Source organism: Eschrichtius robustus, chromosome 9, assembly GCF_028021215.1.
Source record: "Eschrichtius robustus isolate mEscRob2 chromosome 9, mEscRob2.pri, whole genome shotgun sequence".
In the NCBI taxonomy this organism is placed as follows: Eukaryota; Metazoa; Chordata; class Mammalia; order Artiodactyla; family Eschrichtiidae; genus Eschrichtius; species Eschrichtius robustus.
The window spans coordinates 86,987,087-87,059,026 of record NC_090832.1 but is presented as its reverse complement, the minus strand read 5'-3'; positions in this window follow the sequence as shown (position 1 = coordinate 87,059,026).

Below are 71,940 nucleotides of genomic sequence, written 5' to 3'. Positions count from 1 at the left end.
AGTTTTCCCAATTTATACGCCCATGAGTGGAAGTGCCCTATGCTCTCTAAGCTGAGTTTTTTAGATGTTTCAAGACACACCGTACACCTCTCCAGAGTGGCTGTTGGCAATTTACATCTCGTCCATCAGCGTAGCAAGGCTCCCGTTTCTCCATGGCCTGTCCGGCATTTCTGGTTTTGACACTTTTTTCAGCATGGCCCTTTTGACCGATGGGAAGCGAGACTTCTTTGTGGCGCTGATTTGCCTTTCCAGGATGCTTGGTTGGCCAAAAAGGGCGTATGCGTTTTTTCCTGAATATATTCAGGAAAAAACGCATACGCCCTTTTTGGCCAAGGGCATCATTGTCGAGGTTTTGCCGCTTTTCCTGTGCTTTAAAGGCGATTCGAATCTCCCTCCTGAAATCTGTTTCCTGCAATTCTGCCTTGGTTTCAAATCCTCTTCGTTGCCTTCCCTCAATATATTTGTGGACGAGAGTTACCATTTTAACTCTGCAGGTTTGTGAATTGCAGTGCCCCTGAGCTCCATTTTTCAACTCGCTTTCTTGGGAGCTGGCCGCAAAAGCGCAGGATTGCTTCAGGCCCTATTCTGCTTCCGGGCGGCAGGCTGAGCCTGTGGTTAATTCTTCTTCCTGATGGGAAAATAGAGTGACCTGTGCCTGTCCCAAGACCTAGAGCTAGTCTCTCATTGGTTCCCCCTCTTCCCGTTCATCCTCAGGACAAATTGCAACCTGTACGAAACAGGAGGTTAAAGGTGCTGATTCTCCAAGGAGGGAGATTGCTAGGAAAGTGGCTGGAATGGCGAACCCGAGCACAAGGAGATGAGAAATGAGGTGCGTTTTAGAAACCTTTCCCGATCACACGGTGTACCATTTTTTGGGTTTCTCATGCATGTTTTCGATGTAGGAAGATGCCCTTGAACCTGGAGATTTGGGACCCATGGGATGGGTACCACGCAGTATTACTTTAAAGGGTCTGCATTTGCTCACCCAACCTCAGCAAACCTCTCAGCCCCAAGAGTGTCCACCCCTATGTCTCAATCAGCTGTGGGTCTAGATATGGTCAATCCTGGTGGCATCACAGCCTCTGAACGAATTTTGTAAGAATTTCTCTCTCTTTCACTGTCTTTGTTTCACGGGTGTTTAAAAGTAATTGATTTTTATAATGGGGTTTAGCTGCTTTTCAGTGCTGTGTTTATGCCGCTTTACACCCACTTGACTCACTTACAGAGAGATTGCAATACATAGGTTTTAAGATTCTTACTAGTCAGATATATTCTTGGGCGGTAAATAGGGGGTGTTGGGTCCCGTTCAATGAGCAAGGAGTAGGTCTTGTCTATTACATATTGGGTTTATGGAACGGTATCTGAGCTAATTTGTAACCCTTGTTTTATGCATCACCCCACCTCACCTTTCCCGTTAAGGAGCCATAGTGTGTTTCCTAAACGTGTGACTCTCTTCTGTTTTGTAATTCAGTTCAAGTGTAGCGGTTTTTACATTCCCTCTATAAGTGATATCTTATGATAAGTTTTTTTTTTCTGTGTGAATTATTTCACGTAGAATCGTCGTACCTAAATCCACTCATCATGCTGCTACGAGCCTTATGACGTAGATGTCATGGCTCAGTGATATTCCATTGTACATAAGGACCACAACTTCTTTATCCATTTTTCTCTTTCCTGGGATATTTAAGGTGTAACGAAGTGGATCTTCTTGTCAACAGAGCAGCCCTAAACTTTGGGGTGCCTGTGTCTTGCTGATTTTTAGTTTTCCCAATTTATACGCCCATGAGTGGAAGTGCCCTATGCTCTCTAAGCTGAGTTTTTTAGATGTTTCAAGACACACCGTACACCTCTCCAGAGTGGCTGTTGGCAATTTACATCTCGTCCATCAGCGTAGCAAGGCTCCCGTTTCTCCATGGCCTGTCCGGCATTTCTGGTTTTGACACTTTATTCAGCATGGCCCTTTTGACCGATGGGAAGCGAGACTTCTTTGTGGCGCTGATTTGCCTTTCCAGGTTGCTTGGTTGGCCAAAAAGGGCGTATGCGTTTTTTCCTGAATATATTCAGGAAAAAACGCATACGCCCTTTTTGGCCAAGGGCATCATTGTCGAGGTTTTGCCGCTTTTCCTGTGCTTTAAAGGCGATTCGAATCTCCCTCCTGAAATCTGTTTCCTGCAATTCTGCCTTGGTTTCAAATCCTCTTCGTTGCCTTCCCTCAATATATTTGTGGACGAGAGTTACCATTTATAACTCTGCAGGTTTGTGAATTGCAGTGCCCCTGAGCTCCATTTTTCAACTCGCTTTCTTGGGAGCTGGCCGCAAAAGCGCAGGATTGCTTCAGGCCCTATTCTGCTTCCGGGCGGCAGGCTGAGCCTGTGGTTAATTCTTCTTCCTGATGGGAAAATAGAGTGACCTGTGCCTGTCCCAAGACCTAGAGCTAGTCTCTCATTGGTTCCCCCTCTTCCCGTTCATCCTCAGGACAAATTGCAACCTGTACGAAACAGGAGGTTAAAGGTGCTGATTCTCCAAGGAGGGAGATTGCTAGGAAAGTGGCTGGAATGGCGAACCCGAGCACAAGGAGATGAGAAATGAGGTGCGTTTTAGAAACCTTTCCCGATCACACGGTGTACCATTTTTTGGGTTTCTCATGCATGTTTTCGAGGTAGGAAGATGCCCTTGAACCTGGAGATTTGGGACCCATGGGATGGGTACCACGCAGTATTACTTTAAAGGGTCTGCATTTGCTCACCCAACCTCAGCAAACCTCTCAGCCCCAAGAGTGTCCACCCTTATGTCTCAATCAGCTGTGGGTCTAGATATGGTCAACCCAGGTGGCATCAGAGCCTCTGAACGAATTTTGTAAGAATTTCTCTCTCTTTCACTGTCTTTGTTTCACGGGTTTTTAAAAGTAATTGATTTTTATAATGGGGTTTAGCTGCTTTTCAGTGCTGTGTTTATGACGCTTTACACCCACTTGACTCACTTCCAGAGAGATTTCAATACATAGGTTTTAAGATTCTTACTAGTCAGATATATTCTTGGGCGGTGAATAGGGGGTGTTGGGTCCCGTTCACTGAGCAAGGAGTAGGTCTTGTCTATTACATATTGGGTTTTTGGAACGGTATCTGAGCTAATTTGTAACCCTTGTTTTATGCATCACCCCACCTCACCTTTCCCGTTAAGCAGCCATAGTGTGTTTTCTAAACGTGTGACTCTCTTCTGTTTTGTAATTCAGCTCAAGTGTAGGGGTTTTTACATTCTCTCTATAAGTGATATCTTATGATAAGTGTCTTTTTCTGTGTAACTTATTTCACGTAGAATCGTCGTAGCTAAATCCACTCATCATGCTGCTACGAGCCTTATGACGTAGATTTAATGGCTGAGTGATATTCCATTGTACATAAGGAGCACAACTTCTTTATCCATTTTTCTCTTTCCTGGGATATTTAAGGTGTAACGAAGTGGAGGTTCTTGCCAACAGAGCAGCCCTAAACTTTGGGGTGCCTGTGTCTTGCTGATTTTTAGTTTTCCCAATTTATACGCCCATGAGTGGAAGTGCCCTATGCTCTCTAAGCTAAGTTTTTTAGATGTTTCTGGACACACCGTACACTTCTCCAGAGTGGCTGTTGGCAATTTACATCCCGCCCATCAGCGTAGCAAGGCTCCCGTTTCTCCGTGGCCTGTCCTGCATTTCTGGTTTTGAAACTTTATTCAGCATGGCCCTTTTGACCGATGGGAAGCGAGACTTCTTTGTAGCGCTGATTTGCCTTTCCAGGTTGCTTGGTTGGCCAAAAAGGGCGTATGCGTTTTTTCCTGAATATATTTAGGAAAAAACGCATACGCCCTTTTTGGCCAAGGGCATCATTGTCGAGGTTATGCCGCTTTTCCTGTGCTTTAAAGGCGATTCGAATCTCCCTCCTGAAATCTGTTTCCTGCAATTCTGCCTTACTTTCAAATCCTCTTCTTTGCCTTCCCTCAATATATTTGTGGACGAGAGTTATCATTTATAACTCTGCAGGTTTGTGAATTGCAGTGCCCCTGAGCTCCATTTTTCAACTCGATTTCTTGGGAGCTGGCCGCAAAAGCGCAGGATTGCTTCAGGCCCTATACTGCTTCCAGGCGGCAGGCTGAGCCTGTGGTTAATTCTTCTTCCTGATGGGAAAATAGAGTGACCTGTGCCTGTCCCAAGACCTAGAGCTAGTCTCTCATTGGTTCCCCCTCTTCCCGTTCCTCCTCAGGACAAATTGCAACCTGTACGGAACAGGAGTTTAAAGGTGCTGATTCTCCAAGGAGGGAGATTGCTAGGAAAGCGGCTGGAATGGCGAACCCGAGCACAAGGAGATGAGAAATGAGGTGCGTTTTAGAAACCTTTCCCGATCACACGGTGTACCATTTTCTGGGTTTCTCATGCATGTTTTCGATGTAGGAAGATGCCCTTGAACCTGGAGATTTGGGACCCATGGGATGGGTACCACGCAGTATTACTTTAAAGGGTCTGCATTTGCTCACCCAACCTCACCAAACCTCTCAGCCCCAAGAGTGTCCACCCCTATGTCTCAATCAGCTGTGGGTCTAGATATGGTCAACCCATGTGGCATCACAGCCTCTGAACGAATTTTGTAAGAATTTCTCTCTCTTTCACTGTCTTTGTTTCACGGGTTTTTAAAAGTAATTGATTTTTATAATGGGGTTTAGCTGCTTTTCAGTGCTGTGTTTATGACGCTTTACACCCACTTGACTCACTTACAGAGAGATTTCAATACATAGGTTTTAAGATTCTTACTAGTCAGATATATTCTTGGGCGGTGAATAGGGGGTGTTGGGTCCCGTTCACTGAGCAAGGAGTAGGTCTTGTCTATTACATAGTGGGTTTATGGAACGGTATCTGAGCTAATTTGTAACCCTGGTTTTATGCATCACCCCACCTCACCTTTCCCGTTAAGCAGCCATAGTGTGTTTTCTAAACGTGTGACTCTCTTCTGTTTTGTAATTCAGTTCAAGTGTAGCGGTTTTTACTTTCCCTCTATAAGTGATATCTTATGATAAGTTTTTTTTTTTTTTTCTGTGTGACTTATTTCACGTAGAATCGTCGTACCTAAATCCACTCATCATGCTGCTACGAGCCTTATGACGTAGATTTCATGGCTGAGTGATATTCCATTGTACATAAGGACCACAACTTCTGTATCCATTTTTCTCTTTCCTGGGATATTTAAGGTGTAACGAAGTGGAGGTTCTTGCAAACAGAGCAGCCCTAAACTTTGGGGTGCCTGTGTCTTGCTGATTTTTAGTTTTCCCAATTTATACGCCCATGAGTGGAAGTGCCCTATGCTCTCTAAGCTGAGTTTTTTAGATGTCTCAGGACACATCGTACACCTCTCCAGAGTGGCTGTTGGCAATTTACATCCCGCCCATCAGCGTAGCAAGGCTCCCGTTTCTCCATGGCCTGTCCTGCATTTCTGGTTTTGACACTTTATTCAGCATGGCCCTTTTGACCGATGGGAAGCGAGACTTCTTTGTAGCGCTGATTTGCCTTTCCAGGTTGCTTGGTTGGCCAAAAAGGGCGTATGCGTTTTTTCCTGAATATATTCAGGAAAAAACGCATACAACCTTTTTGGCCAAGGGCATCATTGTCGAGGTTTTGCCGCTTTTCCTGTGCTTTAAAAGTGATTCGAATCTCCCTCCTGAAATCTGTTTCCTGCAATTCTGCCTTGCTTTCAAATCCTCTTCGTTGCCTTCCCTCAATATATTTGTGGACGAGAGTTATCATTTATAACTCTGCAGGTTTGTGAATTGCAGTTCCCCTGAGCTCCATTTCTCAACTCGCTTTCTTGGGAGCTGGCCGCAAAAGCGCAGGATTGCTTCAGGCCCTATTCTGCTTCCAGGCGGTAGGCTGAGCCTTTGGTTAATTCTTCTTTCTGATGGGAAAATAGCGTGACTTGTTCTTGTCCCAACACCTAGAGCTAGTCTCTCATTGGTTCCCCGTCTTCCCGTTCATCCTCAGGACCAATTGCAACCTGTACGGAACAGGAGGTTAAAGGTGCTGATTCTCCAAGGAGGGAGATTGCTAAGAAAGCGGCTGGAATGGCGAACCCGAGCAGAAGGAGATGAGAAATGAGGTGCGTTTTAGAAACCTTTCCCGATCACACGGTGTACCATCTTCTGGGTTTCTCATGCATGTTTTCGATGTAGGAAGATGCCCTTGAACCTGGAGATTTGGGACCCATGGGATGGGTACCACGCAGTATTACTTAAAGGGTCTGCATTTGCTCACCCAACCTCACCAAACCTCTCAGCCCCAAGAGTGTCCACCCCTATGTCTCAATCAGCTGTGGGTCTAGATATGGTCAATCCTGGTGGCATCACAGCCTCTGAACGAATTTTGTAAGAATTTCTCTCTCTTTCACTGTCTTTGTTTCACGGGTGTTTAAAAGTAATTGATTTTTATAATGGGGTTTAGCTGCTTTTCAGTGCTGTGTTTATGCCGCTTTACACCCACTTGACTCACTTACAGAGAGATTTCAATACATAGGTTTTAAGATTCTTACTAGTCAGATATATTCTTGGGCGGTGAATAGGGGGTGTTGGGTCCCGTTCACTGAGCAAGGAGTAGGTCTTGTCTATTACATATTGGGTTTATGGAACGGTATCTGAGGTAATTTGTAACCCTTGTTTTATGCATCACCCCACCTCACCTTCCCGTTAAGGAGCCATAGTGTGTTTCCTAAACGTGTGACTCTCTTCTGTTTTGTAATTCAGTTCAAGTGTAGCGGTTTTTACATTCCCTCTATAAGTGATATCTTATGATAATTTTTTTTTTTCTGTGTGACTTATTTCACGTAGAATCGTCGTACCTAAATCCACTCATCATGCTGCTACGAGCCTTATGACGTAGATGTCATGGCTCAGTGATATTCCATTGTACATAAGGACCACAACTTCTGTATCCATTTTTCTCTTTCCTGGGATATTTAAGGTGTAACGAAGTGGAGGTTCTTGTCAACAGAGCAGCCCTAAACTTTGGGGTGCCTGTGTCTTGCTGATTTTTAGTTTTCCCAATTTATACGCCCATGAGTGGAAGTGCCCTATGCTCTCTAAGCTGAGTTTTTTAGATGTTTCAAGACACACCGTACACCTCTCCAGAGTGGCTGTTGGCAATTTACATCTCGTCCATCAGCGTAGCAAGGCTCCCGTTTCTCCATGGCCTGTCCGGCATTTCTGGTTTTGACACTTTTTTCAGCATGGCCCTTTTGACCGATGGGAAGCGAGACTTCTTTGTGGCGCTGATTTGCCTTTCCAGGATGCTTGGTTGGCCAAAAAGGGCGTATGCGTTTTTTCCTGAATATATTCAGGAAAAAACGCATACGCCCTTTTTGGCCAAGGGCATCATTGTCGAGGTTTTGCCGCTTTTCCTGTGCTTTAAAGGCGATTCGAATCTCCCTCCTGAAATCTGTTTCCTGCAATTCTGCCTTGGTTTCAAATCCTCTTCGTTGCCTTCCCTCAATATATTTGTGGACGAGAGTTACCATTTTAACTCTGCAGGTTTGTGAATTGCAGTGCCCCTGAGCTCCATTTTTCAACTCGCTTTCTTGGGAGCTGGCCGCAAAAGCGCAGGATTGCTTCAGGCCCTATTCTGCTTCCGGGCGGCAGGCTGAGCCTGTGGTTAATTCTTCTTCCTGATGGGAAAATAGAGTGACCTGTGCCTGTCCCAAGACCTAGAGCTAGTCTCTCATTGGTTCCCCCTCTTCCCGTTCATCCTCAGGACAAATTGCAACCTGTACGAAACAGGAGGTTAAAGGTGCTGATTCTCCAAGGAGGGAGATTGCTAGGAAAGTGGCTGGAATGGCGAACCCGAGCACAAGGAGATGAGAAATGAGGTGCGTTTTAGAAACCTTTCCCGATCACACGGTGTACCATTTTTTGGGTTTCTCATGCATGTTTTCGATGTAGGAAGATGCCCTTGAACCTGGAGATTTGGGACCCATGGGATGGGTACCACGCAGTATTACTTTAAAGGGTCTGCATTTGCTCACCCAACCTCAGCAAACCTCTCAGCCCCAAGAGTGTCCACCCCTATGTCTCAATCAGCTGTGGGTCTAGATATGGTCAATCCTGGTGGCATCACAGCCTCTGAACGAATTTTGTAAGAATTTCTCTCTCTTTCACTGTCTTTGTTTCACGGGTGTTTAAAAGTAATTGATTTTTATAATGGGGTTTAGCTGCTTTTCAGTGCTGTGTTTATGCCGCTTTACACCCACTTGACTCACTTACAGAGAGATTGCAATACATAGGTTTTAAGATTCTTACTAGTCAGATATATTCTTGGGCGGTAAATAGGGGGTGTTGGGTCCCGTTCAATGAGCAAGGAGTAGGTCTTGTCTATTACATATTGGGTTTATGGAACGGTATCTGAGCTAATTTGTAACCCTTGTTTTATGCATCACCCCACCTCACCTTTCCCGTTAAGGAGCCATAGTGTGTTTCCTAAACGTGTGACTCTCTTCTGTTTTGTAATTCAGTTCAAGTGTAGCGGTTTTTACATTCCCTCTATAAGTGATATCTTATGATAAGTTTTTTTTTTCTGTGTGAATTATTTCACGTAGAATCGTCGTACCTAAATCCACTCATCATGCTGCTACGAGCCTTATGACGTAGATGTCATGGCTCAGTGATATTCCATTGTACATAAGGACCACAACTTCTTTATCCATTTTTCTCTTTCCTGGGATATTTAAGGTGTAACGAAGTGGATCTTCTTGTCAACAGAGCAGCCCTAAACTTTGGGGTGCCTGTGTCTTGCTGATTTTTAGTTTTCCCAATTTATACGCCCATGAGTGGAAGTGCCCTATGCTCTCTAAGCTGAGTTTTTTAGATGTTTCAAGACACACCGTACACCTCTCCAGAGTGGCTGTTGGCAATTTACATCTCGTCCATCAGCGTAGCAAGGCTCCCGTTTCTCCATGGCCTGTCCGGCATTTCTGGTTTTGACACTTTATTCAGCATGGCCCTTTTGACCGATGGGAAGCGAGACTTCTTTGTGGCGCTGATTTGCCTTTCCAGGTTGCTTGGTTGGCCAAAAAGGGCGTATGCGTTTTTTCCTGAATATATTCAGGAAAAAACGCATACGCCCTTTTTGGCCAAGGGCATCATTGTCGAGGTTTTGCCGCTTTTCCTGTGCTTTAAAGGCGATTCGAATCTCCCTCCTGAAATCTGTTTCCTGCAATTCTGCCTTGGTTTCAAATCCTCTTCGTTGCCTTCCCTCAATATATTTGTGGACGAGAGTTACCATTTATAACTCTGCAGGTTTGTGAATTGCAGTGCCCCTGAGCTCCATTTTTCAACTCGCTTTCTTGGGAGCTGGCCGCAAAAGCGCAGGATTGCTTCAGGCCCTATTCTGCTTCCGGGCGGCAGGCTGAGCCTGTGGTTAATTCTTCTTCCTGATGGGAAAATAGAGTGACCTGTGCCTGTCCCAAGACCTAGAGCTAGTCTCTCATTGGTTCCCCCTCTTCCCGTTCATCCTCAGGACAAATTGCAACCTGTACGAAACAGGAGGTTAAAGGTGCTGATTCTCCAAGGAGGGAGATTGCTAGGAAAGTGGCTGGAATGGCGAACCCGAGCACAAGGAGATGAGAAATGAGGTGCGTTTTAGAAACCTTTCCCGATCACACGGTGTACCATTTTTTGGGTTTCTCATGCATGTTTTCGAGGTAGGAAGATGCCCTTGAACCTGGAGATTTGGGACCCATGGGATGGGTACCACGCAGTATTACTTTAAAGGGTCTGCATTTGCTCACCCAACCTCAGCAAACCTCTCAGCCCCAAGAGTGTCCACCCTTATGTCTCAATCAGCTGTGGGTCTAGATATGGTCAACCCAGGTGGCATCAGAGCCTCTGAACGAATTTTGTAAGAATTTCTCTCTCTTTCACTGTCTTTGTTTCACGGGTTTTTAAAAGTAATTGATTTTTATAATGGGGTTTAGCTGCTTTTCAGTGCTGTGTTTATGACGCTTTACACCCACTTGACTCACTTCCAGAGAGATTTCAATACATAGGTTTTAAGATTCTTACTAGTCAGATATATTCTTGGGCGGTGAATAGGGGGTGTTGGGTCCCGTTCACTGAGCAAGGAGTAGGTCTTGTCTATTACATATTGGGTTTTTGGAACGGTATCTGAGCTAATTTGTAACCCTTGTTTTATGCATCACCCCACCTCACCTTTCCCGTTAAGCAGCCATAGTGTGTTTTCTAAACGTGTGACTCTCTTCTGTTTTGTAATTCAGCTCAAGTGTAGGGGTTTTTACATTCTCTCTATAAGTGATATCTTATGATAAGTGTCTTTTTCTGTGTAACTTATTTCACGTAGAATCGTCGTAGCTAAATCCACTCATCATGCTGCTACGAGCCTTATGACGTAGATTTAATGGCTGAGTGATATTCCATTGTACATAAGGAGCACAACTTCTTTATCCATTTTTCTCTTTCCTGGGATATTTAAGGTGTAACGAAGTGGAGGTTCTTGCCAACAGAGCAGCCCTAAACTTTGGGGTGCCTGTGTCTTGCTGATTTTTAGTTTTCCCAATTTATACGCCCATGAGTGGAAGTGCCCTATGCTCTCTAAGCTAAGTTTTTTAGATGTTTCTGGACACACCGTACACTTCTCCAGAGTGGCTGTTGGCAATTTACATCCCGCCCATCAGCGTAGCAAGGCTCCCGTTTCTCCGTGGCCTGTCCTGCATTTCTGGTTTTGAAACTTTATTCAGCATGGCCCTTTTGACCGATGGGAAGCGAGACTTCTTTGTAGCGCTGATTTGCCTTTCCAGGTTGCTTGGTTGGCCAAAAAGGGCGTATGCGTTTTTTCCTGAATATATTTAGGAAAAAACGCATACGCCCTTTTTGGCCAAGGGCATCATTGTCGAGGTTATGCCGCTTTTCCTGTGCTTTAAAGGCGATTCGAATCTCCCTCCTGAAATCTGTTTCCTGCAATTCTGCCTTACTTTCAAATCCTCTTCTTTGCCTTCCCTCAATATATTTGTGGACGAGAGTTATCATTTATAACTCTGCAGGTTTGTGAATTGCAGTGCCCCTGAGCTCCATTTTTCAACTCGATTTCTTGGGAGCTGGCCGCAAAAGCGCAGGATTGCTTCAGGCCCTATACTGCTTCCAGGCGGCAGGCTGAGCCTGTGGTTAATTCTTCTTCCTGATGGGAAAATAGAGTGACCTGTGCCTGTCCCAAGACCTAGAGCTAGTCTCTCATTGGTTCCCCCTCTTCCCGTTCCTCCTCAGGACAAATTGCAACCTGTACGGAACAGGAGTTTAAAGGTGCTGATTCTCCAAGGAGGGAGATTGCTAGGAAAGCGGCTGGAATGGCGAACCCGAGCACAAGGAGATGAGAAATGAGGTGCGTTTTAGAAACCTTTCCCGATCACACGGTGTACCATTTTCTGGGTTTCTCATGCATGTTTTCGATGTAGGAAGATGCCCTTGAACCTGGAGATTTGGGACCCATGGGATGGGTACCACGCAGTATTACTTTAAAGGGTCTGCATTTGCTCACCCAACCTCACCAAACCTCTCAGCCCCAAGAGTGTCCACCCCTATGTCTCAATCAGCTGTGGGTCTAGATATGGTCAACCCATGTGGCATCACAGCCTCTGAACGAATTTTGTAAGAATTTCTCTCTCTTTCACTGTCTTTGTTTCACGGGTTTTTAAAAGTAATTGATTTTTATAATGGGGTTTAGCTGCTTTTCAGTGCTGTGTTTATGACGCTTTACACCCACTTGACTCACTTACAGAGAGATTTCAATACATAGGTTTTAAGATTCTTACTAGTCAGATATATTCTTGGGCGGTGAATAGGGGGTGTTGGGTCCCGTTCACTGAGCAAGGAGTAGGTCTTGTCTATTACATAGTGGGTTTATGGAACGGTATCTGAGCTAATTTGTAACCCTGGTTTTATGCATCACCCCACCTCACCTTTCCCGTTAAGCAGCCATAGTGTGTTTTCTAAACGTGTGACTCTCTTCTGTTTTGTAATTCAGTTCAAGTGTAGCGGTTTTTACTTTCCCTCTATAAGTGATATCTTATGATAAGTTTTTTTTTTTTTTTCTGTGTGACTTATTTCACGTAGAATCGTCGTACCTAAATCCACTCATCATGCTGCTACGAGCCTTATGACGTAGATTTCATGGCTGAGTGATATTCCATTGTACATAAGGACCACAACTTCTGTATCCATTTTTCTCTTTCCTGGGATATTTAAGGTGTAACGAAGTGGAGGTTCTTGCAAACAGAGCAGCCCTAAACTTTGGGGTGCCTGTGTCTTGCTGATTTTTAGTTTTCCCAATTTATACGCCCATGAGTGGAAGTGCCCTATGCTCTCTAAGCTGAGTTTTTTAGATGTCTCAGGACACATCGTACACCTCTCCAGAGTGGCTGTTGGCAATTTACATCCCGCCCATCAGCGTAGCAAGGCTCCCGTTTCTCCATGGCCTGTCCTGCATTTCTGGTTTTGACACTTTATTCAGCATGGCCCTTTTGACCGATGGGAAGCGAGACTTCTTTGTAGCGCTGATTTGCCTTTCCAGGTTGCTTGGTTGGCCAAAAAGGGCGTATGCGTTTTTTCCTGAATATATTCAGGAAAAAACGCATACAACCTTTTTGGCCAAGGGCATCATTGTCGAGGTTTTGCCGCTTTTCCTGTGCTTTAAAAGTGATTCGAATCTCCCTCCTGAAATCTGTTTCCTGCAATTCTGCCTTGCTTTCAAATCCTCTTCGTTGCCTTCCCTCAATATATTTGTGGACGAGAGTTATCATTTATAACTCTGCAGGTTTGTGAATTGCAGTTCCCCTGAGCTCCATTTCTCAACTCGCTTTCTTGGGAGCTGGCCGCAAAAGCGCAGGATTGCTTCAGGCCCTATTCTGCTTCCAGGCGGTAGGCTGAGCCTTTGGTTAATTCTTCTTTCTGATGGGAAAATAGCGTGACTTGTTCTTGTCCCAACACCTAGAGCTAGTCTCTCATTGGTTCCCCGTCTTCCCGTTCATCCTCAGGACCAATTGCAACCTGTACGGAACAGGAGGTTAAAGGTGCTGATTCTCCAAGGAGGGAGATTGCTAAGAAAGCGGCTGGAATGGCGAACCCGAGCAGAAGGAGATGAGAAATGAGGTGCGTTTTAGAAACCTTTCCCGATCACACGGTGTACCATCTTCTGGGTTTCTCATGCATGTTTTCGATGTAGGAAGATGCCCTTGAACCTGGAGATTTGGGACCCATGGGATGGGTACCACGCAGTATTACTTAAAGGGTCTGCATTTGCTCACCCAACCTCACCAAACCTCTCAGCCCCAAGAGTGTCCACCCCTATGTCTCAATCAGCTGTGGGTCTAGATATGGTCAATCCTGGTGGCATCACAGCCTCTGAACGAATTTTGTAAGAATTTCTCTCTCTTTCACTGTCTTTGTTTCACGGGTGTTTAAAAGTAATTGATTTTTATAATGGGGTTTAGCTGCTTTTCAGTGCTGTGTTTATGCCGCTTTACACCCACTTGACTCACTTACAGAGAGATTTCAATACATAGGTTTTACGATTCTTACTAGTCAGATATATTCTTGGGCGGTGAATAGGGGGTGTTGGGTCCCGTTCACTGAGCAAGGAGTAGGTCTTGTCTATTACATATTGGGTTTATGGAACGGTATCTGAGGTAATTTGTAACCCTTGTTTTATGCATCACCCCACCTCACCTTTCCCGTTAAGGAGCCATAGTGTGTTTCCTAAACGTGTGACTCTCTTCTGTTTTGTAATTCAGTTCAAGTGTAGCGGTTTTTACATTCCCTCTATAAGTGATATCTTATGATAATTTTTTTTTTTCTGTGTGACTTATTTCACGTAGAATCGTCGTACCTAAATCCACTCATCATGCTGCTACGAGCCTTATGACGTAGATGTCATGGCTCAGTGATATTCCATTGTACATAAGGACCACAACTTCTGTATCCATTTTTCTCTTTCCTGGGATATTTAAGGTGTAACGAAGTGGAGGTTCTTGTCAACAGAGCAGCCCTAAACTTTGGGGTGCCTGTGTCTTGCTGATTTTTAGTTTTCCCAATTTATACGCCCATGAATGGAAGTGCCCTATGCTCTCTAAGCTGAGTTTTTTAGATGTTTCAAGACACACCGTACACCTCTCCAGAGTGGCTGTTGGCAATTTACATCCCGCCCATCAGCGTAGCAAGGCTCCCGTTTCTCCATGGCCTGTCCTGCATTTCTGGTTTTGACACTTTATTCAGCATGGCCCTTTTGACCGATGGGAAGCGAGACTTCTTTGTGGCGCTGATTTGCCTTTCCAGGTTGCTTGGTTGGCCAAAAAGGGCGTATGCGTTTTTTCCTGAGTATATTCAGGAAAAAACGCATACGCCCTTTTTGGCCCAGGGCATCATTGTCGAGGTTTTGCCGCTTTTCCTGTGCTTTAAAGGCGATTCGAATCTCCCTCCTGAAATCTGTTTCCTGCAATTCTGCCTTGCTTTCAAATCCTTTTGGTTGCCTTCCCTCAATATATTTGTGGACGAGAGTTATCATTTATAACTCTGCAGGTTTGTGAATTGCAGTGCCCCTGAGCTCCATTTTTCAACTCGATTTCTTGGGAGCTGGCCGCAAAAGCGCAGGATTGCTTCAGGCCCTATTCTGCTTCCGGGTGGCAGGCTGAGCCTGTGGTTAATTCTTCTTCCTGATGGGAAAATAGAGTGACCTGTGCCTGTCCCAAGACCTAGAGCTAGTCTCTCATTGGTTCCCCCTCTTCCCGTTCCTCCTCAGGACTAATTGCAACCTGTACGGAACAGGAGGTTAAAGGTGCTGATTCTCCAAGGAGGGAGATTGCTAGGAAAGCGGCTGGAATGGCGAACCCGAGCAGAAGGAGATGAGAAATGAGGTGCGTTTTAGAAACCTTTCCCGATCACACGGTGTACCATCTTCTGGGTTTCTCATGCATGTTTTCGATGTAGGAAGATGCCCTTGAACCTGGAGATTTGGGACCCATGGGATGGGTACCACGCAGTATTACTTTAAAGGGTCTGCATTTGCTCACCCAACCTCATCAAACCTCTCAGCCCCAAGAGTGTCCACCCCTATGTCTCAATCAGCTGTGGGTCTAGATATGGTCAATCCTGGTGGCATCACAGCCTCTGAACGAATTTTGTAAGAATTTCTCTCTCTTTCACTGTCTTTGTTTCACGGGTGTTTAAAAGTAATTGATTTTTATAATGGGGTTTAGCTGCTTTTCAGTGCTGTGTTTATGCCGCTTTACACCCACTTGACTCACTTACAGAGAGATTTCAATACATAGGTTTTAAGATTCTTACTAGTCAGATATATTCTTGGGCGGTGAATAGGGGGTGTTGGGTCCCATTCAATGAGCAAGGAGTAGGTCTTGTCTATTACATATTGGGTTTATGGAACGGTATCTGAGCTAATTTGTAACCCTTGTTTTATGCATCACCCCACCTCACCTTTCCCGTTAAGGAGCCATAGTGTGTTTCCTAAACGTGTGACTCTCTTCTGTTTTGTAATTCAGTTCAAGTGTAGCGGTTTTTACATTCCCTCTATAAGTGATATCTTATGATAAGTTTTTTTTTTTTCTGTGTGAATTATTTCACGTAGAATCGTCGTACCTAAATCCACTCATCATGCTGCTACGAGCCTTATGACGTAGATGTCATGGCTCAGTGATATTCCATTGTACATAAGGACCACAACTTCTTTATCCATTTTTCTCTTTCCTGGGATATTTAAGGTGTAACGAAGTGGATCTTCTTCTCAACAGAGCAGCCCTAAACTTTGGGGTGCCTGTGTCTTGCTGATTTTTAGTTTTCCCAATTTATACGCCCATGAGTGGAAGTGCCCTATGCTCTCTAAGCTGAGTTTTTTAGATGTTTCAAGACACACCGTACACCTCTCCAGAGTGGCTGTTGGCAATTTACATTTCGTCCATCAGCGTAGCAAGGCTCCCGTTTCTCCATGGCCTGTCCGGCATTTCTGGTTTTGACACTTTTTTCAGCATGGCCCTTTTGACCGATGGGAAGCGAGACTTCTTTGTGGCGCTGATTTGCCTTTCCAGGATGCTTGGTTGGCCAAAAAGGGCGTATGCGTTTTTTCCTGAATATATTCAGGAAAAAACGCATACGCCCTTTTTGGCCAAGGGCATCATTGTCGAGGTTTTGCCGCTTTTCCTGTGCTTTAAAGGCGATTCGAATCTCCCTCCTGAAATCTGTTTCCTGCAATTCTGCCTTGGTTTCAAATCCTCTTCGTTGCCTTCCCTCAATATATTTGTGGACGAGAGTTACCATTTTAACTCTGCAGGTTTGTGAATTGCAGTGCCCCTGAGCTCCATTTTTCAACTCGCTTTCTTGGGAGCTGGCCGCAAAAGCGCAGGATTGCTTCAGGCCCTATTCTGCTTCCGGGCGGCAGGCTGAGCCTGTGGTTAATTCTTCTTCCTGATGGGAAAATAGAGTGACCTGTGCCTGTCCCAAGACCTAGAGCTAGTCTCTCATTGGTTCCCCCTCTTCCCGTTCATCCTCAGGACAAATTGCAACCTGTACGAAACAGGAGGTTAAAGGTGCTGATTCTCCAAGGAGGGAGATTGCTAGGAAAGTGGCTGGAATGGCGAACCCGAGCACAAGGAGATGAGAAATGAGGTGCGTTTTAGAAACCTTTCCCGATCACACGGTGTACCATTTTTTGGGTTTCTCATGCATGTTTTCGATGTAGGAAGATGCCCTTGAACCTGGAGATTTGGGACCCATGGGATGGGTACCACGCAGTATTACTTTAAAGGGTCTGCATTTGCTCACCCAACCTCAGCAAACCTCTCAGCCCCAAGAGTGTCCACCCCTATGTCTCAATCAGCTGTGGGTCTAGATATGGTCAATCCTGGTGGCATCACAGCCTCTGAACGAATTTTGTAAGAATTTCTCTCTCTTTCACTGTCTTTGTTTCACGGGTGTTTAAAAGTAATTGATTTTTATAATGGGGTTTAGCTGCTTTTCAGTGCTGTGTTTATGCCGCTTTACACCCACTTGACTCACTTACAGAGAGATTGCAATACATAGGTTTTAAGATTCTTACTAGTCAGATATATTCTTGGGCGGTAAATAGGGGGTGTTGGGTCCCGTTCAATGAGCAAGGAGTAGGTCTTGTCTATTACATATTGGGTTTATGGAACGGTATCTGAGCTAATTTGTAACCCTTGTTTTATGCATCACCCCACCTCACCTTTCCCGTTAAGGAGCCATAGTGTGTTTCCTAAACGTGTGACTCTCTTCTGTTTTGTAATTCAGTTCAAGTGTAGCGGTTTTTACATTCCCTCTATAAGTGATATCTTATGATAAGTTTTTTTTTTCTGTGTGAATTATTTCACGTAGAATCGTCGTACCTAAATCCACTCATCATGCTGCTACGAGCCTTATGACGTAGATGTCATGGCTCAGTGATATTCCATTGTACATAAGGACCACAACTTCTTTATCCATTTTTCTCTTTCCTGGGATATTTAAGGTGTAACGAAGTGGATCTTCTTGTCAACAGAGCAGCCCTAAACTTTGGGGTGCCTGTGTCTTGCTGATTTTTAGTTTTCCCAATTTATACGCCCATGAGTGGAAGTGCCCTATGCTCTCTAAGCTGAGTTTTTTAGATGTTTCAAGACACACCGTACACCTCTCCAGAGTGGCTGTTGGCAATTTACATCTCGTCCATCAGCGTAGCAAGGCTCCCGTTTCTCCATGGCCTGTCCGGCATTTCTGGTTTTGACACTTTATTCAGCATGGCCCTTTTGACCGATGGGAAGCGAGACTTCTTTGTGGCGCTGATTTGCCTTTCCAGGTTGCTTGGTTGGCCAAAAAGGGCGTATGCGTTTTTTCCTGAATATATTCAGGAAAAAACGCATACGCCCTTTTTGGCCAAGGGCATCATTGTCGAGGTTTTGCCGCTTTTCCTGTGCTTTAAAGGCGATTCGAATCTCCCTCCTGAAATCTGTTTCCTGCAATTCTGCCTTGGTTTCAAATCCTCTTCGTTGCCTTCCCTCAATATATTTGTGGACGAGAGTTACCATTTATAACTCTGCAGGTTTGTGAATTGCAGTGCCCCTGAGCTCCATTTTTCAACTCGCTTTCTTGGGAGCTGGCCGCAAAAGCGCAGGATTGCTTCAGGCCCTATTCTGCTTCCGGGCGGCAGGCTGAGCCTGTGGTTAATTCTTCTTCCTGATGGGAAAATAGAGTGACCTGTGCCTGTCCCAAGACCTAGAGCTAGTCTCTCATTGGTTCCCCCTCTTCCCGTTCATCCTCAGGACAAATTGCAACCTGTACGAAACAGGAGGTTAAAGGTGCTGATTCTCCAAGGAGGGAGATTGCTAGGAAAGTGGCTGGAATGGCGAACCCGAGCACAAGGAGATGAGAAATGAGGTGCGTTTTAGAAACCTTTCCCGATCACACGGTGTACCATTTTTTGGGTTTCTCATGCATGTTTTCGAGGTAGGAAGATGCCCTTGAACCTGGAGATTTGGGACCCATGGGATGGGTACCACGCAGTATTACTTTAAAGGGTCTGCATTTGCTCACCCAACCTCAGCAAACCTCTCAGCCCCAAGAGTGTCCACCCTTATGTCTCAATCAGCTGTGGGTCTAGATATGGTCAACCCAGGTGGCATCAGAGCCTCTGAACGAATTTTGTAAGAATTTCTCTCTCTTTCACTGTCTTTGTTTCACGGGTTTTTAAAAGTAATTGATTTTTATAATGGGGTTTAGCTGCTTTTCAGTGCTGTGTTTATGACGCTTTACACCCACTTGACTCACTTCCAGAGAGATTTCAATACATAGGTTTTAAGATTCTTACTAGTCAGATATATTCTTGGGCGGTGAATAGGGGGTGTTGGGTCCCGTTCACTGAGCAAGGAGTAGGTCTTGTCTATTACATATTGGGTTTTTGGAACGGTATCTGAGCTAATTTGTAACCCTTGTTTTATGCATCACCCCACCTCACCTTTCCCGTTAAGCAGCCATAGTGTGTTTTCTAAACGTGTGACTCTCTTCTGTTTTGTAATTCAGCTCAAGTGTAGCGGTTTTTACATTCCCTCTATAAGTGATATCTTATGATAAGTGTCTTTTTCTGTGTAACTTATTTCACGTAGAATCGTCGTAGCTAAATCCACTCATCATGCTGCTACGAGCCTTATGACGTAGATTTAATGGCTGAGTGATATTCCATTGTACATAAGGAGCACAACTTCTTTATCCATTTTTCTCTTTCCTGGGATATTTAAGGTGTAACGAAGTGGAGGTTCTTGCCAACAGAGCAGCCCTAAACTTTGGGGTGCCTGTGTCTTGCTGATTTTTAGTTTTCCCAATTTATACGCCCATGAGTGGAAGTGCCCTATGCTCTCTAAGCTAAGTTTTTTAGATGTTTCTGGACACACCGTACACTTCTCCAGAGTGGCTGTTGGCAATTTACATCCCGCCCATCAGCGTAGCAAGGCTCCCGTGTCTCCGTGGCCTCTCCTGCATTTCTGGTTTTGACACTTTATTCAGCATGGCCCTTTTGACCGATGGGAAGCGAGACTTCTTTGTAGCGCTGATTTGCCTTTGCAGGTTGCTTGGTTGGCCAAAAAGGGCGTATGCGTTTTTTCCTGAATATATTCAGGAAAAAACGCATACGCCCTTTTTGGCCAAGGGCATCATTGTCGAGGTTATGCCGCTTTTCCTGTGCTTTAAAGGCGATTCGAATCTCCCTCCTGAAATCTGTTTCCTGCAATTCTGCCTTACTTTCAAATCCTCTTCTTTGCCTTCCCTCAATATATTTGTGGACGAGAGTTATCATTTATAACTCTGCAGGTTTGTGAATTGCAGTGCCCCTGAGCTCCATTTTTCAACTCGATTTCTTGGGAGCTGGCCGCAAAAGCGCAGGATTGCTTCAGGCCCTATACTGCTTCCAGGCGGCAGGCTGAGCCTGTGGTTAATTCTTCTTCCTGATGGGAAAATAGAGTCACCTGTGCCTGTCCCAAGACCTAGAGCTAGTCTCTCATTGGTTCCCCCTCTTCCCGTTCCTCCTCAGGACAAATTGCAACCTGTACGGAACAGGAGTTTAAAGGTGCTGATTCTCCAAGGAGGGAGATTGCTAGGAAAGCGGCTGGAATGGCGAACCCGAGCACAAGGAGATGAGAAATGAGGTGCGTTTTAGAAACCTTTCCCGATCACACGGTGTACCATTTTCTGGGTTTCTCATGCATGTTTTCGATGTAGGAAGATGCCCTTGAACCTGGAGATTTGGGACCCATGGGATGGGTACCACGCAGTATTACTTTAAAGGGTCTGCATTTGCTCACCCAACCTCACCAAACCTCTCAGCCCCAAGAGTGTCCACCCCTATGTCTCAATCAGCTGTGGGTCTAGATATGGTCAACCCATGTGGCATCACAGCCTCTGAACGAATTTTGTAAGAATTTCTCTCTCTTTCACTGTCTTTGTTTCACGGGTTTTTAAAAGTAATTGATTTTTATAATGGGGTTTAGCTGCTTTTCAGTGCTGTGTTTATGACGCTTTACACCCACTTGACTCACTTACAGAGAGATTTCAATACATATGTTTTAAGATTCTTACTAGTCAGATATATTCTTGGGCGGTGAATAGGGGGTGTTGGGTCCCGTTCACTGAGCAAGGAGTAGGTCTTGTCTATTACATATTGGGTTTATGGAACGGTATCTGAGCTAATTTGTAACCCTGGTTTTATGCATCACCCCACCTCACCTTTCCCGTTAAGCAGCCATAGTGTGTTTTCTAAACGTGTGACTCTCTTCTGTTTTGTAATTCAGTTCAAGTGTAGCGGTTTTTACTTTCCCTCTATAAGTGATATCTTATGATAAGTTTTTTTTTTTTTTCTGTGTGACTTATTTCACGTAGAATCGTCGTACCTAAATCCACTCATCATGCTGCTACGAGCCTTATGACGTAGATTTCATGGCTGAGTGATATTCCATTGTACATAAGGACCACAACTTCTGTATCCATTTTTCTCTTTCCTGGGATATTTAAGGTGTAACGAAGTGGAGGTTCTTGCAAACAGAGCAGCCCTAAACTTTGGGGTGCCTGTGTCTTGCTGATTTTTAGTTTTCCCAATTTATACGCCCATGAGTGGAAGTGCCCTATGCTCTCTAAGCTGAGTTTTTTAGATGTCTCAGGACACATCGTACACCTCTCCAGAGTGGCTGTTGGCAATTTACATCCCGCCCATCAGCGTAGCAAGGCTCCCGTTTCTCCATGGCCTGTCCTGCATTTCTGGTTTTGACACTTTATTCAGCATGGCACTTTTGACCGATGGGAAGCGAGACTTCTTTGTAGCGCTGATTTGCCTTTCCAGGTTGCTTGGTTGGCCAAAAAGGGCGTATGCGTTTTTTCCTGAATATATTCAGGAAAAAACGCATACAATCTTTTTGGCCAAGGGCATCATTGTCGAGGTTTTGCCGCTTTTCCTGTGCTTTAAAGGTGATTCGAATCTCCCTCCTGAAATCTGTTTCCTGCAATTCTGCCTTGCTTTCAAATCCTCTTCGTTGCCTTCCCTCAATATATTTGTGGACGAGAGTTATCATTTATAACTCTGCAGGTTTGTGAATTGCAGTTCCCCTGAGCTCCATTTCTCAACTCGCTTTCTTGGGAGCTGGCCGCAAAAGCGCAGGATTGCTTCAGGCCCTATTCTGCTTCCAGGCGGTAGGCTGAGCCTTTGGTTAATTCTTCTTTCTGATGGGAAAATAGCGTGACTTGTTCTTGTCCCAACACCTAGAGCTAGTCTCTCATTGGTTCCCCGTCCTCCCGTTCATCCTCAGGACCAATTGCAACCTGTACGGAACAGGAGGTTAAAGGTGCTGATTCTCCAAGGAGGGAGATTGCTAAGAAAGCGGCTGGAATGGCGAACCCGAGCAGAAGGAGATGAGAAATGAGGTGCGTTTTAGAAACCTTTCCCGATCACACGGTGTACCATCTTCTGGGTTTCTCATGCATGTTTTCGATGTAGGAAGATGCCCTTGAACCTGGAGATTTGGGACCCATGGGATGGGTACCACGCAGTATTACTTAAAGGGTCTGCATTTGCTCACCCAACCTCACCAAACCTCTCAGCCCCAAGAGTGTCCACCCCTATGTCTCAATCAGCTGTGGGTCTAGATATGGTCAATCCTGGTGGCATCACAGCCTCTGAACGAATTTTGTAAGAATTTCTCTCTCTTTCACTGTCTTTGTTTCACGGGTGTTTAAAAGTAATTGATTTTTATAATGGGGTTTAGCTGCTTTTCAGTGCTGTGTTTATGCCGCTTTACACCCACTTGACTCACTTACAGAGAGATTTCAATACATAGGTTTTAAGATTCTTACTAGTCAGATATATTCTTGGGCGGTGAATAGGGGGTGTTGGGTCCCGTTCACTGAGCAAGGAGTAGGTCTTGTCTATTACATATTGGGTTTATGGAACGGTATCTGAGGTAATTTGTAACCCTTGTTTTATGCATCACCCCACCTCACCTTTCCCGTTAAGGAGCCATAGTGTGTTTCCTAAACGTGTGACTCTCTTCTGTTTTGTAATTCAGTTCAAGTGTAGCGGTTTTTACATTCCCTCTATAAGTGATATCTTATGATAATTTTTTTTTTTCTGTGTGACTTATTTCACGTAGAATCGTCGTACCTAAATCCACTCATCATGCTGCTACGAGCCTTATGACGTAGATGTCATGGCTCAGTGATATTCCATTGTACATAAGGACCACAACTTCTGTATCCATTTTTCTCTTTCCTGGGATATTTAAGGTGTAACGAAGTGGAGGTTCTTGTCAACAGAGCAGCCCTAAACTTTGGGGTGCCTGTGTCTTGCTGATTTTTAGTTTTCCCAATTTATACGCCCATGAGTGGAAGTGCCCTATGCTCTCTAAGCTGAGTTTTTTAGATGTTTCAAGACACACCGTACACCTCTCCAGAGTGGCTGTTGGCAATTTACATTCCGCCCATCAGCGTAGCAAGGCTCCCGTTTCTCCATGGCCTGTCCTGCATTTCTGGTTTTGACACTTTATTCATCATGGCCCTTTTGACCGATGGGAAGCGAGACTTCTTTGTGGCGCTGATTTGCCTTTCCAGGTTGCTTGGTTGGCCAAAAAGGGCGTATGCGTTTTTTCCTGAGTATATTCAGGAAAAAACGCATACGCCCTTTTTGGCCCAGGGCATCATTGTCGAGGTTTTGCCGCTTTTCCTGTGCTTTAAAGGCGATTCGAATCTCCCTCCTGAAATCTGTTTCCTGCAATTCTGCCTTGCTTTCAAATCCTCTTGGTTGCCTTCCCTCAATATATTTGTGGACGAGAGTTATCATTTATAACTCTGCAGGTTTGTGAATTGCAGTGCCCCTGAGCTCCATTTTTCAACTCGCTTTCTTGGGAGCTGGCCGCAAAAGCGCAGGATTGCTTCAGGCCCTATTCTCCTTCCGGGCGGCAGGCTGAGCCTGTGGTTAATTCTTCTTCCTGATGGGAAAATAGAGTGACCTGTGCCTGTCCCAAGACCTAGAGCTAGTCTCTCATTGGTTCCCCCTCTTCCCGTTCCTCCTCAGGACTAATTGCAACCTGTACGGAACAGGAGGTTAAAGGTGCTGATTCTCCAAGGAGGGAGATTGCTAGGAAAGCGGCTGGAATGGCGAACCCGAGCAGAAGGAGATGAGAAATGAGGTGCGTTTTAGAAACCTTTCCCGATCACACGGTGTACCATCTTCTGGGTTTCTCATGCATGTTTTCGATGTAGGAAGATGCCCTTGAACCTGGAGATTTGGGACCCATGGGATGGGTACCACGCAGTATTACTTTAAAGGGTCTGCATTTGCTCACCCAACCTCACCAAACCTCTCAGCCCCAAGAGTGTCCACCCCTATGTCTCAATCAGCTGTGGGTCTAGATATGGTCAATCCTGGTGGCATCACAGCCTCTGAACGAATTTTGTAAGAATTTCTCTCTCTTTCACTGTCTTTGTTTCACGGGTGTTTAAAAGTAATTGATTTTTATAATGGGGTTTAGCTGCTTTTCAGTGCTGTGTTTATGCCGCTTTACACCCACTTGACTCACTTACAGAGAGATTGCAATACATAGGTTTTAAGATTCTTACTAGTCAGATATATTCTTGGGCGGTAAATAGGGGGTGTTGGGTCCCGTTCAATGAGCAAGGAGTAGGTCTTGTCTATTACATATTGGGTTTATGGAACGGTATCTGAGCTAATTTGTAACCCTTGTTTTATGCATCACCCCACCTCACCTTTCCCGTTAAGGAGCCATAGTGTGTTTCCTAAACGTGTGACTCTCTTCTGTTTTGTAATTCAGTTCAAGTGTAGCGGTTTTTACATTCCCTCTATAAGTGATATCTTATGATAAGTTTTTTTTTTCTGTGTGAATTATTTCACGTAGAATCGTCGTACCTAAATCCACTCATCATGCTGCTACGAGCCTTATGACGTAGATGTCATGGCTCAGTGATATTCCATTGTACATAAGGACCACAACTTCTTTATCCATTTTTCTCTTTCCTGGGATATTTAAGGTGTAACGAAGTGGATCTTCTTGTCAACAGAGCAGCCCTAAACTTTGGGGTGCCTGTGTCTTGCTGATTTTTAGTTTTCCCAATTTATACGCCCATGAGTGGAAGTGCCCTATGCTCTCTAAGCTGAGTTTTTTAGATGTTTCAAGACACACCGTACACCTCTCCAGAGTGGCTGTTGGCAATTTACATCTCGTCCATCAGCGTAGCAAGGCTCCCGTTTCTCCATGGCCTGTCCGGCATTTCTGGTTTTGACACTTTATTCAGCATGGCCCTTTTGACCGATGGGAAGCGAGACTTCTTTGTGGCGCTGATTTGCCTTTCCAGGTTGCTTGGTTGGCCAAAAAGGGCGTATGCGTTTTTTCCTGAATATATTCAGGAAAAAACGCATACGCCCTTTTTGGCCAAGGGCATCATTGTCGAGGTTTTGCCGCTTTTCCTGTGCTTTAAAGGCGATTCGAATCTCCCTCCTGAAATCTGTTTCCTGCAATTCTGCCTTGGTTTCAAATCCTCTTCGTTGCCTTCCCTCAATATATTTGTGGACGAGAGTTACCATTTATAACTCTGCAGGTTTGTGAATTGCAGTGCCCCTGAGCTCCATTTTTCAACTCGCTTTCTTGGGAGCTGGCCGCAAAAGCGCAGGATTGCTTCAGGCCCTATTCTGCTTCCGGACGGCAGGCTGAGCCTGTGGTTAATTCTTCTTCCTGATGGGAAAATAGAGTGACCTGTGCCTGTCCCAAGACCTAGAGCTAGTCTCTCATTGGTTCCCCCTCTTCCCGTTCATCCTCAGGACAAATTGCAACCTGTACGAAACAGGAGGTTAAAGGTGCTGATTCTCCAAGGAGGGAGATTGCTAGGAAAGTGGCTGGAATGGCGAACCCGAGCACAAGGAGATGAGAAATGAGGTGCGTTTTAGAAACCTTTCCCGATCACACGGTGTACCATTTTTTGGGTTTCTCATGCATGTTTTCGAGGTAGGAAGATGCCCTTGAACCTGGAGATTTGGGACCCATGTGATGGGTACCACGCAGTATTACTTTAAAGGGTCTGCATTTGCTCACCCAACCTCAGCAAACCTCTCAGCCCCAAGAGTGTCCACCCTTATGTCTCAATCAGCTGTGGGTCTAGATATGGTCAACCCAGGTGGCATCAGAGCCTCTGAACGAATTTTGTAAGAATTTCTCTCTCTTTCACTGTCTTTGTTTCACGGGTTTTTAAAAGTAATTGATTTTTATAATGGGGTTTAGCTGCTTTTCAGTGCTGTGTTTATGACGCTTTACACCCACTTGACTCACTTCCAGAGAGATTTCAATACATAGGTTTTAAGATTCTTACTAGTCAGATATATTCTTGGGCGGTGAATAGGGGGTGTTGGGTCCCGTTCACTGAGCAAGGAGTAGGTCTTGTCTATTACATATTGGGTTTTTGGAACGGTATCTGAGCTAATTTGTAACCCTTGTTTTATGCATCACCCCACCTCACCTTTCCCGTTAAGCAGCCATAGTGTGTTTTCTAAACGTGTGACTCTCTTCTGTTTTGTAATTCAGCTCAAGTGTAGCGGTTTTTACATTCTCTCTATAAGTGATATCTTATGATAAGTGTCTTTTTCTGTGTAACTTATTTCACGTAGAATCGTCGTAGCTAAATCCACTCATCATGCTGCTACGAGCCTTATGACGTAGATTTAATGGCTGAGTGATATTCCATTGTACATAAGGAGCACAACTTCTTTATCCATTTTTCTCTTTCCTGGGATATTTAAGGTGTAACGAAGTGGAGGTTCTTGCCAACAGAGCAGCCCTAAACTTTGGGGTGCCTGTGTCTTGCTGATTTTTAGTTTTCCCAATTTATACGCCCATGAGTGGAAGTGCCCTATGCTCTCTAAGCTAAGTTTTTTAGATGTTTCTGGACACACCGTACACTTCTCCAGAGTGGCTGTTGGCAATTTACATCCCGCCCATCAGCGTAGCAAGGCTCCCGTTTCTCCGTGGCCTGTCCTGCATTTCTGGTTTTGACACTTTATTCAGCATGGCCCTTTTGACCGATGGGAAGCGAGACTTCTTTGTAGCGCTGATTTGCCTTTCCAGGTTGCTTGGTTGGCCAAAAAGGGCGTATGCGTTTTTTCCTGAATATATTTAGGAAAAAACGCATACGCCCTTTTTGGCCAAGGGCATCATTGTCGAGGTTATGCCGCTTTTCCTGTGCTTTAAAGGCGATTCGAATCTCCCTCCTGAAATCTGTTTCCTGCAATTCTGCCTTACTTTCAAATCCTCTTCTTTGCCTTCCCTCAATATATTTGTGGACGAGAGTTATCATTTATAACTCTGCAGGTTTGTGAATTGCAGTGCCCCTGAGCTCCATTTTTCAACTCGATTTCTTGGGAGCTGGCCGCAAAAGCGCAGGATTGCTTCAGGCCCTATACTGCTTCCAGGCGGCAGGCTGAGCCTGTGGTTAATTCTTCTTCCTGATGGGAAAATAGAGTGACCTGTGCCTGTCCCAAGACCTAGAGCTAGTCTCTCATTGGTTCCCCCTCTTCCCGTTCCTCCTCAGGACAAATTGCAACCTGTACGGAACAGGAGTTTAAAGGTGCTGATTCTCCAAGGAGGGAGATTGCTAGGAAAGCGGCTGGAATGGCGAACCCGAGCACAAGGAGATGAGAAATGAGGTGCGTTTTAGCAACCTTTCCCGATCACACGGTGTACCATTTTCTGGGTTTCTCATGCATGTTTTCGATGTAGGAAGATGCCCTTGAACCTGGAGATTTGGGACCCATGGGATGGGTACCATGCAGTATTACTTTAAAGGGTCTGCATTTGCTCACCCAACCTCACCAAACCTCTCAGCCTCAAGAGTGTCCACCCCTATGTCTCAATCAGCTGTGGGTCTAGATATGGTCAACCCATGTGGCATCACAGCCTCTGAACGAATTTTGTAAGAATTTCTCTCTCTTTCACTGTCTTTGTTTCACGGGTTTTTAAAAGTAATTGATTTTTATAATGGGGTTTAGCTGCTTTTCAGTGCTGTGTTTATGACGCTTTACACCCACTTGACTCACTTACAGAGAGATTTCAATACATATGTTTTAAGATTCTTACTAGTCAGATATATTCTTGGGCGGTGAATAGGGGGTGTTGGGTCCCGTTCACTGAGCAAGGAGTAGGTCTTGTCTATTACATATTGGGTTTATGGAACGGTATCTGAGCTAATTTGTAACCCTGGTTTTATGCATCACCCCACCTCACCTTTCCCGTTAAGCAGCCATAGTGTGTTTTCTAAACGTGTGACTCTCTTCTGTTTTGTAATTCAGTTCAAGTGTAGCGGTTTTTACTTTCCCTCTATAAGTGATATCTTATGATAAGTTTTTTTTTTTTTTTTCTGTGTGACTTATTTCACGTAGAATCGTCGTACCTAAATCCACTCATCATGCTGCTACGAGCCTTATGACGTAGATTTCATGGCTGAGTGATATTCCATTGTACATAAGGACCACAACTTCTGTATCCATTTTTCTCTTTCCTGGGATATTTAAGGTGTAACGAAGTGGAGGTTCTTGCAAACAGAGCAGCCCTAAACTTTGGGGTGCCTGTGTCTTGCTGATTTTTAGTTTTCCCAATTTATACGCCCATGAGTGGAAGTGCCCTATGCTCTCTAAGCTGAGTTTTTTAGATGTCTCAGGACACATCGTACACCTCTCCAGAGTGGCTGTTGGCAATTTACATCCCGCCCATCAGCGTAGCAAGGCTCCCGTTTCTCCATGGCCTGTCCGGCATTTCTGGTTTTGACACTTTATTCAGCATGGCCCTTTTGACCGATGGGAAGCGAGACTTCTTTGTGGCGCTGATTTGCCTTTCCAGGTTGCTTGGTTGGCCACAAAGGGCGTATGCGTTTTTTCCTGAATATATTCAGGAAAAAACGCATACGCCCTTTTTGGCCAAGGGCATCATTGTCGAGGTTTTGCCGCTTTTCCTGTGCTTTAAAGGCGATTCGAATCTCCCTCCTGAAATCTGTTTCCTGCAATTCTGCCTTGCTTTCAAATCCTCTTCGTTGCCTTCCCTCAATATATTTGTGGACGAGAGTTATCATTTATAACTCTGCAGGTTTGTGAATCGCAGTGCCCCTGAGCTCCATTTTTCAACTCGCTTTCTTGGGAGCTGGCCGCAAAAGCGCAGGATTGCTTCAGGCCCTATTCTGCTTCCGGGTGGCAGGCTGAGCCTGTGGTTAATTCTTCTTCCTGATGGGAAAATAGAGTGACCTGTGCCTGTCACAAAACCTAGAGCTAGTCTCTCATTGGTTCCCCCTCTTCCCTTTCATCCTCAGGACAAATTGCAACCTGTACGGAACAGGAGGTTAAAGGTGCTGATTCTCCAAGGGGGGAGATTGCTAGGAAAGCGGCTGGAATGGCGAACCCGAGCACAAGGAGATGAGAAATGAGGTGCGTTTTAGAAACCTTTCCTGATCACACGGTGTACCATTTTCTGGGTTTCTCATGCATGTTTTCGATGTAGGAAGATGCCCTTGAACCTGGAGATTTGGGACCCATGGGATTGGTACCACGCAGTATTACTTTCAAGGGTCTGCATTTGCTCACCCAACCTCACCAAACCTCTCAGCCCCAAGAGTGTCCACCCTTATGTCTCAATCAGCTGTGGGTCTAGATATGGTCAACCCAGGTGTCATCACAGCCTCTGAACGAATTTTGTAAGAATTTCTCTCTCTTTCACTGTCTTTGTTTCACGGGATTTTAAAAGTAATTGATTTTTATAATGGGGTTTAGCTGCTTTTCAATGCTGTGTTTATGCCGCTTTACACCCACTTGACTCACTTACAGAGAGATTTCAATACATAGGTTTTAAGATTCTTACTAGTGAGATATATTCTTGGGCGGTGAATAGGGGGTGTTGAGTCCCGTTCACTGAGCAAGGAGTAGGTCTTGTCTATTACATGTTGGGTTTATGGAACGGTATCTGAGCTAATTTGAAACCCTGGTTTTATGCATCACCCCACCTCACCTTTCCCGTTAAGCAGCCATAGTGTGTTTTCTAAACGTGTGACTCTCTTCTGTTTTGTAATTCAGTTCAAGTGTAGCGGTTTTTACTTTCCCTCTATAAGTGATATCTTATGATAAGTTTTTTTTTTTTTTTTCTGTGTGACTTATTTCACGTAGAATCGTCGTACCTAAATCCACTCATCATGCTGCTACGAGCCTTATGACGTAGATTTCATGGCTGAGTGATATTCCATTGTACATAAGGACCACAACTTCTGTATCCATTTTTCTCTTTCCTGGGATATTTAAGGTGTAATGAAGTGGAGGTTCTTGCCAACAGAGCAGCCCTAAACTTTGGGGTGCCTGTGTCTTGCTGATTTTTAGTTTTCCCAATTTATACGCCCATGAGTGGAAGTGCACTATGCTCTCTAAGCTGAGTTTTTTAGATGTCTCAGGACACATCGTACACCTCTCCAGAGTGGCTGTTGGCAATTTACATCCCGCCCATCAGCGTAGCAAGGCTCCCGTTTCTCCATGGCCTGTCCTGCATTTCTGGTTTTGACACTTTATTCAGCATGGCCCTTTTGACCGATGGGAAGCGAGACTTCTTTGTAGCGCTGATTTGCCTTTCCAGGTTGCTTGGTTGGCCAAAAAGGGCGTATGCGTTTTTTCCTGAATATATTCAGGAAAAAACACATACAACCTTTTTGGCCAAGGGCATCATTGTCGAGGTTTTGCCGCTTTTCCTGTTCTTTAACGGCGATTCGAATCTCCCTCCTGAAATCTGTTTCCTGCAATTCTGCCTTGCTTTCAAATCCTCTTCGTTGCCTTCCCTCAATATATTTGTGGACGAGAGTTATCATTTATAACTCTGCAGGTTTGTGAATTGCAGTGCCCCTGAGCTCCATTTCTCAACTCGCTTTCTTGGGAGCTGGCCGCAAAAGCGCAGGATTGCTTCAGGCCCTATTCTGTTTCCGGGCGGTAGGCTGAGCCTTTGGTTAATTCTTCTTTCTGATGGGAAAATAGCGTGACCTGTTCTTGTCCCAACACCTAGAGCTAGTCTCTCATTGGTTCCCCGTCTTCCCGTTCATCCTCAGGACCAATTGCAACCTGTACGGAACAGGAGGTTAAAGGTGCTGATTCTCCAAGGAGGGAGATTGCTAGGAAAGCGGCTGGAATGGCGAACCCGAGCAGAAGGAGATGAGAAATGAGGTGCGTTTTAGAAACCTTTCCCGATCACACGGTGTACCATCTTCTGGGTTTCTCATGCATGTTTTCGATGTAGGAAGATGCCCTTGAACCTGGAGATTTGGGACCCATGGGATGGGTACCACGCAGTATTACTTTAAAGGGTCTGCATTTGCTCACCCAACCTCACCATACCTCTCAGCCCCAAGAGTGTCCACCCCTATGTCTGAATCAGCTGTGGGTCTAGATATGGTCAATCCTGGTGGCATCACAGCCTCTGAACGAATTTTGTAAGAATTTCTCTCTCTTTCACTGTCTTTGTTTCACGGGTGTTTAAAAGTAATTGATTTTTATAATGGGGTTTAGCTGCTTTTCAGTGCTGTGTTTATGCCGCTTTACACCCACTTGACTCACTTACAGAGAGATTGCAATACATAGGTTTTAAGATTCTTACTAGTCAGATATATTCTTGGGCGGTGAATAGGGGGTGTTGGGTCCCATTCAATGAGCAAGGTGTAGGTCTTGTCTATTACATATTGGGTTTATGGAACGGTATCTGAGCTAATCTGTAACCCTTGTTTTATGCATCACCCCACCTCACCTTTCCCGTTAAGGAGCCATAGTGTGTTTCCTAAACGTGTGACTCTCTTCTGTTTTGTAATTCAGTTCAAGTGTAGCGGTTTTTACATTCCCTCTATAAGTGATATCTTATGATAAGTTATTTTTTTTCTGTGTGAATTATTTCACGTAGAATCGTCGTACCTAAATCCACTCATCATGCTGCTACGAGCCTTATGACGTAGATTTCGTGGCTGAGTGATACTCCATTGTACATAAGGACCACAACTTCTGTATCCATTTTTCTCTTTCCTGGGATATTTAAGGTGTAACGAAGTGGAGATTCTTGCCAACAGAGCAGCCCTAAACTTTGGGGTGCCTGTGTCTTGCTGATTTTTAGTTTTCCCAATTTATACGCCCATGAGTGGAAGTGCCCTATGCTCTCTAAGCTGAGTTTTTTAGATGTCTCAGGACACACCGTACACCTCTCCAGAGTGGCTGTTGGCAATTTACATCCCGCCCATCAGCGTAGCAAGGCTCCCGTTTCTCCATGGCCTGTCCTGCATTTCTGGTTTTGACACTTTATTCAGCATGGCCCTTTTGACCGATGGGAAGCGAGACTTCTTTGTAGCGCTGATTTGCCTTTCCAGGTTGCTTGGTTGGCCAAAAAGGGCGTATGCGTTTTTTCCTGAATATATTCAGGAAAAAACGCATACGCCCTTTTTGGCCAAGGGCATCATTGTCGAGGTTTTGCCGCTTTTCCTGTGCTTTAAAGGCGATTCGAATCTTCCTCCTGAAATCTGTTTCCTGCAATTCTGCCTTGCTTTCAAATCCTCTTGGTTGCCTTCCCTCAATATATTTGTGGACGAGAGTTATCATTTATAACTCTGCAGGTTTGTGAATTGCAGTGCCCCTGAGCTCCATTTTTCAACTCGCTTTCTTGGGAGCTGGCCGCAAAAGCGCAGGATTGCTTCAGGCCCTATTCTGCTTCCGGGTGGCAGGCTGAGCCTGTGGTTAATTCTTCTTCGTGATGGGAAAATAGAGTGACCTGTGCCTGTCCCAAGACCTAGAGCTAGTCTCTCATTGGTTCCCCCTCTTCCCGTTCCTCCTCAGGACTAATTGCAACCTGTACGGAACAGGAGGTTAAAGGTGCTGATTCTCCAAGGAGGGAGATTGCTAGGAAAGCGGCTGGAATGGCGAACCCGAGCACAAGGAGATGAGAAATGAGGTGCGTTTTAGAAACCTTTCCTGATCACACGGTGTACCATTTTCTGGGTTTCTCATGCATGTTTTCGATGTAGGAAGATGCCCTTGAACCTGGAGATTTGGGACCCATGGGATGGGTACCACGCAGTATTACTTTCAAGGGTCTGCGTTTGCTCACCCAACCTCACCAAACCTCTCAGCCCCAAGAGTGTCCACCCTTATGTCTCAATCAGCTGTGGGTCTAGATATGGTCAACCCAGGTGTCATCACAGCCTCTGAACGAATTTTGTAAGAATTTCTCTCTCTTTCACTGTCTTTGTTTCACGGGATATTAAAAGTAATTGATTTTTATAATGGGGTTTAGCTGCTTTTCAATGCTGTGTTTATGCCGCTTTACACCCACTTGACTCACTTACAGAGAGATTTCAATACATAGGTTTTAAGATTCTTACTAGTGAGATATATTCTTGGGCGGTGAATAGGGGGTGTTGAGTCCCGTTCACTGAGCAAGGAGTAGGTCTTGTCTATTACATGTTGGGTTTATGGAACGGTATCTGAGCTAATTTGAAACCCTGGTTTTATGCATCACCCCACCTCACCTTTCCCGTTAAGCAGCCATAGTGTGTTTTCTAAACGTGTGACTCTCTTCTGTTTTGTAATTCAGTTCAAGTGTAGCGGTTTTTACTTTCCCTCTATAAGTGATATCTTATGATAAGTTTTTTTTTTTTTTCTGTGTGACTTATTTCACGTAGAATCGTCGTACCTAAATCCACTCATCATGCTGCTACGAGCCTTATGACGTAGATTTCATGGCTGAGTGATATTCCATTGTACATAAGGACCACAACTTCTGTATCCATTTTTCTCTTTCCTGGGATATTTAAGGTGTAACGAAGTGGAGGTTCTTGCCAACAGAGCAGCCCTGAACTTTGGGGTGCCTGTGTCTTGCTGATTTTTAGTTTTCCCAATTTATACGCCCATGAGTGGAAGTGCCCTATGCTCTCTAAGCTGAGTTTTTTAGATGTCTCAGGACACATCGTACACCTCTCCAGAGTGGCTGTTGGCAATTTACATCCCGCCCATCAGCGTAGCAAGGCTCCCGTTTCTCCATGGCCTGTCCTGCATTTCTGGTTTTGACACTTTATTCAGCATGGCCCTTTTGACCGATGGGAAGCGAGACTTCTTTGTAGCGCTGATTTGCCTTTCCAGGTTGCTTGGTTGGCCAAAAAGGGCGTATGCGTTTTTTCCTGAATATATTCAGGAAAAAACACATACAACCTTTTTGGCCAAGGGCATCATTGTCGAGGTTTTGCCGCTTTTCCTGTTCTTTAACGGCGATTCGAATCTCCCTCCTGAAATCTGTTTCCTGCAATTCTGCCTTGCTTTCAAATCCTCTTCGTTGCCTTCCCTCAATATATTTGTGGACGAGAGTTATCATTTATAACTCTGCAGGTTTGTGAATTGCAGTGCCCCTGAGCTCCATTTCTCAACTCGCTTTCTTGGGAGCTGGCCGCAAAAGCGCAGGATTGCTTCAGGCCCTATTCTGTTTCCGGGCGGTAGGCTGAGCCTTTGGTTAATTCTTCTTTCTGATGGGAAAATAGCGTGACCTGTTCTTGTCCCAACACCTAGAGCTAGTCTCTCATTGGTTCCCCGTCTTCCCGTTCATCCTCAGGACCAATTGCAACCTGTACGGAACAGGAGGTTAAAGGTGCTGATTCTCCAAGGAGGGAGATTGCTAGGAAAGCGGCTGGAATGGCGAACCCGAGCAGAAGGAGATGAGAAATGAGGTGCGTTTTAGAAACCTTTCCCGATCACACGGTGTACCATCTTCTGGGTTTCTCATGCATGTTTTCGATGTAGGAAGATGCCCTTGAACCTGGAGATTTGGGACCCATGGGATGGGTACCACGCAGTATTACTTTAAAGGGTCTGCATTTGCTCACCCAACCTCACCATACCTCTCAGCCCCAAGAGTGTCCACCCCTATGTCTCAATCAGCTGTGGGTCTAGATATGGTCAATCCTGGTGGCATCACAGCCTCTGAACGAATTTTGTAAGAATTTCTCTCTCTTTCACTGTCTTTGTTTCACGGGTGTTTAAAAGTAATTGATTTTTATAATGGGGTTTAGCTGCTTTTCAGTGCTGTGTTTATGCCGCTTTACACCCACTTGACTCACTTACAGAGAGATTGCAATACATAGGTTTTAAGATTCTTACTAGTCAGATATATTCTTGGGCGGTGAATAGGGGGTGTTGGGTCCCGTTCAATGAGCAAGGTGTAGGTCTTGTCTATTACATATTGGGTTTATGGAACGGTATCTGAGCTAATCTGTAACCCTTGTTTTATGCATCACCCCACCTCACCTTTCCCGTTAAGGAGCCATAGTGTGTTTCCTAAACGTGTGACTCTCTTCTGTTTTGTAATTCAGTTCAAGTGTAGCGGTTTTTACATTCCCTCTATAAGTGATATCTTATGATAAGTTATTTTTTTTCTGTGTGAATTATTTCACGTAGAATCGTCGTACCTAAATCCACTCATCATGCTGCTACGAGCCTTATGACGTAGATTTCGTGGCTGAGTGATACTCCATTGTACATAAGGACCACAACTTCTGTATCCATTTTTCTCTTTCCTGGGATATTTAAGGTGTAACGAAGTGGAGATTCTTGCCAACAGAGCAGCCCTAAACTTTGGGGTGCCTGTGTCTTGCTGATTTTTAGTTTTCCCAATTTATACGCCCATGAGTGGAAGTGCCCTATGCTCTCTAAGCTGAGTTTTTTAGATGTCTCAGGACACACCGTACACCTCTCCAGAGTGGCTGTTGGCAATTTACATCCCGCCCATCAGCGTAGCAAGGCTCCCGTTTCTCCATGGCCTGTCCTGCATTTCTGGTTTTGACACTTTATTCAGCATGGCCCTTTTGACCGATGGGAAGCGAGACTTCTTTGTAGCGCTGATTTGCCTTTCCAGGTTGCTTGGTTGGCCAAAAAGGGCGTATGCGTTTTTTCCTGATTATATTCAGGAAAAAACGCATACAACCTTTTTGGCCAAGGGCATCATTGTCGAGGTTTTGCCGCTTTTCCTGTGCTTTAACGGCGATTCGAATCTCCCTCCTGAAATCTGTTTCCTGCAATTCTGCCTTGCTTTCAAATCCTCTTTGTTGCCTTCCCTCAATATATTTGTGGACGAGAGTTATCATTTATAACTCTGCAGGTTTGTGAATCGCAGTGCCCCTGAGCTCCATTTTTCAACTCGCTTTCTTGGGAGCTGGCCGCAAAAGCGCAGGATTGCTTCAGGCCCTATTCTCCTTCCGGGCGGCAGGCTGAGCCTGTGGTTAATTCTTCTTCCTGATGGGAAAATAGAGTGACCTGTGCCTGTCCCAAGACCTAGAGCTAGTCTCTCATTGGTTCCCCCTCTTCCCTTTCATCCTCAGGACAAATTGCAACCTGTACGGAACAGGAGGTTAAAGGTGCTGATTCTCCAAGGAGGGAGATTGCTAGGAAAGCGGCTGGAATGGTGAACCCGAGCACAATTAGATGAGAAATGAGGTGCGTTTTAGAAACCTTTCCCGATCACACGGTGTACCATCTTCTGGGTTTCTCATGCATGTTTTCGATGTAGGAAGGTGCTCTTGAACCTGGAGATTTGGGACCCATGGGATGGGTACCACGCAGTATTACTTTAAAGGGTCTGCGTTTGCTCACCCAACCTCACCAAAACTCTCAGCCCCAAGAGTGTCCACCCTTATGTCTCAATCAGCTGTGGGTCTAGATATGGTCAATCCTGGTGGCATCACAGCCTCTGAACGAATTTTGTAAGAATTTCTCTCTCTTTCACTGTCTTTGTTTCACGGGTTTTTAAAAGTAATTGATTTTTATAATGGGGTTTAGCTGCTTTTCAGTGCTGTGTTTATGCCGCTTTACACCCACTTGACTCACTTACAGAGAGATTGCAATACATAGGTTTTAAGATTCTTACTAGTCAGATATATTCTTGGGCGGTGAATAGGGGGTGTTGAGTCCCGTTCACTGAGCAAGGAGTAGGTCTTGTCTATTACATATTGGGTTTATGGAACGGTATCTGAGCTAATTTGAAACCCTTGTTTTATGCATCACCCCACCTCACCTTTCCCGTTAAGCAGCCATAGTGTGTTTTCTAAACGTGTGACTCTCTTCTGTTTTGTAATTCATTCAAGTGTAGCGGTTTTTACATTCCCTCTATAAGTGATACCTTATGATAAGTGTCTTTTTCTGTGTGACTTATTTCATGTAGAATCGTCGTACCTAAATCCACTCATCATGCTGCTACGAGCCTTATGACGTAGATTTCATGGCTGAGTGATATTCCATTGTACATAAGGACCACAACTTCTTTATCCATTTTTCTCTTTCCTGGGATATTTAAGGTGTAACGAAGTGGAGGTTCTTGTCAACAGAGCAGCCCTAAACTTTGGGGTGCCTGTGTCTTGCTGATTTTTAGTTTTCCCAATTTATACGCCCACGAGTGGAAGTGCCCTATGCTCTCTAAGCTGAGTTTTTTAGATGTTTCAAGACACACCGTACACCTCTCCAGAGTGGCTGTTGGCAATTTACATCCCGCCCAACAGCGTAGCAAGGCTCCCGTTTCTCCATGGCCTGTCCTGCATTTCTGGTTTTGACACTTTATTCAGCATGGCCCTTTTGACCGATGGGAAGCGAGACTTCTTTGTAGCGCTGATTTGCTTTTCCAGGTTGCTTGGTTGGCCAAAAAGGGCGTATGCGTTTTTTCCTGATTATGTTCAGGAAAAAACGCATACAAACTTTTTGGCCAAGGGCATCATTGTCGAGGTTTTGCCGCTTTTCCTGTGCTTTAACGGCGATTCGAATCTCCCTCCTGAAATCTGTTTCCTGCAATTCTGCCTTGCTTTCAAATCCTCTTTGTTGCCTTCCCTCAATATATTTGTGGACGAGAGTTATCATTTACAACTCTGCAGGTTTGTGAATTGCAGTGCCCCTGAGCTCCATTTTTCAACTCGCTTCCTTGGGAGCTGGCCGCAAAAGCGCAGGAATGCTTCAGGCCCTATTCCGCTTCCGGCTGGCAGGCTGAGCCTGTGGTTAATTCTTCTTCCTGACGGGAAAATAGAGTGAGCTGTGCCTGTCCCAAGCCCTAGAGCTAGTCTCCCATTGGTTCCCCCTCTTCCCGTTCCTCCTCAGGACAAATTGCAACCTGTACGGAACAGGAGGTTAAAGGTGCTGATTCTCCAAGGAGGGAGATTGCTAGGAAAGCGGCTGGAATGGCGAACCTGAGCACAAGGAGATGAGAAATGAGGTGCGTTTTAGAAACCTTTCCCGATCACACGGTGTACCATCTTCTGGGTTTCTCATGCATGTTTTCGATGTAGGAAGGTGCCCTTGAACCTGGAGATTTGGGACCCATGGGATGGGTACCACGCAGTATTAATTGAAAGGGTCTGCGTTTGCTCACCCAACCTCACCAAACCTCTCAGCCCCAGGAGTGTCCACCCTTATGTCTCAATCAGCTGTGGGTCTAGATATGGTCAATCCAGGTGGCATCACAGCCCCTGAACGAATTTTGTAAGAATTTCTCTCTCTTTCACTGTCTTTGCTTCACGGGTTTTTAAAAGTAATTGATTTTTATAATGGGGTTTAGCTGCTTTTCAGAGCTGTGTGTGTGCCGCTTTACACCCACTTGAGTCACTTACAGAGAGATATCAACACATAGGTTTTAAGATTCTTACTAGTCAGATATATTCTTGGGCGGTGAGTAGGGGGTGCTGAGTCCCGTTCACTGAGCAAGGAGTAGGTCTTGTCTATTATATATTGGGTTTATGGAACGGTATCTGAGCTAATTTGAAACCCTTGTTTTATGCATCACCCCACCTCACCTTTCCCGTTAAGCAGCCATAGTGTGTTTTCTAAACGTGTGACTCTCTTCTGTTTTGTAATTCATTCAAGTGTAGCGGTTTTTACATACCCTCTATAAGTGATATCTTATGATAAGTGTCTTTTTCTGTGTGACTTATTTCATGTAGAATCGTCGTACCTAAATCCACTCATCATGCTGCTACGAGCCTTATGACGTAGATTTCATGGCTGAGTGATATTCCATTGTACATAAGGACCACAACTTCTTTATCCATTTTTCTCTTTCCTGGGATATTTAAGGTGTAACGAAGTGGAGGTTCTTCTCAACAGAGCAGCCCTAAACTTTGGGGTGCCTGTGTCTTGCTGATTTTTAGTTTTCCCAATTTATACGCCCACGAGTGGAAGTGCCCTATGCTCTCTAAGCTGAGTTTTTTAGATGTTTCAAGACACACCGTACACCTCTCCAGAGTGGCTGTTGGCAATTTACATCCCGCCCAACAGCGTAGCAAGGCTCCCGTTTCTCCATGGCCTGTCCTGCATTTCTGGTTTTGACACTTTATTCAGCATGGCCCTTTTGACCGATGGGAAGCGAGACTTCTTTGTAGCGCTGATTTGCCTTTGCAGGTTGCTTGGTTGGCCAAAAAGGGCGTATGCGTTTTTTCCTGAATATATTCAGGAAATAACGCATACGCCCTTTTTGGCCAAGGGCATCATTGTCGAGGTTTTGCCGCTTTTCCTGTGCTTTAAAGGCGATTCGAATCTCCCTCCTGAAACCTGTTTCCTGCAATTCTGCCTTGCTTTCAAATCCTCTTCGTTGCCTTCCCTCAGTATATTTGTGGACGAGAGTTATCATTTATAACTCTGCAGGTTTGTGAATTGCAGTGCCCCTGAGCTCCATTTTTCAACTCGCTTTCATGGGACCTGGCCGCAAAAGCGCAGGATTGCTTCAGGCCCTATTTTGGTTCCGGGCGGCAGGCTGAGCCTGTGGTTAATTCTTCTTCCTGACGGGAAAATAGAGTGAGCTGTTCCTGTCCCAAGACATAGAGCTAGTCTCTCATTGGTTCCCCCTCTTCCCGTTCCTCCTCAGGACATATTGCAACCTGTACGGAACAGGAGGTTAAAGGTGCTGATTCTCCAAGGAGGGAGATTGCTAGGAAAGCGGCTGGAACGGCGAACCCGAGCACAAGGAGATGAGAAATGAGGTGTGATTTAGAAACCTTTCTCGATCACACGGTGTATCATCTTCTGGGTTTCTCATGCATGTTTTCGATGTAGGAAGATGCCCTTGAACCTGGAGATTTGGGACCCATGGGATGGGTACCACGCAGTATTAGTTTAAAGGGTCTGCGTTTGCTCACCCAACCTCACCAAACCTCTCAGCCGCAAAAGTGTCCACCCTTATGTCTCAATCAGCTGTGGGTCTAGATATGGTCAATCCAGGTGGCATCACAGCCCCTGAACGAATTTTGTAACAATTTCTCTCTCTTTCACTGTCTTTACTTCACGGGTTTTTAAAAGTAATTGATTTTTATAATGGGGTTTAGCTGCTTTTCACTGCTGTGTTTATGCCGCTTTACACCCACTTGAGTCACTTACAGAGAGATATCAACACATAGGTTTTAAGATTATTACTAGTCAGATATATTCTTGGGCGGTGTATAGGGGATGTTGAGTCCCGTTCACTGAGCAAGGAGTAGGTCTTGTCTATTACATATTGGGTTTATGGAACGGTATCTGAGCTAATTTGAAACCCTTGTTTTATGCATCACCCCACCTCACCTTTCCCGTTAAGCAGCCATAGTGTGTTTCCTAAACGTGTGACTCTCTTCTGTTTTGTAATTCAGTTCAAGTGTAGCGGTTTTTACCTTCCCTCTATAAGTGATATCTTATGATAAGTGTCTTTTTCTGTATGACTTATTTCACGTAGAATCGTCGTATCTAAATCCACTCATCATGCTGCTAGGAGAATTATGACGTAGATTTCATGGATGAGTGATATTCCATTGTACATAAGGGCCACAACTTCTTTATCCATTTTTCTTTTTCCTGGGATATTTAAGGTGTAACGAAGTGGAGGTTCTTGTCAACAGAGCAGCCCTAATCTTTGGGGTGCCTGTGTCTTGCTGATATTTAGTTTTCCCAATTTATACGCCCATGAGTGGAAGTGCCCTATGCTCTCTAAGCTGAGTTTTTTAGATGTTTCAAGACACACCGTACACTTCTCCAGAGTGGCTGTGGGCAATTTACATCCCGCCCATCAGCGTAGCAAGGCTCCCGTTTCTCCATGGCCTGTCCTGCATTTCTGGTTTTGACACTTTATTCAGCATGGTCCTTTTGACCGATGGGAAGCGAGACTTCTTTGTAGCGCTGATTTGCCTTTGCAGGTTGCTTGGTTGGCCAAAAAGGGCGTATGCGTATTTTCCTGAATATATTCAGGAAAAAACGCATACGCCCTTTTTGGCCAAGGGCATCATTTTCGAGGTTTTGCCGCTTTTCCTGTGCTTTAAAGGCGATTCGAATCTCCCTCCTGAAACCTGTTTCCTGCAATTCTGCCTTGCTTTCAAATCCTCTTCGTTGCCTTCCCTCAGTATATTTGTGGACGAGAGTTATCATTTATAACTCTGCAGGTTTGTGAATTGCAGTGCCCCTGAGCTCCATTTTTCAACTCGCTTCCTTGGGAGCTGGCCGCAAAAGCGCAGGAATGCTTCAGGCCCTATTCGGCTTCCGGCAGGCAGGCTGAGCCTGTGGTTAATTCTTCTTCCTGACGGGAAAATAGAGTGAGCTGTGCCTGTCCCAAGCCCTAGAGCTAGTCTCCCATTGGTTCCCCCTCTTCCCGTTCCTCCTCAGGACAAATTGCAACCTGTACGGAACAGGAGGTTAAAGGTGCTGATTCTCCAAGGAGGGAGATTGCTAGGAAAGCGGCTGGAACGGCGAACCCGAGCACAAGGAGATGAGAAATGAGGTGTGTTTTAGAAACCTTTCTCGATCACACGGTGTATCATCTTCTGGGTTTCTCATGCATGTTTTCGATGTAGGAAGATGCCCTTGAACCTGGAGATTTGGGACCCATGGGATGGGTACCACGCAGTATTACTTTAAAGGGTCTGCGTTTGCTCACCCAACCTCACCAAACCTCTCAGCCCCAAAAGTGTCCACCCTTATGTCTCAATCAGCTGTGGGTCTAGATATGGTCAATCCAGGTGGCATCACAGCCCCTGAACGAATTTTGTAACAATTTCTCTCTCTTTCACTGTCTTTGCTTCACGGGTTTTTAAAAGTAATTGATTTTTATAATGGGGTTTAGCTGCTTTTCAGAGCTGTGTGTGTGCCGCTTTACACCCACTTGAGTCACTTACAGAGAGATATCAACACATAGGTTTTAAGATTCCTACTAGTCAGATATATTCTTGGGCGGTGAATAGGGGGTGCTGAGTCCCGTTCACTGAGCAAGGAGTAGGTCTTGTCTATTATATATTGGGTTTATGGAACGGTATCTGAGCTAATTTGAAACCCTTGTTTTATGCATCACCCCACCTCACCTTTCCCGTTAAGCAGCCATAGTGTGTTTTCTAAACGTGTGACTCTCTTCTGTTTTGTAATTCATTCAAGTGTAGCGGTTTTTACATTCCCTCTATAAGTGATATCTTATGATAAGTGTCTTTTTCTGTGTGACTTATTTCATGTAGAATCGTCGTACCTAAATCCACTCATCATGCTGCTACGAGCCTTATGACGTAGATTTCATGGCTGAGTGATATTCCATTGTACATAAGGACCACAACTTCTTTATCCATTTTTCTCTTTCCTGGGATATTTAAGGTGTAACGAAGTGGAGGTTCTTGTCAACAGAGCAGCCCTAAACTTTGGGGTGCCTGTGTCTTGCTGATTTTTAGTTTTCCCAATTTATACGCCCACGAGTGGAAGTGCCCTATGCTCTCTAAGCTGAGTTTTTTAGATGTTTCAAGACACACCGTACACCTCTCCAGAGTGGCTGTTGGCAATTTACATCCCGCCCAACAGCGTAGCAAGGCTCCCGTTTCTCCATGGCCTGTCCTGCATTTCTGGTTTTGACAGTTTATTCAGCATGGCCCTTTCGACCGATGGGAAGCGAGACTTCTTTGTAGCGCTGATTTGCCTTTGCAGGTTGCTTGGTTGGCCAAAAAGGGCGTATGCGTTTTTTCCTGAATATATTCAGGAAATAACGCATACGCCCTTTTTGGCCAAGGTCATCATTGTCGAGGTTTTGCCGCTTTTCCTGTGCTTTAAAGGCGATTCGAATCTCCCTCCTGAAACCTGTTTCCTGCAATTCTGCCTTGCTTTCAAATCCTCTTCGTTGCCTTCCCTCAGTAAATTTGTGGACGAGAGTTATCATTTATAACTCTGCAGGTTTGTGAATTGCCGTGCCCCTGAGCTCCATTTTTCAACTCGCTTTCATGGGACCTGGCCGCAAAAGCGCAGGATTGCTTCAGGCCCTATTTTGGTTCCGGGCGGCAGGCTGAGCCTGTGGTTAATTCTTCTTCCTGACGGGAAAATAGAGTGAGCTGTGCCTGTCCCAAGACATAGAGCTAGTCTCTCATTGGTTCCCCCTCTTCCCGTTCCTCCTCAGGACATATTGCAACCTGTACGGAACAGGAGGTTAAAGGTGCTGATTCTCCAAGGAGGGAGATTGCTAGGAAAGCGGCTGGAACGGCGAACCCGAGCACAAGGAGATGAGAAATGAGGTGTGTTTTAGAAACCTTTCTCGATCACACGGTGTATCATCTTCTGGGTTTCTCATGCATGTTTTCGATGTAGGAAGATGCCCTTGAACCTGGAGATTTGGGACCCATGGGATGGGTACCACGCAGTATTACTTTAAAGGGTCTGCGTTTGCTCACCCAACCTCACCAAACCTCTCAGCCCCAAAAGTGTCCACCCTTATGTCTCAATCAGCTGTGGGTCTAGATATGGTCAATCCAGGTGGCATCACAGCCCCTGAACGAATTTTGTAACAATTTCTCTCTCTTTCACTGTCTTTACTTCACGGGTTTTTAAAAGTAATTGATTTTTATAATGGGGTTTAGCTGCTTTTCACTGCTGTGTTTATGCCGCTTTACACCCACTTGAGTCACTTACAGAGAGATATCAACACATAGGTTTTAAGATTCTTACTAGTCAGATATATTCTTGGGCGATGAATAGGGGGTGCTGAGTCTCGTTCACTGAGCAAGGTGTAGGTCTTGTCTATTATATATTGGGTTTATGGAACGGTATCTGAGCTAATTTGAAACCCTTGTTTTATGCATCACCCCACCTCACCTTTCCCGTTAAGCAGCAATAGTGTGTTTTCTAAACGTGTGACTCTCTTCTGTTTTGTAATTCATTCAAGTGTAGCGGTTTTTACATTCCCTCTATAAGTGATATCTTATGATAAGTGTCTTTTTCTGTGTGACTTATTTCATGTAGAATCGTCGTACCTAAATCCACTCATCATGCTGCTACGAGCCTTATGACGTAGATTTCATGGCTGAGTGATATTCCATTGTACATAAAGACCACAACTTCTTTATCCATTTTTCTCTTTCCTGGGATATTTAAGGTGTAACGAAGTGGAGGTTCTTGTCAACAGAGCAGCCCTAAACTTTGGGGTGCCTGTGTCTTGCTGATTTTTAGTTTTCCCAATTTATACGCCCACGAGTGGAAGTGCCCTATGCTCTCTAAGCTGAGTTTTTTAGATGTTTCAAGACACACCGTACACCTCTCCAGAGTGGCTGTTGGCAATTTACATCCCGCCCAACAGCGTAGCAAGGCTCCCGTTTCTCCATGGCCTGTCCTGCATTTCTGGTTTTGACACTTTATTCAGCATGGCCCTTTTGACCGATGGGAAGCGAGACTTCTTTGTAGCGCTGATTTGCCTTTACAGGTTGCTTGGTTGGCCAAAAAGGGCGTATGCGTTTTTTCCTGAATATATTCAGGAAAAAACGCATACGCCCTTTTTGGCCAAGGGCATCATTGTCGAGGTTTTCCCGCTTTTCCTGTGCTTTAAAGGCGATTCGAATCTCCCTCCTGAAACCTGTTTCCTGCAATTCTGCCTTGCTTTCAAATCCTCTTCGTTGCCTTTCCTCAGTATATTTGTGGACGAGAGTTATCATTTATAACTCTGCAGGTTTGTGAATTGCAGTGCCCCTGAGCTCCATTTTTCAACTCGCTTTCTTGGGAGCTGGCCGCAAAAGCGCAGGATTGCTTCAGGCCCTATTCTCCTTCCGGGCCGCAGGCTGAGCCTGTGGTTAATTCTTCTTCCTGTTGGGAAAATAGAGTGACCTGTGCCTGTCCCAAGACCTAGAGCTAGTCTCTCATTGGTTCCCCCTCTTCCCGTTCCTCCTCAGGACAAATTGCAACCTGTACGGAACAGGAGGTTAAAGGTGCTGATTCTCCAAGGAGGGAGATTGCTAGGAAAGCGGCTGGAATGGCGAACCCGAGCCCAAGGAGATGAGAAATGAGGTGCGTTTTAGAAACCTTTCCCGATCACACGGTGTACCATCTTCTGGGTTTCTCATGCATGTTTTCGATGTAGGAAGGTGCCCTTGAACCTGGAGATTTGGGACCCATGGGATGGGTACCACGCAGTATTACTTTACAGGGTCTGCGTTTGCTCACCCAACCTCACCAAACCTCTCAGCCCCAGGAGTGTCCACCCTTATGTCTCAATCAGCTGTGGGTCTAGATATGGTCGATCCAGGTGGCATCACAGCCCCCGAACGAATTTTGTAAGAATTTCTCTCTCACTGTCTTTGCTTCACGGGTTTTTAAAAGTAATTGATTTTTATAATGGGGTTTAGCTGCTTTTCAATGCTGTGTTTATGCCGTTTTAAACCCACTTGACTCCCTTACAGAGAGATATCAACACATGGGTTTTAATATTCTTACTAGTCAGATATATTCTTGGGCGGTGAATAGGGGGTGCTGAGTCCCGTTCACTGAGCAAGGAGTAGGTCTTGTCTATTACATATTGGGTTTATGGAACGGTATCTGAGCTAATTTGAAACCCTGGTTTTATGCATCACCCCACCTCACCTTTCCCGTTAAGCAGCCATAGTGTGTTTTCTAAACGTGTGACTCTCTTCTGTTTTGTAATTCAGTTCAAGTGTAGCGGTTTTTACATTCCCTCTATAAGTGATATCTTATGATAAGTGTCTTTTTCTGTGTGACTTATTTCTCGTAGAATCGTCGTACCTAAATCCACTCATCATGCCGCTACGAGCCTTTTGACGTAGATTTCATGGCTGAGTGATATTCCATTGTACATAAGGACCACAACTTCTTTATCCATTTTTCTCTTTCCTGGGATATTTAAGGTGTAACGAAGTGGAGGTTCTTGTCAACAGAGCAGCCCTAAACTTTGGGGTGCCTGTGTCTTGCTGATATTTAGTTTTCCCAATTTATACGCCCATGAGTGGAAGTGCCCTATGCTCTCTAAGCTGAGTTTTTTAGATGTTTCAAGACACACCGTACACCTCTCCAGAGTGGCTGTGGGCAATTTACATCCCGCCCATCAGCGTAGCAAGGCTCCCGTTTCTCCATGGCCTGTCCTGCATTTCTGGTTTTGACACTTTTTTCAGCATGGCCGTTTTGACCAATGGGAAGCGAGTCTTCTTTGTAGCGCTGATTTGCCTTTCCAGGTTGCTTGCTTGGCCAAAAAGGGCGTATGCGTTTTTTCCTGAATATATTCAGGAAAAAACGCATACGCCCTTTTTGGCCAAGGGCATCATTGTCGAGGTTTTGCCGCTTTTCCTGTGCTTTAAAGGCAATTCGAATCTCCCTCCTGAAATCTGTTTCCTGCAATTCTGCGTTGCATTCAAATCCTCTTCGTTGCCTTCCCTCAGTATATTTGTGGACGAGAGTTATCATTTATAACTCTGCAGGTTTGTGAATTGCAGTGCCCCTAGGCTCCATTTTTCAACTCGCTTTCTTGGGAGCTGGCCGCAAAAGCGCAGGATTGCTTCAGGCCCTATTCTCCTTCCGGGTGGCAGGCTGAGCCTGTGGTTAATTCTTCTTCCTGATGGGAAAATAGAGTGAGCTGTGCCTGTCCCAAGACCTAGAGCTACTCTCTCATTGGTTCCCCCTCTTCCCGTTCCTCCTCAGGACAAATTGCAACCTGTACGGAACAGGAGGTTAAAGGTGCTGATTCTCCAAGGAGGGAGATTGCTAGGAGAGCGGCTGGAATGGCGAACCCGAGCACAAGGAGATGAGAAATGAGGTGCGTTTTAGAAACCTTTCCCGATCACACGGTGTACCATCTTCTGGGTTTCTCATGCATGTTTTCGATGTAGGAAGGTGCCCTTGAACCTGGAGATTTGGGACCCATGGGTTGGGTACCACGCAGTATTACTTTCAAGGGTCTGCGTTTGCTCACCCAACCTCACCAAACCTCTCAGCACCCAAAGGGGTCCACCCTTATGTCTCAATCAGCTGTGGGTCTAGATATGGTCAACCCAGGTGGCATCACAGCCCCTGAACGAATTTTGTAAGAATTTCTCTCTCTTTCACTGTCTTTGCTTCACGGGTTTTTAAAAGTAATTGATTTTTATAATGCGGTTTAGCTGCTTTTCACTGCTGTGTTTATGCCGCTTTACACCCACTTGAGTCCCTTACAGAGAGATATCAACAGATAGGTTTTAAGATTCTTACTAGTCAGATATATTCTTGGGCGGTGAATAGGGGGTGCTGAATCCCGTTCACTGAGCAAGGAGTAGGTCTTGTCTATTATATATTGGGTTTATGGAACGGTATCTGAGCTAATTTGAAACCCTTGTTTTATGCATCACCCAACCTCACCTTTCCCGTTAAGCAACCATAGTGTGTTTTCTAAACGTGTGACTCTCTTCTGTTTTGTAATTCATTCAAGTGTAGCGGTTTCTACATTCCCTCTATATGTGATATCTTATGATAAGTGTCTTTTTCTGTGTGACTTATTTCATGTAGAATCGTCGTACCTAAATCCACTCATCATGCTGCTACAAGCCTTATGACGTAGATTTCATGGCTGAGTGATATTCCATTGTACATAAGGACCACAACTTCTTTATCCATTTTTCTCTTTCCTGGGATATTTAAGGTGTAACGAAGTGGAGGTTCTTGTCAACAGAGCAGCCCTAAACTTTGGGGAGCCTGTGTCTTGCTGATTTTTAGTTTTCCCAATTTATACGCCCACGAGTGGAAGTGCTCTATGCTCTCTTAGCTGAGTTTTTTAGATGTTTCAAGACACACCGTACACCTCTCCAGAGTGGCTGTTGGCAATTTACATCCCGCCCAACAGCGCAGCAAGGCTCCCGTTTCTCCATGGCCTGTCCTGCATTTCTGGTTTTGACACTTTATTCAGCATGGCCCTTTTGACCGATGGGAAGCGAGACTTCTTTGTAGCGCTGATTTGCCTTTGCAGGTTGCTTGGTTGGCCAAAAATGGCGTATGCGTTTTTTCCTGAATATATTCAGGAAAAAACGCATACGCCCTTTTTGGCCAAGGGCATCATTGTCGAGGTTTTGCCGCTTTTCCTGTGCTTTAAAGGCGATTCGAATCTCCCTCCTGAAACCTGTTTCTTGCAATTCTGCCTTGCTTTCAAATCCTCTTCATTGCCTTTCCTCAGTATATTTGTGGACGAGAGTTATCATTTATAACTCTGCAGGTTTGTGAATTGCAGTGCCCCTGAGCTCCATTTTTCAACTCGCTTTCTTGGGAGCTGGCCGCAAAAGCACAGGATTGCTTCAGGCCCTATTCTCCTTCCGGGCGGCAGGCTGAGCCTGTGGTTAATTCTTTTTCCTTTTGGGAAAATAGAGTGACCTGTGCCTGTCCCAAGACCTAGAGCTAGTCTCTCATTGGTTCCCCCTCTTCCCATTCCTCCTCAGGACAAATTGCAACCTGTACGGAACAGGAGGTTAAAGGTGCTGATTCTGCAAGGAGGGAGATTGCTAGGAAAGCGGCTGGAATGGCGAACCCGAGCACAAGGAGATGAGAAATGAGGTGCGTTTTAGAAACCTTTCCCGATCACACGGTGTACCATCTTCTGGGTTTCTCATGCATGTTTTCGATGTAGGAAGGTGCCCTTGAACCTGGAGATTTGGGACCCATGGAATGGGTACCACGCAGTATTACTTTAAAGGGTCTGCGTTTGCTCACCCAACCTCACCAAACCTCTCAGCCGCAGCAGTGTCCACCCTTATGTCTCAATCAGCTGTGGGTCTAGATATGGTCGATCCAGGTGGCATCACAGCCCCTGAACGAATTTTGTAAGAATTTCTCTCTCACTGTCTTTGCTTCACGGGTTTTTATAAGTAATTGATTTTTATAATGGGGTTTAGCTGCTTTTCAATGCTGTGTTTATGCCGTTTTAAACCCACTTGACTCCCTTACAGAGAGATTTCAATACATAGGTTTTAAGATTCTTACTAGTCAGATATATTCTTGGGCGGTGAATAGGGGGTGTTGAGTCCCGTTCACTGAGCAAGGAGTAGGTCTTGTCTATTACATATTGGGTTTATGGAACGGTATCTGAGCTAATTTGAAACCCTTGTTTTATGCATCACCCCACCTCACCTTTCCCGTTAAGCAGCCATAGTGTGTTTCCTAAACGTGTGACTCTCTTCTGTTTTGTAATTCAGTTCAAGTGTAGCGGTTTTTACCTTCCCTCTATAAGTGATATCTTATGATAAGTGTCTTTTTCTGTATGACTTATTTCACGTAGAATCGTCGTATCTAAATCCACTCATCATGCTGCTAGGAGAATTATGACGTAGATTTCATGGATGAGTGATATTCCATTGTACATAAGGGCCACAACTTCTTTATCCATTTTTCTTTTTCCTGGGATATTTAAGGTGTAACGAAGTGGAGGTTCTTGTCAACAGAGCAGCCCTAATCTTTGGGGTGCCTGTGTCTTGCTGATATTTAGTTTTCCCAATTTATACGCCCATGAGTGGAAGTGCCCTATGCTCTCTAAGCTGAGTTTTTTAGATGTTTCAAGACACACCGTACACTTCTCCAGAGTGGCTGTGGGCAATTTACATCCCGCCCATCAGCGTAGCAAGGCTCCCGTTTCTCCATGGCCTGTCCTGCATTTCTGGTTTTGACACTTTATTCAGCATGGTCCTTTTGACCGATGGGAAGCGAGACTTCTTTGTAGCGCTGATTTGCCTTTGCAGGTTGCTTGGTTGGCCAAAAAGGGCGTATGCGTATTTTCCTGAATATATTCAGGAAAAAACGCATACGCCCTTTTTGGCCAAGGGCATCATTTTCGAGGTTTTGCCGCTTTTCCTGTGCTTTAAAGGCGATTCGAATCTCCCTCCTGAAACCTGTTTCCTGCAATTCTGCCTTGCTTTCAAATCCTCTTCGTTGCCTTCCCTCAGTATATTTGTGGACGAGAGTTATCATTTATAACTCTGCAGGTTTGTGAATTGCAGTGCCCCTGAGCTCCATTTTTCAACTCGCTTTCTTGGGAGCTGGCCGCAAAAGCGCAGGATTGCTTCAGGCCCTATTCTCCTTCCGGGCCGCAGGCTGAGCCTGTGGTTAATTCTTCTTCCTGTTGGGAAAATAGAGTGACCTGTGCCTGTCCCAAGACCTAGAGCTAGTCTCTCATTGGTTCCCCCTCTTCCCGTTCCTCCTCAGGACAAATTGCAACCTGTACGGAACAGGAGGTTAAAGGTGCTGATTCTCCAAGGAGGGAGATTGCTAGGAAAGCGGCTGGAATGGCGAACCCGAGCCCAAGGAGATGAGAAATGAGGTGCGTTTTAGAAACCTTTCCCGATCACACGGTGTACCATCTTCTGGGTTTCTCATGCATGTTTTCGATGTAGGAAGGTGCCCTTGAACCTGGAGATTTGGGACCCATGGGATGGGTACCACGCAGTATTACTTTACAGGGTCTGCGTTTGCTCACCCAACCTCACCAAACCTCTCAGCCCCAGGAGTGTCCACCCTTATGTCTCAATCAGCTGTGGGTCTAGATATGGTCGATCCAGGTGGCATCACAGCCCCCGAACGAATTTTGTAAGAATTTCTCTCTCACTGTCTTTGCTTCACGGGTTTTTAAAAGTAATTGATTTTTATAATGGGGTTTAGCTGCTTTTCAATGCTGTGTTTATGCCGTTTTAAACCCACTTGACTCCCTTACAGAGAGATATCAACACATGGGTTTTAATATTCTTACTAGTCAGATATATTCTTGGGCGGTGAATAGGGGGTGCTGAGTCCCGTTCACTGAGCAAGGAGTAGGTCTTGTCTATTACATATTGGGTTTATGGAACGGTATCTGAGCTAATTTGAAACCCTGGTTTTATGCATCACCCCACCTCACCTTTCCCGTTAAGCAGCCATAGTGTGTTTTCTAAACGTGTGACTCTCTTCTGTTTTGTAATTCAGTTCAAGTGTAGCGGTTTTTACATTCCCTCTATAAGTGATATCTTATGATAAGTGTCTTTTTCTGTGTGACTTATTTCTCGTAGAATCGTCGTACCTAAATCCACTCATCATGCCGCTACGAGCCTTTTGACGTAGATTTCATGGCTGAGTGATATTCCATTGTACATAAGGACCACAACTTCTTTATCCATTTTTCTCTTTCCTGGGATATTTAAGGTGTAACGAAGTGGAGGTTCTTGTCAACAGAGCAGCCCTAAACTTTGGGGTGCCTGTGTCTTGCTGATATTTAGTTTTCCCAATTTATACGCCCATGAGTGGAAGTGCCCTATGCTCTCTAAGCTGAGTTTTTTAGATGTTTCAAGACACACCGTACACCTCTCCAGAGTGGCTGTGGGCAATTTACATCCCGCCCATCAGCGTAGCAAGGCTCCCGTTTCTCCATGGCCTGTCCTGCATTTCTGGTTTTGACACTTTTTTCAGCATGGCCGTTTTGACCAATGGGAAGCGAGTCTTCTTTGTAGCGCTGATTTGCCTTTCCAGGTTGCTTGCTTGGCCAAAAAGGGCGTATGCGTTTTTTCCTGAATATATTCAGGAAAAAACGCATACGCCCTTTTTGGCCAAGGGCATCATTGTCGAGGTTTTGCCGCTTTTCCTGTGCTTTAAAGGCAATTCGAATCTCCCTCCTGAAATCTGTTTCCTGCAATTCTGCGTTGCATTCAAATCCTCTTCGTTGCCTTCCCTCAGTATATTTGTGGACGAGAGTTATCATTTATAACTCTGCAGGTTTGTGAATTGCAGTGCCCCTAGGCTCCATTTTTCAACTCGCTTTCTTGGGAGCTGGCCGCAAAAGCGCAGGATTGCTTCAGGCCCTATTCTCCTTCCGGGTGGCAGGCTGAGCCTGTGGTTAATTCTTCTTCCTGATGGGAAAATAGAGTGAGCTGTGCCTGTCCCAAGACCTAGAGCTACTCTCTCATTGGTTCCCCCTCTTCCCGTTCCTCCTCAGGACAAATTGCAACCTGTACGGAACAGGAGGTTAAAGGTGCTGATTCTCCAAGGAGGGAGATTGCTAGGAGAGCGGCTGGAATGGCGAACCCGAGCACAAGGAGATGAGAAATGAGGTGCGTTTTAGAAACCTTTCCCGATCACACGGTGTACCATCTTCTGGGTTTCTCATGCATGTTTTCGATGTAGGAAGGTGCCCTTGAACCTGGAGATTTGGGACCCATGGGTTGGGTACCACGCAGTATTACTTTCAAGGGTCTGCGTTTGCTCACCCAACCTCACCAAACCTCTCAGCACCCAAAGGGGTCCACCCTTATGTCTCAATCAGCTGTGGGTCTAGATATGGTCAACCCAGGTGGCATCACAGCCCCTGAACGAATTTTGTAAGAATTTCTCTCTCTTTCACTGTCTTTGCTTCACGGGTTTTTAAAAGTATTTGATTTTTATAATGCGGTTTAGCTGCTTTTCACTGCTGTGTTTATGCCGCTTTACACCCACTTGAGTCCCTTACAGAGAGATATCAACAGATAGGTTTTAAGATTCTTACTAGTCAGATATATTCTTGGGCGGTGAATAGGGGGTGCTGAATCCCGTTCACTGAGCAAGGAGTAGGTCTTGTCTATTATATATTGGGTTTATGGAACGGTATCTGAGCTAATTTGAAACCCTTGTTTTATGCATCACCCAACCTCACCTTTCCCGTTAAGCAACCATAGTGTGTTTTCTAAACGTGTGACTCTCTTCTGTTTTGTAATTCATTCAAGTGTAGCGGTTTCTACATTCCCTCTATATGTGATATCTTATGATAAGTGTCTTTTTCTGTGTGACTTATTTCATGTAGAATCGTCGTACCTAAATCCACTCATCATGCTGCTACGAGCCTTATGACGTAGATTTCATGGCTGAGTGATATTCCATTGTACATAAGGACCACAACTTCTTTATCCATTTTTCTCTTTCCTGGGATATTTAAGGTGTAACGAAGTGGAGGTTCTTGTCAACAGAGCAGCCCTAAACTTTGGGGAGCCTGTGTCTTGCTGATTTTTAGTTTTCCCAATTTATACGCCCACGAGTGGAAGTGCTCTATGCTCTCTTAGCTGAGTTTTTTAGATGTTTCAAGACACACCGTACACCTCTCCAGAGTGGCTGTTGGCAATTTACATCCCGCCCAACAGCGCAGCAAGGCTCCCGTTTCTCCATGGCCTGTCCTGCATTTCTGGTTTTGACACTTTATTCAGCATGGCCCTTTTGACCGATGGGAAGCGAGACTTCTTTGTAGCGCTGATTTGCCTTTGCAGGTTGCTTGGTTGGCCAAAAAGGGCGTATGCGTTTTTTCCTGAATATATTCAGGAAAAAACGCATACGCCCTTTTTGGCCAAGGGCATCATTGTCGAGGTTTTGCCGCTTTTCCTGTGCTTTAAAGGCGATTCGAATCTCCCTCCTGAAACCTGTTTCTTGCAATTCTGCCTTGCTTTCAAATCCTCTTCATTGCCTTTCCTCAGTATATTTGTGGACGAGAGTTATCATTTATAACTCTGCAGGTTTGTGAATTGCAGTGCCCCTGAGCTCCATTTTTCAACTCGCTTTCTTGGGAGCTGGCCGCAAAAGCACAGGATTGCTTCAGGCCCTATTCTCCTTCCGGGCGGCAGGCTGAGCCTGTGGTTAATTCTTTTTCCTGTTGGGAAAATAGAGTGACCTGTGCCTGTCCCAAGACCTAGAGCTAGTCTCTCATTGGTTCCCCCTCTTCCCATTCCTCCTCAGGACAAATTGCAACCTGTACGGAACAGGAGGTTAAAGGTGCTGATTCTGCAAGGAGGGAGATTGCTAGGAAAGCGGCTGGAATGGCGAACCCGAGCACAAGGAGATGAGAAATGAGGTGCGTTTTAGAAACCTTTCCCGATCACACGGTGTACCATCTTCTGGGTTTCTCATGCATGTTTTCGATGTAGGAAGGTGCCCTTGAACCTGGAGATTTGGGACCCATGGAATGGGTACCACGCAGTATTACTTTAAAGGGTCTGCGTTTGCTCACCCAACCTCACCAAACCTCTCAGCCGCAGCAGTGTCCACCCTTATGTCTCAATCAGCTGTGGGTCTAGATATGGTCGATCCAGGTGGCATCACAGCCCCTGAACGAATTTTGTAAGAATTTCTCTCTCACTGTCTTTGCTTCACGGGTTTTTATAAGTAATTGATTTTTATAATGGGGTTTAGCTGCTTTTCAATGCTGTGTTTATGCCGTTTTAAACCCACTTGACTCCCTTACAGAGAGATTTCAATACATAGGTTTTAAGATTCTTACTAGTCAGATATATTCTTGGGCGGTGAATAGGGGGTGTTGAGTCCCGTTCACTGAGCAAGGAGTAGGTCTTGTCTATTACATATTGGGTTTATGGAACGGTATCTGAGCTAATTTGAAACCCTGGTTTTATGCATCACCCCACCTCACCTTTCCCGTTAAGCAGCCATAGTGTGTTTTCTAAACGTGTGACTCTCTTCTGTTTTGTAATTCAGTTCAAGTGTAGCGGTTTTTACATTCCCTCTATAAGTGATATCTTATGATAAGTGTCTTTTTCTGTGTGACTTATTTCTCGTAGAATCGTCGTACCTAAATCCACTCATCATGCCGCTACGAGCCTTTTGACGTAGATTTCATGGCTGAGTGATATTCCATTGTACATAAGGACCACAACTTCTTTATCCATTTTTCTCTTTCCTGGGATATTTAAGGTGTAACGAAGTGGAGGTTCTTGTCAACAGAGCAGCCCTAAACTTTGGGGTGCCTGTGTCTTGCTGATATTTAGTTTTCCCAATTTATACGCCCATGAGTGGAAGTGCCCTATGCTCTCTAAGCTGAGTTTTTTAGATGTTTCAAGACACACCGTACACCTCTCCAGAGTGGCTGTGGGCAATTTACATCCCGCCCATCAGCGTAGCAAGGCTCCCGTTTCTCCATGGCCTGTCCTGCATTTCTGGTTTTGACACTTTTTTCAGCATGGCCGTTTTGACCAATGGGAAGCGAGTCTTCTTTGTAGCGCTGATTTGCCTTTCCAGGTTGCTTGCTTGGCCAAAAAGGGCGTATGCGTTTTTTCCTGAATATATTCAGGAAAAAACGCATACGCCCTTTTTGGCCAAGGGCATCATTGTCGAGGTTTTGCCGCTTTTCCTGTGCTTTAAAGGCAATTCGAATCTCCCTCCTGAAATCTGTTTCCTGCAATTCTGCGTTGCATTCAAATCCTCTTCGTTGCCTTCCCTCAGTATATTTGTGGACGAGAGTTATCATTTATAACTCTGCAGGTTTGTGAATTGCAGTGCCCCTAGGCTCCATTTTTCAACTCGCTTTCTTGGGAGCTGGCCGCAAAAGCGCAGGATTGCTTCAGGCCCTATTCTCCTTCCGGGTGGCAGGCTGAGCCTGTGGTTAATTCTTCTTCCTGATGGGAAAATAGAGTGAGCTGTGCCTGTCCCAAGACCTAGAGCTACTCTCTCATTGGTTCCCCCTCTTCCCGTTCCTCCTCAGGACAAATTGCAACCTGTACGGAACAGGAGGTTAAAGGTGCTGATTCTCCAAGGAGGGAGATTGCTAGGAGAGCGGCTGGAATGGCGAACCCGAGCACAAGGAGATGAGAAATGAGGTGCGTTTTAGAAACCTTTCCCGATCACACGGTGTACCATCTTCTGGGTTTCTCATGCATGTTTTCGATGTAGGAAGGTGCCCTTGAACCTGGAGATTTGGGACCCATGGGTTGGGTACCACGCAGTATTACTTTAAAGGGTCTGCGTTTGCTCACCCAACCTCACCAAACCTCTCAGCCCCAGCAGTGTCCACCCTTATGTCTCAATCAGCTGTGGGTCTAGATATGGTCGATCCAGGTGGCATCACAGCCCCTGAACGAATTTTGTAAGAATTTCTCTCTCACTGTCTTTGCTTCACGGGTTTTTATAAGTAATTGATTTTTATAATGGGGTTTAGCTGCTTTTCAATGCTGTGTTTATGCCGTTTTAAACCCACTTGACTCCCTTACAGAGAGATTTCAATACATAGGTTTTAAGATTCTTACTAGTCAGATATATTCTTGGGCGGTGAATAGGGGGTGTTGAGTCCCGTTCACTGAGCAAGGAGTAGGTCTTGTCTATTACATATTGGGTTTATGGAACGGTATCTGAGCTAATTTGAAACCCTGGTTTTATGCATCACCCCACCTCACCTTTCCCGTTAAGCAGCCATAGTGTGTTTTCTAAACGTGTGACTCTCTTCTGTTTTGTAATTCAGTTCAAGTGTAGCGGTTTTTACATTCCCTCTATAAGTGATATCTTATGATAAGTGTCTTTTTCTGTGTGACTTATTTCACGTAGAATCGTCGTACCTAAATCCACTCATCATGCTGCTACGAGCCTTATGATGTAGATTTCATGGCTGAGTGATATTCCATTGTACATAAGGACCACAACTTCTTTATCCATTTTTCTTTTTCCTGGGATATTTAAGGTGTAACGAAGTGGAGGTTCTTGTCAACAGAGCAGCCCTAAACTTTGGGGTGCCTGTGTCTTGCTGATTTTTAGTTTTCCCAGTTTTTACGCCCATGAGTGGAAGTGCCCTATGCTCTCTAAGCTGAGTTTTTTAGATGTTTCAAGACACACCGTACACCTCTCCAGAGTGGCTGATGGCAATTTACATCCCGCCCATCAGCGTAGCAAGGCTCCCGTTTCTCCATGGCCTGTCCTGCATTTCTGGTTTTGACACTTTATTCAGCATTGGCCTTTTGACCGATGGGAAGCGAGACTTCTTTGTAGCGCTGATTTGCCTTTGCAGGTTGCTTGGTTGGCCAAAAAGGGCGTATGCGTTTTTTCCTGAATATATTCAGGAAAAAACGCATACGCCCTTTTTGGCCAAGGGCATCATTGTCGAGGTTTTGCCGCTTTTCCTGTGCTTTAAAGGCGATTCGAATCTCCCTCCTGAAACCTGTTTCCTGCAATTCTGCCTTGCTTTCAAATCCTCTTCGTTGACTTTCCTCAGTATATTTGTGGACGAGAGTTATCATTTATAACTCTGCAGGTTTGTGAATTGCAGTGCCCCTGAGCTCCATTTTTCAACTCGCTTTCTTGGGAGCTGGCCGCAAAAGCGCAGGATTGCTTCAGGCCCTATTCTCCTTCCGGGCCGCAGGCTGAGCCTGTGGTTAATTCTTCTTCCTGTTGGGAAAATAGAGTGACCTGTGCCTGTGCCAAGACCTAGAGCTAGTCTCTCATTGGTTCCCCCTCTTCCCGTTCCTCCTCAGGACAAATTGCAACCTGTACGGAACAGGAGGTTAAAGGTGCTGATTCTCCAAGGAGGGAGATTGCTAGGAAAGCGGCTGGAATGGCGAACCCGAGCACAAGGAGATGAGAAATGAGGTGCGTTTTAGAAACCTTTCCCGATCACACAGTGTAACATCTTCTGGGTTTCTCATGCATGTTTTCGATGTAGGAAGGTGCCCTTGAACCTGGAGATTTGGGACCCATGGGATGGGTACCACGCAGTATTACTTTAAAGGGTCTGCGTTTGCTCACCCAACCTCACCAAACCTCTCAGCCCCAGGAGTGTCTACCCTTATGTCTCAATCAGCTGTGGGTCTAGATATGGTCGATCCAGGTGGCATCACAGCCCCTGAACGAATTTTGTAAGAATTTCTCTCTCTTTCACTGTCTTTACTTCACGGGTTTTTAAAAGTAATTGATTTTTATAATGGGGTTTAGCTGCTTTTCACTGCTGTGTTTATGCCGCTTTACACCCACTTGACTCCCTTACAGAGAGATATCAACACATAGGTTTTAAGATTCTTACTAGTCAGATATATTCTTGGGCGGTGAATAGGGGGTGTTGAGTCCCGTTCACTGAGCAAGGAGTAGGTCTTGTCTATTACATATTGGGTTTATGGAACGGTATCTGAGCTAATTTGAAACCCTTGTTTTATGCATCACCCCACCTCACCTTTCCCGTTAAGCAGCCATAGTGTGTTTTCTAAACGTGTGACTCTCTTCTGTTTTGTAATTCAGTTCAAGTGTAGCGGTTTTTACATTCCCTCTATAAGTGATATCTTATGATAAGTGTCTTTTTCTGTGTGACTTATTTCACGTAGAATCGTCGTACCTAAATCCACTCATCATGCTGCTACGAGCCTTATGACGTAGATTTCATGGCTGAGTGATATTCCATTGTACATAAGGACCACAACTTCTTTATCCATTTTTCTCTTTCCTGGGATATTTAAGGTGTAACGAAGTGGAGGTTCTTGTCAACAGAGCAGCCCTAAACTTTGGGGTGTCTGTGTCTTGCTGATTTTTAGTTTTCCCAATTTATACGCCCACGAGTGGAAGTGCTCTATGCTCTCTTAGCTGAGTTTTTTAGATGTTTCAAGACACACCGTACACCTCTCCAGAGTGGCTGTTGGCAATTTACACCCCGCCCAACAGCGTAGCAAGGCTCCCGTTTCTCCATGGCCTGTCCTGCATTTCTGGTTTTGACACTTTATTCAGCATGGCCCTTTTGACCGATGGGAAGCGAGACTTCTTTGTAGCGCTGATTTGCCTTTCTAGGTTGCTTGCTTGGCCAAAAAGGGCGTATGCGTTTTTTCCTGAATATATTCAGGAAAAAACGCATACGCCCTTTTTGGCCAAGGGCATCATTGTCGAGGTTTTGCCGCTTTTCCTGTGCTTTAAAGGCAATTCGAATCTCCCTCCTGAAATCTGTTTCCTGCAATTCTGCCTTGCTTTCAAATCCTCTTCGTTGCCTTCCCTCAGTATATTTGTGGACGAGAGTTATCATTTATAACTCTGCAGGTTTGTGAATTGCAGTGCCCCTGGGCTCCATTTTTCAACTCGCTTTCTTGGGAGCTGGCCGCAAAAGCGCAGGATTGCTTCAGGCCCTATTCTCCTTCCGGGTGGCAGGCTGAGCCTGTGGTTAATTCTTCTTCCTGATGGGAAAATAGAGTGAGCTGTGCCTGTCCCAAGACATAGAGCTACTCTCTCATTGGTTCCCCCTCTTCCCGTTCCTCCTCAGGACAAATTGCAACCTGTACGGAACAGGAGGTTAAAGGTGCTGATTCTCCAAGGAGGGAGATTTCTAGGAAAGCGGCTGGAATGGCGAACCCGAGCACAAGGAGATGAGAAATGAGGTGCGTTTTAGAAACCTTTCCCGATCACATGGTGTACCATCTTCTGGGTTTCTCATGCATGTTTTCGATGTAGGAAGGTGCCCTTGAACCTGGAGATTTGGGACCCATGGGATGGGTACCACGCAGTATTACTATAAAGGGTCTGCGTTTGCTCACCCAACCTCACCAATCCTCTCAGCCCCCAAAGTGTCCACCCTTATGTCTCAATCAGCTGTGGGTCTAGATATGGTCAATCCAGGTGGCATCACAGCCCCTGAACGAATTTTGTAAGAATTTCTCTCTCTTTCACTGTCTTTGCTTCACGGGTTTTTAAAAGTAATTGATTTTTATAATGGGGTTTAGCTGCTTTTCACTGCTGTGTTTATGCCGTTTTACACCCACTTGACTCCCTTACAGAGAGATATCAACACATAGGTTTTAAGATTCTTACTAGTCAGATATATTCTTCTCCGGTGAATAGGGGGTCTTGAGTCTCGTTCACTGAGCAAGGAGTAGGTCTTGTCTATTACATATTGGGTTTATGGAACGGTATCTGAGCTAATTTGAAACCCTTGTTTTATGCATCACCCCACCTCACCTTTCCCGTTAAGCAGCCATAGTGTGTTTTCTAAACGTGTGACTCTCTTCTGTTTTGTAATTCAGTTCAAGTGTAGCGGTTTTTACATTCCCTGTATAAGTGATATCTTATGATAAGTGTCTTTTTCTGTGTGACTTATTTCACGTAGAATCGTCGTACCTAAATCCACTCATCATGCTGCTACGAGCCTTATGATGTAGATTTCATGGCTGAGTGATATTCCATTGTACATAAGGACCACAACTTCTTTATCCATTTTTCTTTTTCCTGGGATATTTAAGGTGTAACGAAGTGGAGGTTCTTGTCAACAGAGCAGCCCTAAACTTTGGGGTGCCTGTGTCTTGCTGATTTTTAGTTTTCCCAGTTTTTATGCCCATGAGTGGAAGTGCCCTATGCTCTCTAAGCTGAGTTTTTTAGATGTTTCAAGACACACCGTACACCTCTCCAGAGTGGCTGATGGCAATTTACATCCCGCCCATCAGCGTAGCAAGGCTCCCGTTTCTCCATGGCCTGTCCTGCATTTCTGGTTTTGACACTTTATTCAGCATGGCCCTTTTGACCGATGGGAAGCGAGACTTCTTTGTAGTGCTGATTTGCCTTTGCAGGTTGCTTGGTTGGCCAAAAAGGGCGTATGCGTTTTTTCCTGAATATATTCAGGAAAAAACGCATACGCCCTTTTTGGCCAAGGGCATCATTGTCGAGGTTTTGCCGCTTTTCCTGTGCTTTAAAGGCGATTCGAATCTCCCTCCTGAAACCTGTTTCCTGCAATTCTGCTTTGCTTTCAAATTCTCTTCGTTGCCTTCCCTCAGTATATTTGTGGACGAGAGTTATCATTTATAACTCTGCAGGTTTGTGAATTGCAGTGCCCCTGAGCTCCATTTTTCAACTCGCTTCCTTGGGAGCTGGCCGCAAAAGCGCAGGATTGCTTCAGGCCCTATTCTCCTTCCGGGCGGCAGGCTGAGCCTGTGGTTAATTCTTCTTCCTGTTGGGAAAATAGAGTGACCTGTGCCTGTCCCAAGACCTAGAGCTAGTCTCTCATTGGTTCCCCCTCTTCCCGTTCCTCCTCAGGACAAATTGCAACCTGTACGGAACTGGAGGTTAAAGGTGCTGATTCTCCAAGGAGGGAGATTGCTAGGAAAGCGGCTGGAATGGCGAACCCGAGCACAAGGAGATTAGAAATGAGGTGCGTTTTAGAAACCTTTCCCGATCACACGGTGTACCATCTTCTGGGTTTCTCATGCATGTTTTCGATGTAGGAAGGTGCCCTTGAACCTGGAGATTTGGGACCCATGGGATGGGTACCACGCAGTATTACTTTAAAGGGTCTGCGTTTGCTCACCCAACCTCACCAAACCTCTCAGCCCCAGGAGTGTCTACCCTTATGTCTCAATCAGCTGTGGGTCTAGATATGGTCGATCCAGGTGGCATCACAGCCCCGGAACAAATTTTGTAAGAATTTCTCTCTCTTTCACTGTCTTTGCTTCACGGGTTTTTAAAAGTAATTGATTTTTATAATGGGGTTTAGCTGCTTTTCACTGCTGTGTTTATGCCGCTTTAAACCCACTTGACTCCCTTACAGAGAGATATCAACACATAGGTTTTAAGATTCTTACTAGTCAGATATATTCTTGGGCGGTGAATAGGGGGTGTTGAGTCCCGTTCACTGAGCAAGGAGTAGGTCTTGTCTATTACATATTGGGTTTATGGAACGGTATCTGAGCTAATTTGAAACCCTTGTTTTATGCATCACCCCACCTCACCTTTCCCGTTAAGCAGCCATAGTGTGTTTTCTAAACGTGTGACTCTCTTCTGTTTTGTAATTCAGTTCAAGTGTAGCGGTTTTTACATTCCCTCTATAAGTGATATCTTATGATAAGTGTCTTTTTCTGTGTGACTTATTTCACGTAGAATCGTCGTACCTAAATCCACTCATCATGCTGCTACGAGCCTTATGACGTAGATTTCATGGCTGAGTGATATTCCATTGTACATAAGGACCACAACATCTTTATCCATTTTTCTCTTTCCTGGGATATTTAAGGTGTAACGAAGTGGAGGTTCTTGTCAACAGAGCAGCCCTAAACTTTGGGGTGCCTGTGTCTTGCTGATTTTTAGTTTTCCCAATTTATACGCCCATGAGTGGAAGTGCCCTATGCTCTCTAAGCTGAGTTTTTTAGATGTTTCAAGACACACCGTACACCTCTCCAGAGTGGCTGTGGGCAATTTACATCCCGCCCATCAGCGTAGCAAGGCTCCCGTTTCTCCATGGCCTGTCCTGCATTTCTGGTTTTGACACTTTTTTCAGCATGGCCCTTTTGACCAATGGGAAGCGAGTCTTCTTTGTAGCGCTGATTTGCCTTTCCAGGTTGCTTGCTTGGCCAAAAAGGGCGTATGCGTTTTTTCCTGAATATATTCAGGAAAAAACGCATACGCCCTTTTTGGCCAAGGGCATCATTGTCGAGGTTTTGCCGCTTTTCCTGTGCTTTAAAGGCAATTCGAATCTCCCTCCTGAAATCTGTTTCCTGCAATTCTGCCTTGCTTTCAAATCCTCTTCGTTGCCTTCCCTCAGTATATTTGTGGACGAGAGTTATCATTTATAACTCTGCAGGTTTGTGAATTGCAGTGCCCCTGGGCTCCATTTTTCAACTCGCTTTCTTGGGAGCTGGCCGCAAAAGCGCAGGATTGCTTCAGGCCCTATTCTCCTTCCGGGCGGCAGGCTGAGCCTGTGGTTAATTCTTCTTCCTGATGGGAAAATAGAGTGAGCTGTGCCTGTCCAAAGACCTAGAGCTACTCTCTCATTGGTTCCCCCTCTTCCCGTTCCTCCTCAGGACAAATTGCAACCTGTACGGAACAGGAGGTTAAAGGTGCTGATTCTCCAAGGAGGGAGATTGCTAGGAAAGCGGCTGGAATGGCGAACCCGAGCACAAGGAGATGAGAAATGAGGTGCGTTTTAGAAACCTTTCCCGATCACACGGTGTACCATCTTCTGGGTTTCTCATGCATGTTTTCGATGTAGGAAGGTGCCCTTGAACCTGGAGATTTGGGACCCATGGGATGGGTACCACGCAGTATTACTATAAAGGGTCTGCGTTTGCTCACCCAACCTCACCAAACCTCTCAGCCCCAAAAGTGTCCACCCTTATGTCTCAATCAGCTGTGGGTCTAGATATGGTCAATCCAGGTGGCATCACAGCCCCTGAACGAATTTTGTAAGAATTTCTCTCTCTTTCACTGTCTTTGCTTCACGGGTTTTTAAAAGTAATTGATTTTTATAATGGGGTTTAGCTGCTTTTCACTGCTGTGTTTATGCCGTTTTACACCCACTTGACTCCCTTACAGAGAGATATCAACACATAGGTTTTAAGATTCTTACTAGTCAGATATATTCTTGGCCGGTGAATAGGGGGTCTTGAGTCCCGTTCACTGAGCAAGGAGGAGGTCCTGTCTATTACATATTGGGTTTATGGAACGGTATCTGAGCTAATTTGAAACCCTGGTTTTATGCATCACCCCACCTCACCTTTCCCGTTAAGCAGCCATAGTGTGTTTTCTAAACGTGTGACTCTATTCTGTTTTGCAATTCAGTTCAAGTGTAGCGGTTTTTACATTCCCTCTATAAGTGATATCTTATGATAGGTGTCTTTTTCTGTGTGACTTATTTCACGTAGAATCGTCGTACCTAAATCCACTCATCATGCTGCTACGAGCCTTATGACGTAGATTTCATGGCTGAGTGATATTCCATTGTACATAAGGACCACAACTTCTTTATCCATTTTTCTCTTTCCTGGGATATTTAAGGTGTAACGAAGTGGAGGTTCTTGTCAACAGAGCAGCCCTAAACTTTGGGGTGCCTGTGTCTTGCTGATTTTTAGTTTTCCCAATTTATACGCCCACGAGTGGAAGTGCTCTATGCTCTCTTAGCTGAGTTTTTTAGATGTTTCAAGACACACCGTACACCTCTCCAGAGTGGCTGTTGGCAATTTACACCCCGCCCAACAGCGTAGCAAGGCTCCCGTTTCTCCATGGCCTGTCCTGCATTTCTGGTTTTGACACTTTATTCAGCATGGCCCTTTTGACCGATGGGAAGCGAGACTTCTTTGTAGCGCTGATTTGCCTTTGCAGGTTGCTTGGTTGGCCAAAAAGGGCGTATGCGTTTTTTCCTGAATATATTCAGGAAAAAACGCATACGCCCTTTTTGGCCAAGGGCATCATTGTCGAGGTTTTGCCGCTTTTCCTGTGCTTTAAAGGCAATTCGAATCTCCCTCCTGAAATCTGTTTCCTGCAATTCTGCCTTGCTTTCAAATCCTCTTCGTTGCCTTCCCTCAGTATATTTGTGGACGAGAGTTATCATTTATAACTCTGCAGGTTTGTGAATTGCAGTGCCCCTGGGCTCCATTTTTCAACTCGCTTTCTTGGGAGCTGGCCGCAAAAGCGCAGGATTGCTTCTGGCCCTATTCTCCTTCCGGGCGGCAGGCTGAGCCTGTGGTTAATTCTTCTTCCTGATGGGAAAATAGAGTGAGCTGTGCCTGTCCCAAGACCTAGAGCTACTCTCTCATTGGTTCCCCCTCTTCCCGTTCCTCCTCAGGACAAATTGCAACCTGTACGGAACAGGAGGTTAAAGGTGCTGATTCTCCAAGGAGGGAGATTTCTAGGAAAGCGGCTGGAATGGCGAACCCGAGCACAAGGAGATGAGAAATGAGGTGCGTTTTAGAAACCTTTCCCGATCACACGGTGTACCATCTTCTGGGTTTCTCATGCATGTTTTCGATGTAGGAAGGTGCCCTTGAACCTGGAGATTTGGGACCCATGGGATGGGTACCACGCAGTATTACTATAAAGGGTCTGCGTTTGCTCACCCAACCTCACCAAACCTCTCAGCCCCAAAAGTGTCCACCCTTATGTCTCAATCAGCTGTGGGTCTAGATATGGTCAATCCAGGTGGCATCACAGCCCCTGAACGAATTTTGTAAGAATTTCTCTCTCTTTCACTGTCTTTGCTTCACGGGTTTTTAAAAGTAATTGATTTTTATAATGGGGTTTAGCTGCTTTTCACTGCTGTGTTTATGCCGTTTTACACCCACTTGACTCCCTTACAGAGAGATATCAACAGATAGGTTTTAAGATTCTTACTAGTCAGATATATTCTTGGCCGGTGAATAGGGGGTCTTGAGTCCCGTTCACTGAGCAAGGAGGAGGTCCTGTCTATTACATATTGGGTTTATGGAACGGTATCTGAGCTAATTTGAAACCCTGGTTTTATGCATCACCCCACCTCACCTTTCCCGTTAAGCAGCCATAGTGTGTTTTCTAAACGTGTGACTCTATTCTGTTTTGCAATTCAGTTCAAGTGTAGCGGTTTTTACATTCCCTCTATAAGTGATATCTTATGATAGGTGTCTTTTTCTGTGTGACTTATTTCACGTAGAATCGTCGTACCTAAATCCACTCATCATGCTGCTACGAGCCTTATGACGTAGATTTCATGGCTGAGTGATATTCCATTGTACATAAGGACCACAACATCTTTATCCATTTTTCTCTTTCCTGGGATATTTAAGGTGTAACGAAGTGGAGGTTCTTGTCAACAGAGCAGCCCTAAACTTTGGGGTGCCTGTGTCTTGCTGATTTTTAGTTTTCCCAATTTATACGCCCACGAGTGGAAGTGCTCTATGCTCTCTTAGCTGAGTTTTTTAGATGTTTCAAGACACACCGTACACCTCTCCAGAGTGGCTGTTGGCAATTTACACCCCGCCCAACAGCGTAGCAAGGCTCCCGTTTCTCCATGGCCTGTCCTGCATTTCTGGTTTTGACACTTTATTCAGCATGGCCCTTTTGACCGATGGGAAGCGAGACTTCTTTGTAGCGCTGATTTGCCTTTGCAGGTTGCTTGGTTGGCCAAAAAGGGCGTATGCGTTTTTTCCTGAATATATTCAGGAAAAAACGCATACGCCCTTTTTGGCCAAGGGCATCATTGTCGAGGTTTTGCCGCTTTTCGTGTGCTTTAAAGGCGATTCGAATCTCCCTCCTGAAATCTGTTTCCTGCAATTCTGCCTTGCTTTCAAATCCTCTTCGTTGCCTTTCCTCAGTATATTTGTGGACGAGAGTTATCATTTATAACTCTGCAGGTTTGTGAATTGCAGTGCCCCTGAGCTCCATTTTTCAACTCGATTTCTTGGGAGCTGGCCGCAAAAGCGCAGGATTGCTTCAGGCCCTATACTGCTTCCAGGCGGCAGGCTGAGCCTGTGGTTAATTCTTCTTCCTGATGGGAAAATAGAGTGACCTGTGCCTGTCCCAAGACCTAGAGCTAGTCTCTCATTGGTTCCCCCTCTTCCCGTTCCTCCTCAGGACAAATTGCAACCTGTACGGAACAGGAGGTTAAAGGTGCTGATTCTCCAAGGAGGGAGATTGCTAGGAAAGCGGCTGGAATGGCGAACCCGAGCACAAGGAGATGAGAAATGAGGTGCGTTTTAGAAACCTTTCCCGATCACACGGTGTACCATCTTCTGGGTTTCTCATGCATGTTTTCGATGTAGGAAGGTGCCCTTGAACCTGGAGATTTGGGACCCATGGGATGGGTACCACGCAGTATTACTTTAAAGGGTCTGCGTTTGCTCACCCAACCTCACCAAACCTCTCAGCCCCAGGAGTGTCCACCCTTATGTCTCAATCAGCTGTGGGTCTAGATATGGTCGATCCAGGTGGCATCACAGCCCCTGAACGAATTTTGTAAGAATTTCTCTCTCACTGTCTTTGCTTCACGGGTTTTTATAAGTAATTGATTTTTATAATGGGGTTTAGCTGCTTTTCAATGCTGTGTTTATGCCGTTTTAAACCCACTTGACTCCCTTACAGAGAGATTTCAATACATAGGTTTTAAGATTCTTACTAGTCAGATATATTCTTGGGCGGTGAATAGGGGGTGTTGAGTCCCGTTCACTGAGCAAGGAGGAGGTCTTGTCTATTACATATTGGGTTTATGGAACGGTATCTGAGCTAATTTGAAACCCTGGTTTTATGCATCACCCCACCTCACCTTTCCCGTTAAGCAGCCATAGTGTGTTTTCTAAACGTGTGACTCTCTTCTGTTTTGTAATTCAGTTCAAGTGTAGCGGTTTTTACATTCCCTCTATAAGTGATATCTTATGATAAGTGTCTTTTTCTGTGTGACTTATTTCACGTAGAATCGTCGTACCTAAATCCACTCATCATGCTGCTACGAGCCTTATGACGTAGATTTCATGGCTGAGTGATATTCCATTGTACATAAGGACCGCAACTTCTTTATCCATTTTTCTCTTTCCTGGGATATTTAAGGTGTAACGAAGTGGAGGTTCTTGTCAACAGAGCAGCCCTAAACTTTGGGGTGCCTGTGTCTTGCTGATTTTTAGTTTTCCCAATTTATACGCCCATGAGTGGAAGTGCCCTATGCTCTCTAAGCTGAGTTTTTTAGATGTTTCAAGACACACCGTACACCTCTCCAGAGTGGCTGTGGGCAATTTACATCCCGCCCATCAGCGTAGCAAGGCTCCCGTTTCTCCATGGCCTGTCCTGCATTTCTGGTTTTGACACTTTTTTCAGCATGGCCCTTTTGACCAATGGGAAGCGAGTCTTCTTTGTAGCGCTGATTTGCCTTTCCAGGTTGCTTGCTTGGCCAAAAAGGGCGTATGCGTTTTTTCCTGAATATATTCAGGAAAAAACGCATACGCCCTTTCTGGCCAAGGGCATCATTGTCGAGGTTTTGCCGCTTTTCCTGTGCTTTAAAGGCGATTCGAATCTCCCTCCTGAAACCTGTTTCCTGCAATTCTGCCTTGCTTTCAAATCCTCTTCGTTGCCTTTCCTCAGTATATTTGTGGACGAGAGTTATCATTTATAACTCTGCAGGTTTGTGAATTGCAGTGCCCCTGGGCTCCATTTTTCAACTCGCTTTCTTGGGAGCTGGCCGCAAAAGCGCAGGATTGCTTCAGGCCCTATTCTCCTTCCGGGCGCAGGCTGAGCCTGTGGTTAATTCTTCTTCCTGTTGGGAAAATAGAGTGACCTGTGCCTGTCCCAAGACCTAGAGCTAGTCTCTCATTGGTTCCCCCTCTTCCCGTTCCTCCTCAGGACAAATTGCAACCTGTACGGAACAGGAGGTTAAAGGTGCTGATTCTCCAAGGAGGGAGATTGCTAGGAAAGCGGCTGGAATGGCGAACCCGAGCACAAGGAGATGAGAAATGAGGTGCGTTTTAGAAACCTTTCCCGATCACACGGTGTACCATCTTCTGGGTTTCTCATGCATGTTTTCGATGTAGGAAGGTGCCCTTGAACCTGGAGATTTGGGACCCATGGGATGGGTACCACGCAGTATTACTTTAAAGGGTCTGCGTTTGCTCACCCAACCTCACCAAACCTCTCAGCCCCAGGAGTGTCCACCCTTATGTCTCAATCAGCTGTGGGTCTAGATATGGTCAACCCAGGTGGCATCACAGCCCCTGAACGAATTTTGTAAGAATTTCTCTCTCTTTCACTGTCTTTGCTTCACGGGTTTTTAAAAGTAATTGATTTTTATAATGGGGTTTAGCTGCTTTTCACTGCTGTGTTTATGCCGCTTTACACCCACTTGAGTCCCTTACAGAGAGATATCAACACATAGGTTTTAAGATTCTTACTAGTCAGATATATTCTTGGGCGGTGAATAGGGGGTGCTGAATCCCGTTCACTGAGCAAGGAGTAGGTCTTGTCTATTATATATTGGGTTTATGGAACGGTATCTGAGCTAATTTGAAACCCTTGTTTTATGCATCACCCCACCTCACCTTTCCCGTTAAGCAGCCATAGTGTGTTTTCTAAACGTGTGACTCTCTTCTGTTTTGTAATTCATTCAAGTGTAGCGGTTTCTACATTCCCTCTATATGTGATATCTTATGATAAGTGTCTTTTTCTGTGTGACTTATTTCATGTAGAATCGTCGTACCTAAATCCACTCATCATGCTGCTATGAGCCTTATGACGTAGATTTCATGGCTGAGTGATATTCCATTGTACATAAGGACCACAACTTCTTTATCCATTTTTCTCTTTCCTGGGATATTTAAGGTGTAACGAAGTGGAGGTTCTTGTCAACAGAGCAGCCCTAAACTTTGGGGTGCCTGTGTCTTGCTGATTTTTAGTTTTCCCAATTTATACGCCCACGAGTGGAAGTGCTCTATGCTCTCTTAGCTGAGTTTTTTAGATGTTTCAAGACACACCGTACACCTCTCCAGAGTGGCTGTTGGCAATTTACATCCCGCCCAACAGCGTAGCAAGGCTCCCGTTTCTCCATGGCCTGTCCTGCATTTCTGGTTTTGACACTTTATTCAGCATGGCCCTTTTGACCGATGGGAAGCGAGACTTCTTTGTAGCGCTGATTTGCCTTTGCAGGTTGCTTGGTTGGCCAAAAAGGGCGTATGCGTTTTTTCCTGAATATATTCAGGAAAAAACGCATACGCCCTTTTTGGCCAAGGGCATCATTGTCGAGGTTTTGCCGCTTTTCCTGTGCTTTAAAGGCGATTCGAATCTCCCTCCTGAAACCTGTTTCCTGCAATTCTGCCTTGCTTTCAAATCCTCTTCATTGCCTTTCCTCAGTATATTTGTGGAAGAGAGTTATCATTTATAACTCTGCAGGTTTGTGAATTGCAGTGCCCCTGAGCTCCATTTTTCAACTCGCTTTCTTGGGAGCTGGCCGCAAAAGCGCAGGATTGCTTCAGGCCCTATTTTCCTTCCGGCCGGCAGGCTGAGCCTGTGGTTAATTCTTCTTCCTGTTGGGAAAATAGAGTGACCTGTGCCTGTCCCAAGACCTAGAGCTAGTCTCTCATTGGTTCCCCCTCTTCCCGTTCCTCCTCAGGACAAATTGCAACCTGTACGGTACAGGAGGTTAAAGGTGCTGATTCTCCAAGGAGGGAGATTGCTAGGAAAGCGGCTGGAATGGCGAACCCGAGCACAAGGAGATGAGAAATGAGGTGCATTTTAGAAACCTTTCCCGATCACACGGTGTACCATCTTCTGGGTTTCTCATGCATGTTTTCGATGTAGGAAGGTGCCCTTGAACCTGGAGATTTGGGACCCATGGGATGGGTACCACGCAGTATTACTTTAAAGGGTCTGCGTGTGCTCACCCAACCTCACCAAACCTCTCAGCCCCAGGAGTGTCTACCCTTATGTCTCAATCAGCTGTGGGTCTAGATATGGTCGATCCAGGTGGCATCACAGCCCCTGAACGAATTTTGTAAGAATTTTTCTCTCTTTCACTGTGTTTGCTTCACGGGTTTTTAAAAGTAATTGATTTTTATAATGGGGTTTAGCTGCTTTTCACTGCTGTGTTTATGCCGTTTTACACCCACTTGACTCCCTTACAGAAAGATATCAACACATAGGTTTTAAGATTCTTACTAGTCAGATATATTCTTGGCCGGTGAATAGGGGGTCTTGAGTCCCGTTCACTGAGCAAGGAGGAGGTCCTGTCTATTACATATTGGGTTTATGGAACGGTATCTGAGCTAATTTGAAACCCTGGTTTTATGCATCACCCCACCTCACCTTTCCCGTTAAGCAGCCATAGTGTGTTTTCTAAACGTGTGACTCTATTCTGTTTTGCAATTCAGTTCAAGTGTAGCGGTTTTTACATTCCCTCTATAAGTGATATCTTATGATAGGTGTCTTTTTCTGTGTGACTTATTTCACGTAGAATCGTCGTACCTAAATCCACTCATCATGCTGCTACGAGCCTTATGACGTAGATTTCATGGCTGAGTGATATTCCATTGTACATAAGGACCACAACTTCTTTATCCATTTTTCTTTTTCCTGGGATATTTAAGGTGTAACGAAGTGGAGGTTCTTGTCAACAGAGCAGCCCTAAACTTTGGGGTGCCTGTGTCTTGCTGATTTTTAGTTTTCCCAATTTATACACCCACGAGTGGAAGTGCCCTATGCTCTCTAAGCTGAGTTTTTTAGATGTTTCAAGACACACCGTACACCTCTCCAGAGTGGCTGTTGGCAATTTACATCCCGCCCAACAGCGTAGCAAGGCTCCCGTTTCTCCATGGCCTGTCCTGCATTTCTGGTTTTGACACTTTATTCAGCATGGCCCTTTTGACCGATGGGAAGCGAGACTTCTTTGTAGCGCTGATTTGCCTTTGCAGGTTGCTTGGTTGGCCAAAAAGGGCGTATGCGTTTTTTCCTGAATATATTCAGGAAAAAACGCATACGCCCTTTTTGGCCAAGGGCATCATTGTCGAGGTTTTGCCGCTTTTCCTGTGCTTTAAAGGCGATTCGAATCTCCCTCCTGAAACCTGTTTCCTGCAATTCTGCCATGCTTTCAAATCCTCTTCGTTGCCTTTCCTCAGTATATTTGTGGACGAGAGTTATCATTTATAACTCTGCAGGTTTGTGAATTGCAGTGCCCCTGAGCTCCATTTTTCAACTCGCTTTCTTGGGAGCTGGCCGCAAAAGCGCAGGATTGCTTCAGGCCCTATTCTCCTTCCGGGCGGCAGGCAGAGCCTGTGGTTAATTCTTCTTCCTGTTGGGAAAATAGAGTGACCTGTGCCTGTCCCAAGACCTAGAGCTAGTCTCTCATTGGTTCCCCCTCTTCCCGTTCCTCCTCAGGACAAATTGCAACCTGTACGGAACAGGAGGTTAAAGGTGCTGATTCTCCAAGGAGGGAGATTGCTAGGAAAGCGGCTGGAATGGCGAACCCGAGCACAAGGAGATTAGAAATGAGGTGCGTTTTAGAAACCTTTCCCGATCACACGGTGTACCATCTTCTGGGTTTCTCATGCATGTTTTCGATGTAGGAAGGTGCCCTTGAACCTGGAGATTTGGGACCCATGGGATGGGTACCACGCAGTATTACTTTAAAGGGTCTGCGTTTGCTCACCCAACCTCACCAAACCTCTCAGCCCCAGGAGTGTCTACCCTTATGTCTCAATCAGCTGTGGGTCTAGATATGGTCGATCCAGGTGGCATCACAGCCCCTGAACAAATTTTGTAAGAATTTCTCTCTCTTTCACTGTCTTTGCTTCACGGGTTTTTAAAAGTAATTGATTTTTATAATGGGGTTTAGCTGCTTTTCACTGCTGTGTTTATGCCGCTTTACACCCACTTGACTCCCTTACAGAGAGATATCAACACATAGGTTTTAAGATTCTTACTAGTCAGATATATTCTTGGGCGGTGAATAGGGGGTGTTGAGTCCCGTTCACTGAGCAAGGAGTAGGTCTTGTCTATTACATATTGGGTTTATGGAACGGTATCTGAGCTAATTTGAAACCCTTGTTTTATGCATCACCCCACCTCACCTTTCCCGTTAAGCAGCCATAGTGTGTTTTCTAAACGTGTGACTCTCTTCTGTTTTGTAATTCAGTTCAAGTGTAGCGGTTTTTACATTCCCTCTATAAGTGATATCTTATGATAAGTGT